General features: G+C 34.1%; 7 protein-coding genes and 1 long non-coding RNA gene across 8 annotated transcripts; 6 read left to right on the forward strand and 2 right to left on the reverse strand.

Annotated features, from left to right (window-relative positions):
• On the forward strand, nucleotides 5,860-6,505 carry LOC104758971. Its single transcript, XM_010481945.1, has 2 exons — nucleotides 5,860-6,073; nucleotides 6,195-6,505. Exons 1-2 carry the CDS (start codon nucleotides 5,899-5,901, stop codon nucleotides 6,440-6,442), a joined length of 423 nt encoding a protein of 140 aa, XP_010480247.1. The 5' UTR covers nucleotides 5,860-5,898; the 3' UTR covers nucleotides 6,443-6,505.
• Nucleotides 18,617-19,992, forward strand: LOC104758970. The gene is made up of 5 exons (XR_762795.2): nucleotides 18,617-18,861; nucleotides 19,063-19,141; nucleotides 19,379-19,490; nucleotides 19,594-19,646; nucleotides 19,812-19,992. It is a non-coding gene; the product is annotated as an uncharacterized LOC104758970 (long non-coding RNA).
• LOC104758969 lies at nucleotides 24,842-25,373 on the forward strand. The gene is made up of 2 exons (XM_010481944.2): nucleotides 24,842-25,021; nucleotides 25,145-25,373. Exons 1-2 carry the CDS (start codon nucleotides 24,847-24,849, stop codon nucleotides 25,273-25,275), a joined length of 306 nt encoding a protein of 101 aa, XP_010480246.1. The 5' UTR covers nucleotides 24,842-24,846; the 3' UTR covers nucleotides 25,276-25,373.
• Nucleotides 27,928-28,871, forward strand: LOC104758972 (histone H3.3-like). Its single transcript, XM_010481946.2, has 4 exons — nucleotides 27,928-28,010; nucleotides 28,107-28,183; nucleotides 28,283-28,373; nucleotides 28,480-28,871. Exons 1-4 carry the CDS (start codon nucleotides 27,939-27,941, stop codon nucleotides 28,648-28,650), a joined length of 411 nt encoding a protein of 136 aa, XP_010480248.1. The 5' UTR covers nucleotides 27,928-27,938; the 3' UTR covers nucleotides 28,651-28,871.
• LOC104758973 lies at nucleotides 33,570-34,051 on the forward strand. The gene is made up of 2 exons (XM_019239379.1): nucleotides 33,570-33,728; nucleotides 33,853-34,051. The coding sequence occupies exons 1-2, from the start codon at nucleotides 33,599-33,601 to the stop codon at nucleotides 33,990-33,992; spliced, it is 270 nt and encodes an 89-aa protein (XP_019094924.1). The 5' UTR covers nucleotides 33,570-33,598; the 3' UTR covers nucleotides 33,993-34,051.
• On the reverse strand, nucleotides 34,212-35,881 carry LOC104758974. Its single transcript, XM_010481947.2, has 3 exons — nucleotides 35,554-35,881; nucleotides 35,315-35,430; nucleotides 34,212-34,680 (listed from the first exon to the last, which is right to left on the reverse strand). Exons 1-3 carry the CDS (start codon nucleotides 35,659-35,661, stop codon nucleotides 34,344-34,346), a joined length of 561 nt encoding a protein of 186 aa, XP_010480249.1. The 5' UTR covers nucleotides 35,662-35,881; the 3' UTR covers nucleotides 34,212-34,343.
• Nucleotides 36,412-38,474, reverse strand: LOC104760080. Its single transcript, XM_010482930.1, has 3 exons — nucleotides 37,601-38,474; nucleotides 37,125-37,435; nucleotides 36,412-36,792 (listed from the first exon to the last, which is right to left on the reverse strand). The coding sequence occupies exons 1-3, from the start codon at nucleotides 38,472-38,474 to the stop codon at nucleotides 36,412-36,414; spliced, it is 1,566 nt and encodes a 521-aa protein (XP_010481232.1).
• Nucleotides 44,428-46,355, forward strand: LOC104758975. Its single transcript, XM_010481948.2, has 2 exons — nucleotides 44,428-44,632; nucleotides 45,369-46,355. Exons 1-2 carry the CDS (start codon nucleotides 44,563-44,565, stop codon nucleotides 46,139-46,141), a joined length of 843 nt encoding a protein of 280 aa, XP_010480250.1. The 5' UTR covers nucleotides 44,428-44,562; the 3' UTR covers nucleotides 46,142-46,355.

A 55,802-nucleotide genomic window follows, 5' to 3' on the forward strand; every position in this document is an offset into this window, starting at 1 on the left:
TCAATCAGAAACCTGCTGAACTTATCAAACCAGGCATGTGGGGCTTGTTTTAAGCCGTATAAGGCTTTCTTCAAGGAACAAACATGATTTGGCTTTGCAACATCCTCAAAACCTGGTGGTTGAATCATGAAAACTTGTTCTTGCAGATCCCCATGGAGAAAAGCATTCTTAACATCAAGTTGAGTAACACTCCAGCTCTTTGAAGTAGCTACTACAAGAACAATCCTTATAGTTGATGTTCGGACAACAGGACTGTAGCTCTCGTTGAAGTCTACACCTTCCTCTTGATTGAAGCCCTTGGCGACAAGCCTTGCTTTTAATTTATTCAGAGATCCATCGGCGTTTAATTTTACAGTAAATACCCAACGATAGCCAAGAATGTTCATATCTGCAGTTGCTGGAGTCAGAGTCCATGTATGGTTCTGAGAGATAGACTCTAGTTCTTCTATCGTTGCTTGACGCCATCCTGGATGAGCTAGAGCTTCAGCCACTGTTGTAGGCAATGAAGGAAGTTTTTTACTCGCAACAAGAGCATATCTAGGATTCGGTTTTCGAATCCCATGCTGAGACCGTGTAGTCATAGGATGAGAAGCAGTTGCATCACTAGGTTGATCAGCTGGTGGTCCACTGATGTCATCCTACTCTTCGTGTGGAACACTTATAACCTCCTCTGACTGTAGTTGCTGCGGTTCATCATCGACTGGCAAAACTTGTTGATCAGGAGTCAGATTACTCTCTTGAGAGAATTCAACAATCTGAGATGAAAGTGTTGGAAGAGAATAAACGATAGAAGGGTTTTTGTGATATTGAGCTTTTACTTTTCTTATTGATATCTTGTTCATTGCATCAAGGTTGTATTTATACAACAATAGGAACATTCTAGACTCTTACCAAAGCCTAAGGATATTCTGACACATGTTTGTCATCTACTCACTCTCTAATGATGAGAGAGCATAATAACGGCTAGATAGGACGATTGCACAGCTCTCTCCAGCTGGTGGTCCTTGTACCTTCGTCGTCACACTCCTCCTCTATTTTGTACTTTTGTCATTTTGTTGCAGTGGAGGGAAAGTAGCTTGTTGGGCTAAACTTGCAACTGTTGTTGGGCTTGGACTCTTGTTTATTGTACTTGGACTCTCAACAACAACTTAAAGAATAAAGGATTCGAGGATTGTTCTTCTAGTGCGATGTGGTAAAATGGTTTCACAGCACTATCTGATTTGATTCGACGGTCCATCAAAACATTGATGATGTATTGTATATTATATTTGCATCTATGCATGTTAATTTGTGTACACAAGTGTATTTTTTCATAGTACTGAAATTCCAAACCGAATCATAAATATGTACATCAGTATCTTTTGTAAGTTACAATCCTTAATCCAAAGTAAAATTGCATTGAAAATCAAATTTCAACATGATTAACCAAAGAAATAAGTGATACGAGAAATTCGTATGCTAGCGTGTAGGGGTTTCAAAATGGTTAACCCAACCTAACTCAACTCATTATCCAATGAGTTAAAATTTAAATGAGTTTATGAGTTGACTCAAATTATTTAATAATTGGGTTGGATCAACCCATGAATCCATTTATTTAAATGAGTTAGATGAATAACTGAGTTGATCAACCACAATATAAATTAATTAATATTTAATAGAAAATAATTATAATGTAGGTTTGGAATTTTGGCGGAAAATTACAATTAACCTTTTTAGCATGAAAACTGCGGGTTTACGTTTTTGGCGTGAAATTTATAGATTTGCGTTTTGGCTAGAAAACTGCAAGTTTTCTTTTTTGACAAAAAAAATACGGGTTTATGTTTTTCGAGTTTGCGTTTTTGGTAAGAAATTCACGGGTTTGAGTTTTTGACAAAAATTACTGATTTGTGTTTTGGCGGGAAATTGCAGGTTTGCGTTTTTGGCAGGAATTTTGCGGATTTATATTTTACCAAGAAAATTGCAGATTTGCGTTTTTTTGCGGGAAAATTGCGGGTTCGGGATTATGGCAGGAAAATTATAAGATGATGATGATGATATCATGATGTTGACTATGATATATATGTTGATACGATGATGGTGATGTTAATATGATTATGAAGGTATGATAATGATAATAACAGTATGACAATGTTAATGATGATGATAGTTATATGTCAATTTTTTGTGTGCTGATGTTACTCATAAGCTTTTTGCCAACTTTCATATAATAACCAACAAAAGTTTCATTTATTGTTTCGGATTAGACCCATACTTCAAACGGGAACAAAATAATTTAATAGATTAAGATATAAATAATCAAAAATGACATATCCACACATAATGACCAAATATTATGAATATTATTTTCATAGTGACAGTATATGTGGCGTTCTCTTGATCTTAAATATATGTTATGTTCCAATGAAAAAGTTCAAAAAAATCATAGAAATTCTAATATACATTTGGAGAACAAACTGTATATATAGAATGAAACATTTGTCTCAATCCTTCCTCCGATCCAAATTGATACATGGATCAATTAAGTTTATGAATTTGTCTCGGTCCTTCCTATAAAATTGCTATGTGTTCTCTTTTCATCTTTCTTGGGAGTCAACAAACTATTATGAAATCAGTTAGGATTATGAATTTTTATTATCTCCCCTGTTTTAGTCGTCATTCTTTATTTTTGTTACATGAACATCTCCTGTTATATACATGATATTGTTTTGTCTTAATGGTTGTTTATAGTAACATTACAAAAAAACAGATTTTTTGCGTGGAATTTTTGTGAGACGAGGCAGTCGTTACTAATTAGCGGCGAATATGCAGAAGCTCAGCATGGAAACAAATTGCTTGGTTTCAGTTCGGCGCAAAGTCGAGGTGCATCTGTCATGTTTTCGTGTTGTCGTTGCTTGGATACGGATGATACGTCGTAAAGCAGACGCAAGTCTTGTGACTAATAAACGAAGAATCTTTTGTCAAAAATTAGCGCCAAACTTGACACGAAATATAGGGGGTATGTGACTCACTTTTTAATTGTTCTACCGACTTTTTGCGAGGAAAATATTACACGTAAAGGCAACGCAATCCGATTAGTATGCCTATATAAACCGACATTTGGATGAGCAAGTGAATAAGCGAAAATACACATTCTCTCTTTGCAAATAAACAATATCTTAAAATATTCTCTTCAAATTTAGAATTTTTTAATATATATAATTTTAGAGATAATATGTGTCACGAGATTTATATCTGTCAAGAGTGGATGTATAAACATAGAGATTCCAATGGAATGGTGACGCTGGAGTTTGTAGACGGGCTAGAAGAACTCTTGGTGAACGCGAATAAGATGCCATTAACGCAAGACACTGGTTATACACATTATCCATGTCGAAAATGCAAAAATGGACAATATCTTTCTATCAAAACATGTTGGGAAGCATTTATATAATAGAGAGATAGTTGGGATTTAGACCAATCGTAATTCGGTTGAACTACGTCCAAAGATACGATTCGACTTCTTGGAACAGACCACTTGAATCAACTTCATCCAAAGCAAAGAATTGAAATTGAAAGTCAAATCCATTTCTGGATCTGAGCACAAAATCAGAGCTTTGTTGTGGACGAAACTAAAAGAACTTGGAAGAGAGAACTAAGCTGAAGACTAAACTTACACGGAGTAACATCCGCGAACCAGAATCCTGGTTTAGGATGTGCATCGATTGATGCAAGGGTGGTGTCGATCGATGCAAGGTTGGTTTTCGCGAACGATTTTAAGCTAAACGTTGTGTTTTGGTTAGGAAAACCCTGAAATCTTGTATAAAAGGAAGAACTCGAGGGTTTGGTCGAGTTTGGCCATTTATGGAGAAAAGAAAGAGAGAAAGAAAATTTTGAGTTTTATTGAGAGTTCTTGGTGATTTGAGGCTGTTCTTGTAGAGATCTGTAGCTGGAATCGTTGTAGGAGCTTCCTAGGAGTGTAGATCTTCTTGTTTGAGGTTCAGAATCTTCTTGGTAAAGGTGAGTGCATGACCATGGCTTATCTAAGCTTGATATTTCTCTGATTTGCTTGTTTATGTATTTATTTGGCTTGTTAGAACATTGTGGAGTCGCAAGAGGCTTTGGGAAGCTTCTTTGTGGCATTGGTTTGTGTGTTTTGATGGTTTAGGGATGGAGATCCGTTGAGAAGATTTAGGGAAAAACGATACTCGGCATGTGAATCGGTCGATGCACTTTGTGTGTCGGTCGATGCAATGCGAGGACAACGCGATTTGACCTAGGAGCATCGGTCGATGTCATGTGGAGGCATCGATCGATGCAATTAGGGATTTCGTGCAATGTCAAGCATGCGTCAGTCGATGCAGTGTTAGCGTTGGTCAATGCAGGTGAACCTTGTATTTGTCGATGCATGGGTCGGTGTCGGTCGATGCAGTTGTTTGGTTTGTTGTTTGGTTATTGATTGTTGTTTGATGGTTAGAGATATCCCAATCGCTTGTGTATATAACCTAGTAGATGGGAGAATTGACTCATTGAGTGTTTATAAAATACTCACACATCTCATATGTGTTATGGTGCAGGTAAAGGCATAGTGTGATCGTAGAATCAAGGCGATGAATAGTAGGATGTTCAATTGTCTCATTGATGTGTTGTTTGGTTTCTGATAGGTGGCTAGATTTGAGTCAGTAGAGCATTGCTAAGTTGATGATGTTATGCTTTAAGACATGGTTGAATTATCATTGTCATTGGTTTATAAGTATCTGTTGGTTATTTTCCGCTTTTTGGTTGGTTGTAGTTAGGTGGCTAGTGGATATGGGACCACTAGTTAATTAGTTAATTATTATTATTATTATTTAAAATAAGTGGTCGGATCGTTTCACACGGGTCACTATAAACGTGAGATTTAGAACTAGGTCTTGGCGGCGGTGATTAGGTTTTTGAGAGAGAGAAAAAAAATAGTGACGACCCAAAAACCAATTCTGCTAAGAGCATGATATGATATGGTGCTATAATCTACTCATCTGATACACTTTTATTTCTAACCTGGAAAATTAAATAGAAAAAAAAAACCATGTAAATGATTGTAATTTTTTCCTCTAATCAAACAGAAAATTTTTAACCAAAATTTCCCCTATTTTAGTTAGGGAATTTTTACAAAAAAAAAAAAAAAAATTATCTCCTTATTCTTCGTATTTTGGCAATAAATAATACAAAATCCATGTTTTGACTTTGGTTATAAATTTTGGATATTGCAATACTTTATTTTAAATATTTATATTTTAATTAGAATTATATAAATGAAAAATGTTACTATTAAGGTAACAAATCAACCATCTTTATTACTTTTAGATTATTGTATCAAAAATGAAGGTATATTGAAGATGTGAAATTTATTTTTAAATATATTTAATTTGACATTTGTCATAACCCAGTTAGTCAAAACTTTGTAAAAAATATTTTTTTTCCCAATGTAAGCTTTGGAAAATCGTCTGTATCTAGTTTGAATGGATGAATTTTATATGCTGTCAAAAAACGATATATATACAAAATCCATCTTTTCCTATTGTGATTAATTTGAAATATTGCTATACTTCTGCCCAAAAAAAAGATATATTGCTATACTTTACTACTAATGTTTTTATTTTATTTCTAATTATAAAAAATGGAAATACGTAATTCTAGATAGAAATCCAAGCATGATTAGTACATTTAGATTATAGTCTTAAAAAATCAAACTAGTGAAGATATGGAAATTTGTTTCTAAATATATTTTGACACGTGTGGCAAGTGAGTAAATTCTTTGGAGTGTTGAACTATCATCAAACATATTGAACTCTATATAATCTGATGTGTTGAAACAAAAGTTGATAAACCTGTACCAAGCAATAATAATAATAATAATAATAAACAAAAAAAAAAAGGAAAATGTCGAGTATGATCAAGATAATGATGATGATGGCCTTGGTAATAATGGGCGTGAGAGCAAAAACTCTGACTGAGTGTCGTGAAACAGACTGCATGTATCTTTGTGCGAACAAAGGGATGAGCACAAAGGCTTGTTCTAAATGTGTCCTTCGATGCAGTACTGCTTCTGACAAAAGTAAGCAAATAGATATATAGCCAGATCTCATAGTTTAGAAAGTTATGAGTAAATTTTTTGTTTTCAGTGTATGATTTTGATTGAATTCACAAATTATGGTTATGATTTATGATGTTTACAGGTACCAATGATGTAGACCAACGTGTCATATGTTACCGGAACTGCGATGTTGGTTGTGGCACTGACAATGCGTGCCATGAACGTTGTAAGAAGAGTTGCGGTTACCCACCCTTTACATGGGTCAACGATGTAGACCAACGTGTCATATGTTACCGAAACTGCGATGTTGGTTGTGGCACAGACAATGCGTGCCATGAACGTTGTAAGAAGAGTTGCGGTTACCCACCCTTGATGAATCTTCATCTATGATTTTGTTGAGGACTTGTTGAATTTTTACATGTTGGGGTTGTAATTGCCATGGAAAGATTCTTTATAAACATACTAAACTCTAATAAAATTATTATTTTTCTTGAAATAAATCTGATGGTATAATACTCACTTAAGTATGAACAATTATTCAAATACACACATATATATATATAGGAAAAATCACATTTTAAACTTTCAAATTGTCATTGAGTAACACTTTAAACCTTAAAATATTTTACTATTAAGATTATAAACCTTTAAAACGATTTCACTAACAATTTAAACTTTAAAATTAACTTTCTTGTTTGTACTGCCACGAAAAATGACATCAGCATGAAATTGTTAAACTATGCTATTTTGATTTAAATATTTGTTTAATTCATTTAATTTAATTTAATTATTTATGACGATTGATAAAAAAAATAAAAATACATCAGAGCAAAAAACAAATGAAGAATCAGAGGTAAGATTAAAACATTTGACAAATGTAAAATTGAAGATGACAATATATTTAGAAGATTTATTGGTTTCCAATTAGAATTCAATCGATTTGAATCAGAATCCAGTGGAGATGCCTTTATTAAAAGAATTAATAATGTGAAGAGTAATGTCGGAAAAGTTTTGTCTACAATGAAGATGAACACAAATTTTTTTCTTTTTGTCTTTTTTAATTATTTATAAAAACTAAAAATAATTTAAATTTAAATTAAACCAACATAGTTTAACTATTTTGCCTTGACGGATATTATTATTCCGTTATATTTTATGGTGGTACAAAAATGAAAGTTAGTTTTAAGGTATAAAGTGTTAGTAAAATCATTTTAAACGTTCAAAGTGTTAGTAAAATCATTTTAGAGGTTTATAGTGTTAGTGAAATTCTCTCGAGGTTTAAAGTGTTACCTAGTGACACTTTGAAGGTTTAAAACGTGATTTTCCCTATATATATATATACATAAATACATAAATACTATATCACCAAAGTGCACTTATTTTTTGGTTAAACATTTTAAAAGAATTTCACAGTTAAAAGTGCTTATGTGGGAGTAGTTTCAGAATGGGTGTTTGTCAGAACCGTGCAAGAGATGACAAACCACGAGAAAAGCTCATGTAGTGATTTATAGGATTGATAAACATGTCTTTATAACCATAACAAACCTGTCATCAGATAAGAATGACCCCATTGGACGATAGAGGATGTAGGTTCCATTAATGAAATATGGCAAACGGGGTGTTTACAAGTGGTCTCATAGCTGAACCTAGATAAGTGTAGAACCAAAAGGGCTCATACCAACGTGGGTTAAAGTCTTGGTGTAAAACAAGGATGTTCCAATTTGTTAGTGTGGGTGAACTGTAACACCTTGGTTTCAAGAAATATGGTGGAGCATACAGAGAGTTTAAAATAATTGATTTGGTTATCTATGTCACGAAGGTGCACTTATCTTTTCGGTCAAACCTAAGAATTATACAGTTAAGCATGCTTATGTTGAAATAGTTCCAGGATGAGTTTCATTCTGAAAAGTGATTGCCAAAACCGTTTGAGTTAGAAAAAATCACGGAAAAAAGATCATGTGGTGATTTGTAAGATTGGTAGACAAGTATTAAAAGCTTCCCGAATAAGATGGGTTCACAGGAGTAGAGAAGATGTGGGACCCATTCAGGAAATATGTCGATCGAAGCGTTACAAGTGATATCAGAACGGAACCTAGAAGATTGTGGAGTCTAGAAGGGTCACACCTTCTGAGGTGATAGCTAGTCTTGGTGCGCAACGAGAACCTTGCGATATGTTATTGGGGTGAATTTTAACATACCGATTTCAAGCATTATGGTGGTGCATGCAAAGAAGTTTAAAAGAATTGATTTTGTCACCTATGTTCCCAAAATACACTTAACTTTCCGATCAAACCTCCTGAGATACCATAGTTAATGGTGATTATGTTGGAGTAGTTCCAGGATAGAGACCTTCCGCGAATTAATTACCAGAATTGTGCTAGGGAAGACAAAACAAGAGGAAATATCAGGTGGTTATTTGTAGGATCGGTAAACGAGTATTTAAAAGCGTCCAGGTCGTAACGAACCAGCCGAGACATGATGTGGGGCTTACTAGGGAAAGGTGGCGGTCGGCAAGTTACAATTGGTGTTATATTCATACCCAAATGAGTGAAGAGTCAAGAGGGCTCACATCTTTATGGGTGACGGTCTTGGTGCACAACAAGGACGTTGTGATCTGTTAGTGGTTTTAGGAGATATGGTGGTGCATACGGAGAGGATGAGTGATATTTCGGGAAGTGATTGCTTAAATCGTGTGTGGAAAGAATACATAATAAGATCATGTGTTTATTTGTATGGTCAATAAATAAGTATTTAAAACTTCATAGACATAACGAACCAACGACAGATAATGATAGGTCATGGGCCCGTTAAGAAAAGGTGGTAATCGGGTGTTACATACTTGATTTTAATTTCTTAATCACCTGAATATGATGTTTAAACTTATGGGTTCTTTTTTGTTGGTCAAAATATATGTTGGTCAAAAAAGAACCCAGTGTTTGGATGATACAATGTTGGAAACAGCCATACAAGTATATCAACATAACAAGAATAGAATTCACAATGTATACAACCGTAATGTGCTAAAACATGAGCTGCTTCATTACAAACGCGTTGAACATATACAAAGTTAACATATTTAAACTTGGATGCCAACAAGATAATGTCCATGCCTATGTTTCGGATAGCCAGATTTGTTGATAATCCATTAATATTGTCAATTAAGATTGCACAATCTCCCTCGAAAATCACTAAAGTATAACCTCTAATCCAAACTTGTTGAATAGCGCTAAGTAATGTTTTTGCCTCAGTCTCCAATGGTGATCTTGTTGTTTCAAATTTTGTTGCTCCCACGCTATGTTTCTAAGTAAGTTTAACCTTAGGGGTTCTATTTACCGTGTCTTCAAATTAAATGGACTTTTTACTACAATATCAATCATCGTGGTCATTTGTAAACATTTTTCTTGGTAAAATTTCATTTTTTATGGATTTCATCTTGATTTCTCTTTGTTAAAAAAAAAATTTGGATCCACCAAAACAAAAAAAATCAAAACAAAATAGATATAAAATTAAATATATATTTACTGTAACACCCGCAAGCCAAAAATTGGATTTTTGGTAGGGGTGTTGATCGACACAGCTTGTGGTGTCGATCGACACAGTGTGTGTTCAGGTGTTCGGTTTGGGGATCATATCTAAGTTGTGAAACCGAAGATTTTAGGTTGCGAAAACCTATTTTTGTCACCTCCTTTGTGTGGAAAAGAGAAAAAGCGATTCTCAAAGTTCATGTGATTTTCCTAAAGGTTTCCCTAAGCTTTTGTCCTTGTTTTTATGAGTTTTTGTCTTGGAGGTTGGAATTCTAAGGCTGAGAACGTAGGAGAAGCTTGTGGTGGTGAATTTTTCGTCATTGTTGGTGAGATCTCTCTGCTTTGGCAAAGGTGAGTGCATGGTCATGGCATATCTAAGCTAAGATCTATTTTTCTGTGATTTTATGTGATATGTAATTGGTTGCTTGTGATTTCTATCCGTTTTTGTGACTCTTGAGGCTTGGATCTGTCCTTGAGGTCGTGTGGGACAAAAGGGAGAAGCTTGGAGGCGAGATTCGGTGTTTCTGATCAAAGAGAAGCGATGCTCGACATGAGTGTGTGTCGATCAACACTAATGCAAGGACAGCGTGTCAATACCTACGACCATCGATCGATGCCATGTGGAAATGTCGGTCGATGCAATTAGGTATTTCGTGAAATATCGAGCATGCGTCGATCGACACAAGGAGTGTGTCGGTCGACTCAAGGTGGTCTGTGTCGATCGACACAGGTTGTGTGTCGATCGACACACCCTTCGCCAGGTGTCACCAGGCGGATGTCAGTCAACACCAACCTACGGCAGCGACTGATGATGTGTTTTCTCTATGTTGACTGGTTTGTGTTATTGTATGATTGATTGTGGCATGATAGATCTTATTGCTTGTGTGTATAGCTCAGTAGATGGGAGGATTGTCTCACTAAGTATTTATGGTAATACTTACGCCTCTATTTTGTATTGTGGCGCAGGTAAGGACAAAGTGTGACCGTTGCTATGAAGAGGAGGATGTTTTAGAGGCTCACGTGTTTGCTCTGTGTCTTTGATAGGATGTTAGACTGGAACTTGGTCATCTAGAACGGATGTTAGGATTGCTGGTAATACGACTTTATTTTATGTTTTGGATTGTTGCTAGAATTGGCATTATGTTATTCATTTATTCGTTATTGGTTTATTGGAATTGTTTGTGTTATGTGCTGTTATTGATTGGGATTAGGTTGATAGTGAATAAGAGATCATAAATTATTAGGATGTTAAAAAAAAAATGGGTAGGCTTGTTTTACTTACTAAAATTTAAGGTCAAACCAAAATTAAATCTATATCAAATCATTGATGTTAGACTATATTTTACCTCGTTGACTAATTTTGATAAGTATAATAAACATATAATACCTTGTATAGATACAATAATCAAGAACAGTTATAATTACTAGAGGAAATCAATGTAAAATATATATGAGCGCAGAGAAAAAAACCAATCAAATCAATATGTAGACATATGCAGTATATATGAAACGATCTGACCCATTTTTTAAATAATAATAATAATAATAATAATAATAATAATAATAATAATAATAATAATAATAATTTAAACTAGTGGTCACATACCTACTAGCCACCTAACTACAATTACACAACAGTGAATAAAATAAAAATATAACATTAAACCAATTAATAACCAATACCAATACCAATATCCAATATTAATTCCTAACAATTAAACCAATAATCCAACAACATAAATCAAAGAACTAGCAATCCTAAACAACATTATAGGACTCCACTCTAGCAACCTACAGAAGCTAGACAACAACCAATCAAGTCACTGGAATATTCTCCTCTTCATTGACTTGAATCCACGATCACACTTTGCCTTTACCTGCACCACAAACACAAATTGAGATGCATGATTATTTAATAAACACTCAGTAAGGCAATCCTCCTATCTACTGGGTTATACACACAAGCAACTGAGATACCAATGTAAAACTCAATCAACAAACAAGACATACAAATCAAGGAACAAGTATCGTCTTCACTGAAAGGGAGGTGTCGACCGACACTTGCATTAGTGTCGACCGACACTTGCATTAGTGTCGACCGACACTTGCATTAGTGTCGACCGACACTAGCACATAGTGTCGATCAATCCTAATCCTTGATGTCGATCAACACTAACTCAGCAACCGCAATCCGCTCAAAGCCAAGAGTTGAATCTCACTTCCTATCACCTCCAATCCGCCCAATACTCAAACCCAAAGCCATATGAATCCTTGGGAACCCTATAGCAACCATAACAAGCAAGAAAACACCATAAACAACAACTAACAAGCAAGACAAAGGAAATCTCACGCTTAGATCAGCCATGGTCGATCAACCATGGTCGATCAGCCATGGTCATGCACTTACCTCTTTGCAGGAAGATTCTGACCAACAGCAGCGAATCCAACCTTCCTAGGAAGCTTCTTACACCCTCCTAGCTTCAAATCTCCCAAGAACAGCCAGGAAATCTCACAATCTCTCCCAGAAACGTTTTCTTCTTTTTTTCTCTCTGTATTCTCTCTAACAGCGGCCAAAAAAAAATGAAGGCACGACCTAGGTTGTCCTCACACTTAAATATCACGGTTCAATGGTTTTCGTTAAACCAAACCAACCCAAATTGACAATTAAATCAAACTGGTTGAACCAGAATTTATTGGTGTTCTAACATCCGTGAACCGGAATTCCGGTTTGGAATGTGCATCGATCGATGCTGGAGGAGCATCGGTCGATGCTGACTCAATTTCCTGTGTTTTGACTTAAGTTAAACCCTTAAGTCGTTCCTTTTGTCTCATTTGAGAAAAAAAGGGAGAAAAAGTGTTCTTGAGTGTTCTTGGTGATTTCTGGAGATTTGAGGCTGATCCTGTAGAGATCTGTAACTGGGATCGTTATAGGAGCGTTTTTGTGCTTGTTTGAGGTTCAGATTCATCTTGGCAAAGGTAAGTGCATGACCATGGCTTATCTAAGCTGGATATTACTCTGATCTGCTTGTTTCAGTGTTGTTAGGCTTGTTAGTATGTCGTTTGAGGCGTTGGGAAGCTTTCTTGTGGCTTGGGATCAATTCTTGTGGTTGCAGGAACAGAGATCCGGTGAGAAGCTTCGGGGAAAACGATGCTCGACATGAGCATCGATCGACGCACTATGTGCGTCGATCGATGCTAGTGCGAGGACGACACGGTTTGACCTAGGAGCATTGGTCGATGCCATGTGGAGGCGTCGGTCGATGCGATTAGGGTTTCCGTGTGATGTCGAGTATGTGTCGATCGATGCATACCCTATGTCGGTCGATGCTGGTCCCTGAGGGTGTCGATCGATGCATACCCTGTGTCGGTCAATGCTGGTCCCTGAGGGTGTCGATCGATGCATACCCTGTGTCGGTCAATGCTGGTCCCTTATGGTGTCGGTCGATGCAAGTTTTGTGTCAGTCGATGCAGAGCCTGATTTGTTTGTTGATTGTTGTTTGATGGTTAGAGTATCTCTATTGCTTGTGTGTATAGCCCAGTAGATGGGAGGATTGCCTTACTAAGTGTTTATAAAACACTCATGCATTGCAATTTGTCTTTGTGGTGCAGGTAAAGGCAAAGTGTGATCGTGGAATCAAGACAATGAAGAGGAGGATGTTCTAGGGACTCGATTGGATGTTGTCTGGGATTGTTAGGTTGCTAGAGTTGGGTCATTAGAAACATTTCTTGGATTGCCGGTTTGGTGTTTCTTGTTGTATGGTATTTGGATATTGTTATGATTATGATATTGGTTTATTATTGGTTATTTATTGGTATTGGTTATTCCGCTGTTGGTTGTGATTGTGGTTAGGTGGCTAGTGGATATGGGACCACTAGTTGTAGTTTATTGTTATTTATTATTATGGTTATTATTATTTATTATCTAAAAAAAAAGGGTTAGAACGTTTCAGTTTGGTATCAGAGCCCTTACGGTTCTAGGTTTGGGTTCACTAGGTTTCTGTTGTGATGTTTTGGATTGCATGACTTGATTGATTATGTGAGTTAGTCAATTGTGTGTGGCATGGAGTACTAGAACATCCTCTTCGAGTCTACAGTGTGATTCCACGGTGAGTTTATGTTTTTGTGTTTTTTTTTGTGTTATGTTAAGATTGCTTGTTAGCCTCTGTTCTTGGAAGTGCAGTGGTTAAAGGCGTTAGAGTTGTTGGTCGTGGACGTGGGCGTGGTCGGACGGGTTTCCGAGGCCAGCGAGTGTGTGGTCCAGAGTTCCACGAGGAGGTACGTCGTAGGATCGCAAGCGTATCATGAGTGACCAGAGAGGTTAGCCGGTGAGCGTGTCGGGGATGCTGGGAACCCAAGTGTGGGGTTGCAGCAGGTGTAGCCCAGGGTCGAGATGATCACTTGGCGGATCTGTTGGCGTGCTGTGGGAACGGTTACCGAGAGGGGTACTAGTGCAGGCTTCATTCGTATCGAATGTGGCGGGGTGCAGCCGAGGGCTGCGGATGTTGAGGACTATCCATCTTTTGTTAGGAGGATGGAGCAGTTGTAGATGACCGGTACGAGTTTCTTCTTGAGAGGTATCGAGCCTAGATGGGCAGTTAGGTGGTCATATGCAGTTGGATCAGATACCTTCTCCGTTTGGTGGGTGATACAGGTTGATATGAGAAGTTGCGTGGACAGGTGTAATATTGCAATGTTATACTCGGACCACGGGAGGTACTTTTGGTCTGGAGATGTTTATAGTCGTTAAGAATTGTTGCTCCTGCGGGGATGGTAATTCTCCTGAATACCGATAGCTCGAGGGGCTGGGGGTTCCGAGTGTGGCAGAGGGGAAGATGTTCTCCTGAGGGGATGATTAGTTCCTCTAATACTGAGATCTTGAGGATTATGGTCCAAGAGTGAGACGGTATAACTCGAAGACGGTGGTCTGAGAGTGAGAACGGTATGGCTCGAAGGTTGCTACCTAAGGGTGAAAAGTTGGGAGCAATTAATGCCTAAGACGTGAGTATAAACATAACGACTGAGTGTAGACCCCGAGAGAGTGATGGTGGTTTAATCTTGGGTTTTGGATGTGTTGACCTATGGGTCAGGGTTTTACGACCAGAGCGATTATGAATATGTGGCTGTTGCTCCAGGATTGGGAGGCCGGTTGTGTTGGAGTCCTAGGAAGGGGAGTTTTAGCAGGTTTGAACCGGGAAAGGCATGTTTGCCAGATACGTAAGTTCACGAGAAGGCTTTATGGCAGGATAATCTAATCGTTGCGACGATTTTGGTTTACGTTCTTGGGAGATGGACAGGGTTGCTAGATTCAAGGTTTTAGTAAGCTTGTTGAGGGAAAACAAGGCAAGTGGTTTGAGTTGGCATCTTGCAAAGCATTCGATGCGGTGAATCAGAATATGCGAACGTATGGTACTTGTTTATTTTATTACACTCGTATTGATGATTTGTTGTGGAGAATTTCTAAGCGGGAAGCTAATTTTGTAATAAGCTATCTTGTGGAAGTTTCCTTAAGAGACAAGTTACTAGAGCTTCTTGGATGGACAAGAGGTGTTGATATCTGGGTGGTGGTGAATTGATGTCAGCATACTTGATTATTAGTCTAGAAGAGCTGAGGAAGGAAAAAGGGGATTCTTACGTCTTATCACTTCACCGTGGGGAGCATCGGTGTGGTGCGTCAAGTAGAAAGGACGAGGTATGGGTTTAGGAGTTCGTGGTGATGCCGTTTGGGTTGACTAACGCACAAGCTGCGTTTATGAGATTGATGAACAACGTATTTCAGGAGTTTCTGGACGTGTCTGTCATCATTTTCATCGACGACATCTTGGTTTATTCTAAGAGTCCTGAAGAGCATGCAATACATTTGACGGCATATCTGGAGAAGTTGCGGAAGCAGAAGTTGTTTGCTAAGCTGAGCAAGTGTAGTTTCTGGCAGCGGTAGATGGGTTTTCTGGGTCATATTGTGTCTGCAGATTGGGTTTCTGTAGATCCGGAGAAGATTCAGGCTATCAGGGATTGGCCTAGACCGTAGAATGCTACGGAGATCAGGAGTTTTCTTGGGTTAGCAGGTTACTACAGGAGGTTTGTGCAGGGGTTTGCGAGCAGAGCACGCCCTATGATTAAGTTGACGGGGAAGGATGTTCCTTTTGTCTGGTCACAGGAGTGTGAGGAGGGCTTTGCAAGCCTGAAGGAGATGTTGACTACTGCTCTGGTGTTGGCTTTGCATGAGCAGGGAGAACCCTATGTGATTTATACGGAGGCATCCAGAGTGGGTTTGGGATGTGTGTTAATGTAGCATGGGAAGGTGATTGCCTATGCTTCGCGGCAGTTGCGGAAGCATGAGGACAACTCTCCTACTCATGATTTGGAGATGGGTGCTGTAGTTAGAGTATCTCTATTGCTTGTGTGTATAGCCCAGTAGATGGGAGGATTGCCTTACTGAGTGTTTATAAAATACTCATGTATTGCAATTTGTGTTTGTGGTGCAGGTAAAGACAAAGTGTGATCGTGGAATCAAGGCAATGAAGAGGAGGATGTTCTAGGGACTCGATTGGATGTTGTTTGGCATTGTTAGGTTGCTAGAGTTGGGTCATTAGAGACATTGCTAGGATTGTCGGGTTGGTGTTTCTTGTTGTATGGTATTTGGATATTGTTATGATTATGATATTGGTTTATTATTGGTTATTTATTGGTATTGGTTATTCCGTTGTTGGTTGTGATTGTGGTTAGGTGGCTAGTGAGTATGGGATCATTAGTTGTAGTTTATTATTTTTTATTATTATGGTTATTATTATTTATTATTTAAAAAAAAAAAAATGGGTCAGGTCGTTTCAGGTGTCGACCGACACCCATCCTCAAAACACAGAGTTTTGGTTCGCGGATGTTATAATATACATCCAATTATGATTAAAAAAAATATAATTACATAAAGTATCAATTTTTCATTTCATTTTGCATTTTATTTACTACTCAAAAAGATTATATTCCTTTTTGAGATTTAGTTGTTTATTTTTTCTTAATTTTTACATGTTGGAATGTAAGTCGACATTAAAATATTTCTATATTAACATATTATAATACGAGATCATTTTCGTATAAAAATCAAGAATCCTAACCGAAATCCATATGGAATCTTAATTAAGTAATAGCAATCTGCAAGCATATAATGACATTTTATATATATATATATATATATATATATATAATACTTCAAAAACATATTTGAATGTATAAAAATTGTCAAGAACTGAGTAAAATACTTTCTACTAAATTGGAAAATTCAAATTTAGTTACCAGTTTTCCTACTAGTTACATATATTTTCCACTAAATTAGTTTCTAAACGATTATTCTAAAATCAAGAATCAAAATGAAATCTTAATTAAATAAAATTAGCAATTTGCAACCATACAATGAGATTTACAAATATTTGTTACCTAAAACATATATTTGATAATTAGTATAAAAATCATCAAGAACTGATTATAATATTTTCTACTCACTTTCTCTATTCAAATTTAGTTTACCAATTTTCCTACTAACATATTTTTTAACGATTATTTCTAAATCAAGAACTCAAACTGAAATAGAAATAAGATCTTATTAAGTAATATTAAAAATCTACAATCATACAATGACATTTTATAATTTTCAGTTACTTCAGAATTATCAAAAACTGATTATAATAGTTTCTGTATTTTTTTTTTTCAAATTTAGTTTACCAGTTTTGCTACTAGTGATTTTTCCAAAATGGAGAACCCAAACCGAAATCGAAAAGAAACCTTAATTAAGTAATTTTAACAATCTACAACCATACAATGACATTTTCTAATTTTTAGTTATTTTAAAAGTAGATTTGATACCTGGCATACATATCATCAAGACCTGATTATAATATCTTCTACTAATTTTGTATATCTAAGTTTAGATTACTAATTTTCCGACTACGGTTACAAATATTTTCTACAAAAAATATACTATAAGTGATTATTCTTAAATTAAAAAACCAAACACAAATCGAAATAAAATCTCAGTTAAGTAAAATTAGCAATATACAACCATACAATGACATTTTATAATTTTAGTTACTTAATTTTCTATTTTCAAATTTAATTTACCCATTTATAAAGATTATTGTAATACCTCCATTTCAGAAACATACGGAGAGATTTAACAGAATTGATTTGGTCATCAAAGTCACCAAAGTGCATTTATTTTGTCGATCATAAATCCATAAAGAACTCCAAAATTAAGTGTGATTATGCTATACTAGTTTCAGGATGGCTAAAATTTCCAGAAGTGATTGTCAAGAACTGTGCGAGTAAGGACAAAACAAATGAAAATGTCATGTGCTGATTTGTAAAGTCAGCAAACAATTCTTTTGAAACGACCCGACCCATTTTTTTTAATATAATAATTAAAAACCAAACAGCGAAATAACAAAAGATATCATTATCCAACAACCAATAACCAATAAATAATAAACCAATAGTGATAATAATTCGACCAAGTCATAAATCATAAAACCAGCATCCTAGCAATATTCTACTAACTCAACTCTAGCAACCTAACAGAAGCCAGAAAACACATCAACGAGCCACTAGAACATCCTCATTTTCATCGTCTTGATTCCACTATCACACTTTGTTGTTATCTGTACCACAACACATATGAGATGCGTGAATATTTTATAAAGACTCAGTGAGACAATCATTCCATCTACTGGACTATACACAGAAACAATTGAAATAACTCGAACAATCAAACAACAACCAACAAACAAACCACGAACTGCATCGACCGACACCAACTGGCCCACTACAGGAAGGAAGTTAGGGTATTAATAGCAGTATATAATAGAGTTTTTGATGGTTATGCTATAGTTGAGTTTCGAAAAAAAATTCATAGCATTTCTAAAAATATTTTGACAGCAAAAATATATTGTAATGGCGTCTAATTTTTGGTTTTATGATCGCATAGATAAAAATAGAAACCTTATCATAGGAGTAACCGGGAATGTGAAAAATTCATTGCCTCTAAATGTTTTCCAACTAATAACAAAAAATGAGAAATAAGAAGATCGATTAGGTTAGTTTACTTAAGACATATCTTTCTCTCTTCTTTTTCTTTCTTTCTTTCTTCTTCTTCTCCGACTTGAGTATATCGGGGACGGAGACGAGAAGCCGGCAACTGTAGTGGCCAATCGTGAATGAGATCGAGAGCTTTTGACTCCCGTCGCTGATTCCGGCGACAAGGACGATGGTTCTTCTTCTTCGCATCAATCCAGCCACGAGGTGTAGTTTTTATCTAGAGTCTTGTTATATTTTTTCTCATTTCAAGATTCATGTGAAATTAAAAGTAGAACTGGATTGATATTAAGCTCTTAGTTCCTTTCAAGATTTATTCTTGGAACTTGTTTGATTCAATCTATTCATAAGAACATTTCCTTGGATAGAATTCTCAAGTCAATTACCATCTTCCTCTTTCTCTCTCAGATCACTGGCAGCTCCAACTCGATTTCTAAATCATCCTCCATGACCTCACAAGCTTGTCTACTTCATAAACAGCTCAAAGGTATACACAAAACCACACTAATCTTTAACAAATCTGTTTGGTGTTGCTTTTTGTAATTGAATTCGATTTGTTTTTGGATTTGTTCATATCTTTGTAAGCATCGTGAAGATTTTGATGTGAAGGGCTAGATTTGGATTTACTTCATGTGTGTCATTTATACTCTGTAACTATTCTTGTGAATATGGTTATTGTCTTATTATGTTCTAACGCTGGTACTTTTGGTCTCGAGATAAGCAGATGAAAGATGCGTTGAAGATTTGGTGCAAGCTGCTACTCCACACCAAGTATCCTCTTACATCGCACTCATCTTTCCTGCAAATCAATCAGACATTTAAAACTTCGTTTTCAGGTTAGAAGTTTGTTTGACTAGTAAATCTGGTTTTTCTGATCCATAATTGTGAGAATCACATTTTAAGATTTGAGAGACTTGCCGTTTTCTGTGATGAATGCAGGTGGGTTTCCATAGATGTCTTTAAGATACAGTGCCAATTTCCTGAGTTTTCAGGTTAGTATTTTGTTATGTCTGCAATTCGTCCTTCTTTCAGTGGTTATTGATCCTTCTTTCAGTGGCTGCCCTTAAACCATTGATTAATGTGTTATATTATATGGTGTGGTTATTGATCCTCTTTAGTTTATTGATTAATGTATTGAATCGAAATTTTCACTGCAGGAGCTATGATTTCAAGCATATTCAAGAAAGAAGAATATATGTACAGTGTAGAAAACACGTTTCATCAAGCTTCTTAATTCTCTTAGTGTGATGTTCTTTAATGGAATGTAAAATACTAATTAGTCAATTTCTTCTTGTTCGTGCAATTTCTTATGTGAAACCCCCATCAGTTTGCAAGCAAGTTTTAGTAATATGATAATTAAATGAAACCGAATAATACATAATTAAAGTAACAAATATATGAACTTAAGAAAACAACAAATATATAGTATATATATATATATATATATATAATAAAAATACTTAATACATAATTATAACTATAAATGAAACTTTTATTTTGTTCATAATTCTTCTCATACATCCATTTGTTAATTATAAATTATCAACTAATATTCTCAAATGTTCAAAAGTTTAAATAATATTACAAAATACAAATAATAAAAAATTAAGTGAATCTTTAAATTAGAATTCTGGCTATAGAAATAAAAACTAGTTAATTTATATACTTTTATTTATTACTTATAAATATATGAAATATTGTTTATTTTATAAAAATAAAATTTTAAGCTTAGGGTGTAGGATTTTTGAGATTCAAAGTATAGATATATAGGATCTAGAGTTTGAAGAATAGTTTTTAGTGCTATTAATAATATAAAAAACTAGAAGAGGACCCGCCCGATGTGCGGATTTAAAGTTTTATAAATTAAATTAAAATTAAAAAATATATTAAAATTTGTTGTATGTTATTTATAAAATTTATAATATACTAATTTATATCCACTTACAAATCTTATATGTATGTTATTATTAAAAGTGTATATTTTTTACACCTAAATATACTCTATGTTACAAATAATTCTTTATCACCACCTAGAAAATGTCTATATAGACAAATTAAACCAACTATTTTACTTTCACTTCTGCATAGTTTTTTAATTACTAAACTTGTTGGCTCAAAAAATATTTTGAATAAAAACTATATTACAGAATATACTAATCAATGATATATCATCACAATAATATATGATCGCCATGAAAAAAACCTCGGCTCCATCCTCATCCCTTATAGAGAGAACCTTGCGTTCAAACTCCTCCACCATGTAGAGAACCTTGGCTCCGCCTTCCTCCCTTGGGAGATAACCTTGCGTCCAACCTCGTCCACCTTCCTCTCTTAGGTAAATAACCTTGTGTCCAACCTTCTCCACCACAGATAGAATCTCGGCTCTGCCCTCTTCCTTTGTGGAGATAATATGTTCACGTCTTTCTACTATCTCAAAATGGCTTGCCACGACAACCAGTGAAAGTAAAAACCTTTTTCTAACGTCACAAAATCTTTTGATATTAACTAATATTAAATTTCTCAATGTATTCGTGGAAGTGTCTTTGACACACCATGATGTAGCATCTGTCTCTGTAACGTCTCAACCGCCACCTTGCTTAGTGAGCCCATGTCCAATCTTAGTATGTGGGCCCATCTTCCTAAGTGAGCCCTACATCTATTCCCCGCTCGTAGACCCACCCATATTCGATGGTCAGTTTGTTACGTCTAGGAGCCTTTAAAAACTTGTTTACTGACCTTACAAATTAACAAATGATCTTTTCCTGTGTTTTGTCTTCACTTGCACAGTTCCAACAATCACTTCGAGGAAGATCACCCATCATGAAGTTCTCCCAAGACCCTTGACCGAAAAAATAACAATGATGTATGTGTATTTTGGTGACGTATGTGGCCAAATAAATTCTTTTAAACTTTTTCGCAAACCAGGGTGTCAGAGTCTTTGAGCTCATATGGATCTATCAACAATGATTTATGTTTTTTTCCATATATCTATCTATGCTTGTTGTACACTTGTGTTTGATTAGCCTAATTTATTTATTCATTAGGTTGATGAGCTTGTACTCGTTATTTCTCTTTGAGATTGAATGAATAATGTTAACAATTATGTTTGCAAAAAAAGAAGGGTTTATGACCAACCAATCAAGGTTAATAAATTAGAAGAAAATTAATTTGGCATAATTGAAGAAACAATAGAAAATTATAAGCATGGTAATATATGAATCCCAAATAAAAAATGAAAATATAAATTAAATAAAAGAATCTAAAATTACTACAATAAATTTTAAAATACAGTATTAGGAAAAGAAAATGCATATATTAATATGTTTTTGGGTCAACATATTAATCTTACCTATTCCCAACTGAAAAAAGAGAAAGTATGAGAAAATTTTGGTTTTAAAAAATAAAAATTAATTTCCCATTAAAAAAATAATCCCAATTATACAAAGCTGTAAAAAAATTGTATTATTTTTGATAAATTCTGTAATTTTTGATAATTATTTTTTTACATTATTAATTTGTTTTAAAATAAAATATTTTATTTTTGTGCTAATCAAATTCTTCCTATTAAATATTAACTTTTACACATGTCAAAATCTCATATTGATAACTTGATACATGTCAAAATCTTGTTAATGTCTAACTTTCAAAACCCCGACTTTATATAATAAGATTTTAGATTTAGTCATTAGATTTACAAAATAGAAAGAATACACCACCAATAACTAAAACTAAAATTTAGAAATTAAAAAATCAGGATTTGATTGAAAACTTAGGGTATAAGGTTCGAGGTTTAAGGTATAGAGTTTATAGTTATATATATTATATATATATAATATGATAAAGAACACAAAATTAAAATATATATACATGTAACAGTGGAATATACAATTAACTAATGTATCATATATTAAAAATATATACTAATTAGTCTAAAATTATAATTGAAAAGTTTGAAATGTTTTTTTTTCATTTATTTTGTTAGTTGAAAAAGTTATGAAATGTGTTTCAAGATTGAACCTTAAACCTAAACCCTAAATGGTTTAGGGTTTAGGGTTTAGAGTTTAGAGTTCAATCTTGATACATATTTCATAATTTATAAATTAACAAAATAAATTGCAATCAGAAGTTATTTTGTTATATCAATAACATAAAATATGAAGAACTATAATATTACAAGTATACAAATTAATTGTAAGAATCGATTAGTTGTATGTATTCTTTTATCAATAGTTTACATTGTGTTTTATGGTTCTAATTTCAAAAATCTTTAACTTAAAAATTAAGTATTTGTTTAAAAAAAAATTATGATCATAATTTCAATACTATAACATTTTTTCATTTCATAATAGTATCTTATAACATTTTAAGTTAAGAAAAAGTGAATAAAATGGCCTAAGAATTATACATTAAACAAGAGCCAATAAGAAGATACCACTCGGATTGTCGACGTGGCGTATTTCCATACCTTAGGATTGGAACAAATCCGAGGGATACAAATTTAAATTATTTAATATACAAATTTAGTCTGATTGGTTGAGCCACTAAAGTAAGGATCACACCGGTTCTAATATGAACCCTTGATTAAATGAATCTAACGGATACAAATTTAACCCCCTTTTTTTTCTTAGTCGTCTCCATCATCTTCTTCTTCAATCGATTATCCAATTATTCTATATCGTGAAACAGAACTTTGAGTAATCTCTTGAAACGACCCGACCGTTTTTTTAATAAAAAATAAATAATAAATAATGATAAATACTCTATAGCTAGTGTTCTCATACCCACTAGCCACCTAACCACAAACACACAATAGCGGATAACATAACCATAACATTAATCCAATAAATATCCAATAATTAAATAACCAATATTCAAAGCATAACAATTCCAATATTAAACATCAGGAAACATAGTATCAGCAACCTAATAATGTTCTAATGACCCAACTCTAGCAACCTAGCAATGCCAGACAACAACCAATCGAGTCCCTAGAACATCCTCCTCTTCATCGCATTGATTCCACGATCACACTTTGTCTTTACCTGCACCACAAACAAAAATTGAGATGCATGAGTATTTGATAAACACTCAGTGAGGCAATCCTCACATCTACTGGGCTATACACACAAGCAACTGTGATACCAATGTCCAAAAACAATCAACAAACAAACATACAAACCAGGAACATAAACATCATCTCGCTTGAAGGGAGGTGTCGACCGACACCAGCCAAGTGTCGACCGACATTGGCTCTCGGTGTTGACCGACACTACCCCACAATGTCGATCGATGCTGCTTCAATGTTTTTCGATCGACACTACCTCTGCAACTACGATCCGCTCGAAGCCGAGAGTCGCAACTCGCTTACAATCATCATCAAATCGTCTAATACTCAAACCCAAAGCCTTATACATCCGTAGGAATCTGTAGCAACCAATCCCAGCAAGAAAAACACACAAACACAGCAACAAACAAGTAAGAACAAGGAATCACAGGCTTAGATCAGCCATGGTAATGCACTCACCTCTTTGCAGGAAGTTTCTGACCAATAATGACGAATCTCACACTCCCAGCAAGCTTCTAACACTTCTCTAGCCCTGGATCTTCAATCCCACAGAAAGATCTCACCAAAAACGCCTTCAAATCTCACAAACTCTCACCAAAACCTTAAGAAACTGTTTATCTCATTTTCTCTTTGTTCAAGCGGCGACAAAACAAGAAAAATACGACCTAGGTCGTTCTCCCACTTAAATATCACGGTTCCTTTATTTGCTGTCAAAAAATTATATATATACGAAATTATGCTCAATATATATATATATATATATATATATATATATTACTATACTTTACTACTAATGTTTTTATTTTTATTTATAATTATAAAAAATGGAAATGCATACTATTTAGATAGAAATCATAATTATTACTTTTAGATTATATAGTCTTAAAAAATTTAATGTATAACAAACAAGTGAAGATATGGAAATTTGTTTTTAAATATATTTTGACATGTGTCACAACTGACTAAATAAAATCTTTGGAGTGTTGAACTATCATCAAACATATTGAACTCTAATATAATCTGATGTGTTGAAACAAAAGTTGATAAACCTGTATCACCAAAAATAATTATAATAATAATAATAATAATAATAATAATAATAAACAAAACAAAAAAAAAAAGGAAAAATGTCGAGTATGATCAAGATAATGATGATGATGGCCTTGGTAATAATGGGCGTGAAAGCAAAAACTGTGACTGAGTGTCGTGAAACAGACTGCAAGTATTTTTGTGCGAACAACGGGATGAGCACAAAGGCTTGTTCTGAATGTGTCTTTCGATGCAGTACTGCTTCTGACAAAAGTAAGCAAATAGATATATAGCCAAATCCCATAGTTTAGAAAGTTATGAGTAAAAAAATTTTGTTTTCAGTGTATGATTTTGATTCAGTTCAAAAATTATGGTTATGATTTATGATGTTTACAGGGACCAACGATGTAGACCAACGTGTCATATGTTACCCGAACTGCGATGTTGGTTGTGGCACTGACAATGCGTGTCATGAACGTTGTAAGAAGAGTTGCGGTTACCCACCCTTGATGAATCTCCATCTATGATTTTGTTGAGACCTAGGAATGATGGGCTAGTGGAATTTTAATTGTGATTTAGTTGTTTATTTGATGAGTTTTTTACATGTTGGCGTTGTAGTTGGCATGAAAAGATTCTATATAAACATGCTAAAATCTAATAAAGATATTATTTTCTTGAAATAAATGTGATGGTAAAATACTCACAAAGTATGAAAATCAAATACATATGCTTGCTGGATGTATGTTTGATCTAGAAAATATATATATTATATATATATGTATAAGATTAAAAATGAGTAGAAATTACATGTTTAAAGAGAAAAAATGACCATGTACAACAGTACAAGATTTTAATTTCTTAAACATGTATACATGAGGTCTGCCCAGCACAGCCATTGTTGTTTTAAACTCTCTCCACTTTCGGCTTCTTTAGAAGCAAGCTCCCCAGAGCGATGGTTAACTTAAGGGAGTGGATGTCACCAATGAAGCTTTTAATAAATTGATGGCCTGCACTACAGTAAAACTCGACATAATTAACTGAAAAAAAAATTTGTGGAAATGGATGGTTCAATATTCATAATTGATATATTAGAAAAAAAAAAAACAGACCTCTCCTTCACTGATGCTAATTACTTGTTCCTCAATTTCATACAAGTTTGTGTTCAACTTCTTCAGTAAGCTAATGGTTGAGGATGAGTTTGAAGCTGTGACCGTAAGATCATTTGAAATCAGAAACGTTGATCCTCTCTTCACAAACCCACTACAATGTGGTGCCTTGGGTTCAGGTTCAGCAATATAGTCAGATTTTGGATCCATTGCACTCAATACATAGCATTGAGAGCCTTTTCTCAAATTTAACCTTTTAAAACACTTCTGGTAACAGACATCGAGTAGCGGTCGCTGGCAACTGTAATACCAAGGAAGCATACATCTTGAAGTTAGAACATGAGTCCTTCTGGTAAAGCTCAAGTTCTTAAAGCTTTTGTACAAGTTCTCAATGCATCCTAGCATAATTCTGCTTCCAGATAATTCCCGAACATACTCCAATGGGACAACCAGGAAAGTGAAAAGGAGATCAACAAAGTCTTCATTACTTTCAGCATATAAAACCTTCTTGTCTTGCTTTCTGACGTATAAAGTTACAGACAAAACATCATTTGATTCAGAAGTACCTACGGGTTTCCCTTGTGCCACGAGACTTGGCATGTTAGGCGTCCTTGTCATGACAGATGAATTGAGCTTAAGCCGTCTGCATTTCTTCTCTGTTAAACTCCTTGGTTGCAAAAGCATTTGCTTAGAAGCTTCAGTCGTAAAATTATTGATATCCATTTCAAGGACACTTTTGTAAAGATTGTTGAAGCAGCCTATGACTAGACCTTGAGACCTCTGATTCTGCTTATGCTTCTCCAGCAATCGTACAATGGTCCCCATTGGGGGTGTTAGTAAGCTAAAGAGTACATCCACAAAATCTTTACCAGCTTCAGCCAAGACGACTTTGTCTCTCATCCTGTCGACAAGAAGTCTCAGAGTAAGCGTTGGTTTCAGCCTTGGTTTCTCTGAACTTTCAACACCACCCATTGAATATTACTACAGAGGAGAGAGCTAGTGACAAGATATCGAGGGATTTTGAGTTTACAATACTGAAGTCGTAACTCGTAAGGCCATATTGTTTTAAAAGACTTGAGTTAATAATAATTCAAGCACAAAGACCCAAGAGTTATTAAACCTTTGAGCTTCCCCATGACTTTATAATTCACCTCGAAAAGGTTAAAAAAATATGCCCAAGTTCAAACTTCAATTAACTGGTAAATTATTAATTTTTGTGTTGTCAAAACGACTTATTGGGACCAAGCGAATATGATTTTTCAAGCTAGTTTTCACACCGGACTCGAAGCGGACATGAACCTGTGTTATTCTATTTGCACTGTACCTTGTCGATCGTACGAACAACAAGTGTTATCAGCGTTGTAAGAAACGTTGTGGCTGGCCACCCCTCGATGCATCATCATCTCTGATTTGAGATTTTTGGATTTTAGACTTGTGGAACTATTCTTATAATTTTCTTCTTGAGATTTAGTGGTTTGTCTTTTTCAATCTTTACTGTTGGGATGTAATTCGACATTAACAGATTTCTATATAAAACATACACTAAAGTCTAATAAGAGATCATTTTATTATTAAAAAAAACAGTGATGTTGCAATACACAATAGTGCCAAAAAATTCAAATACATCTATCAGCTGAATGTTTTCAAAGATCACCAATATATATATACAGTATATTCAAGAGAATAAATATGAATTGAAAATACCTTTGCAGGTTTCTAATATCTTATCTCTCAAAAAAAAAAAAGTATAGATAGATTAACAAAAAGGGTTATTTTTAACAGTAGAATGTTATTTATAGTACTAGTTAATACACACAAAAAAAATGGACCAATAAGAATCGATGACAAGGATCGCCACGTAAGCTAAATCTGATCCTTAATAAAATCTGGACCGTCGAGCATTGCCATGAATCGTACGTCTATCATCAAACTAGTCAGTGCTTAATCCCCCAAAATTAACCGACCTCCCTCGCTATATAAATATGGGTTTCATCTCCACCCAAAAGTTCAAAACACAGAGACTTGCGATTCCTCTCTCTCTCTCTCTGAACGTTCTCAGATCTTTTTCTTGAAGAAGGAAGCTCATGGCTCGTACGAAGCAAACCGCGAGAAAATCACATGGAGGAAAAGCTCCGAAGAAGCAGCTCGCCACCAAGGTTCGTTTATTCTTTTAGTTTTGGTATTTGTAAAATTTGAATATCTAGGGCTTCGAATTTGGCTGTAACTGATTGTGTAACCTAACCTTAATTTAGGCGGCGAGGAAATCTGCGCCGACCACCGGTGGAGTCAAGAAGCCTCACCGTTACCGTCCTGGAACCGTCGCTCTTCGGTAACAAACTTTCACGATTTCTTCTTCTCTTATCTCAAATCACAACCTTTGTTTGAAATCGATGGTTTTGTGTGTTTGTGGAAATCAATCAAAAAACAGTGAGATTCGTAAGTACCAGAAGAGCACAGAGTTGTTGATCCGTAAACTTCCGTTTCAGCGTCTTGTTCGTGAAATCGCCCAAGATTTCAAGGTATTATAGATGGAAAACCCTAGAAATATGTATTCGTGATTCCTTAAATTGATGAATCTTGATCCTAATAGAAGTTGTTTAATTGGGTTGGTTTTGGTGTATGTAGACGGATCTGAGATTCCAGAGTCACGCTGTGTTAGCACTTCAAGAAGCTGCGGAGGCGTATTTGGTGGGTTTGTTTGAAGACACTAATCTTTGTGCCATTCACGCCAAGAGGGTTACGATTATGCCTAAGGACATTCAGCTCGCTAGAAGGATTCGTGGGGAGCGTGCTTAGAGATTTGTTCTATGTTCTTCTATATCTAGGGTTTTCGTTTGCGTTTAACCAAAGCTACAATGATCTTGAGAGCTTTTTTCGAGATATTATGAATTTGGTTATTGGATGATATGATATTTCCAACTGTTTGCTTCTCTAGATTGAACTGATGATGATCATTGTTCTTGGACATGTGTTCCTCATATTGCAAAAGAAAAATTATTAATCCACTTTTGTTTCTTCTCTGTTTTCAACAACAATTTTTTTTTTTTGTGTTGCTCAGTTGGTTTAGCCGCCGTTTAGGAATTTAAGATATCGTATCTTGAAAATTCACAAATTATGATTTATTTTTAATTCGAAATGTAATTTGAGTTATATTTTGTTATTGAATTTTACGTTTGGGCTTTTGTTTTTTGATTGTTGGGTTCTGAACTTTTGTTTTTTTCCGAAATAATATCTTTTATTTTAAAATATAAATATTTTTTTTAATTAGTAATGACTTTTAAATCCGCCTGGTTTGCATTAGAAACCCATTGGACTTAAGAAATCCACTAGTGTCAATGTAATCCAATTCCTTTGAAATCCTTCATCCAATAGCACCTTTAAAAGTAAAAAAAATTCTTAATTTTGGTAGTTATTCAATATTTTTTAGATAAGTAGATAATCTAAGAGAAAACCCAAAATGCTAAAAGGCCCATAACCAACACTAAACCCCGCGGAAAAACAGATTATTCATGTCATTAAAGCGTATGTAATAACTAACTATATATGATTAAAATCAGAATGAAAATATCTAATACTTTTCGTCATCCAACTTCATCATGATGATTCTTTTGACATTTCGACCATGTAAATTTCTTCTCTTATTTTTGCATTTATCTTCTACCAATTCATTTTTTTTCTTCCAGCGTACGATTTATTTATTTTACATATATTACTAATAAAAATGGAACAAAATACTTTTGGATCTTAGGTCCATTACTTCTTCTTTTGTCTATTTGGGTGGTTGTTTTCCTCTCGTACACAACAATGAAAATTGGTATAAGAAACTTAGTGGATCCGATATGAATTTTACTAGAAATGTAAGTGGTGGCATGTTTTGTGAATGGGTGTAAATGGCGTAGATATAGTTTACACAATTGCGAGAGAGTGACACAAGTGGAAGACGTGCAACACAGTAAGAATTTTAGTTGGATCAATATGCGTTGCCGGGAAATTAAATATTTTTAATGAAAAACATTACTAATTTGCTATTTATTCTAATTTATTGCTATATATGAGAATATATATATATATATATATAATTAGTATTACAAATTTGGTCTCTATTTTTCCCCTACTAATTCAGTTTATATAAAGTTAATAGTTATATATCATATATCCTTATAATGTATCTTAAATTATTTATGCTTTTTTAAAAAAGTACAAACGTCATATATCATAAGATTTCTAGATAATTTATACTTGTTAAGGTTATATGTTATAAAGTTTTCAAATTAGAAACATGAATTCCATTGTGTGTTAAAGTAAAGATTAAATAATCGCGTTGCAGGATCGAAACATATAGTGACAGCGGGTTAATGTCTTTCAAAAAAAGAAAAGAAAAAAGTAAGAAATTATGTTTGTGTAATGTTCTCTCAAAAAAAAAAAAAAAAGATTTCGCAGAAAATTTCTATACAGTCTATATATCGTAGTACTACACAAAAATAAGTTTCTTTTAAGGTTTACATACTTCAAACTACCTTATATTCTTACACAAACACAATTTCCAATATGGTTTTAAAAAAAAATTCGACTGTGGCCCTGTTCTTTTTGTTGTAGCTAGCGATTACAACCAGCGACCGATAATTATTCTTTTTTTCCATTTTTTTTTGAATCGCTGAATTTTAGTTTGAGAAAATATATTCCCCAAATCTCTCCAAATTTTCAATTGCAGGTGTCGATAGATATTCTGGCGATCAATTAAACGGTCGCAGCGACTCCCAGATCCTTGTCTCTCACCTGATAATCATCGCTGATTTCTGATCTAAGTTGAAAACCAGTTATTTTTTCAGTCGATCAACACTGTCACAGCAACGGGGTAAAAGAACAGGCCTGTGTGAAGAAAAAATTTGTTTAGCATACAAACAAATTATTCGTTTACAGTAGAGTTATTTTTACCTTTGTTTGAGATATTGAGCCAGATTACGGAGTTATTTTTCTATAAGAATAATAAGTGGTGTGCAACCAACACAGTTGGATAAAATGTCTAACCTACAATATGAATCCATGGGACCAATGGTGAATAGCGAGGTGGTGGCTACACCCCAACTAAAGATATATAACGAAGAATGACTTATATATGACAAATCACAACCATTGAAGATGAAGAAGCCTTTGGTATGGTCAACGCAGACAGGGCCGTCTCTACCCCATGGCAGAGTAGGCAAATGTCATGGGTCCATCCCAAATATTAAAAAATTTCTTTAAGCAAAAGGGTCCAATTTTTTCAAAAAAAAAAATTTATTAAAGGTTTTTAAGTTTTTTTAAAATTTGACAGAAGTCCCATATTTGTTTAAGACGGGGCTGAACGCAGAATAGCTTCTTTTGAAAAGGAAAGAGACATTTTGTTTATTAGCCTAATAATGAAGTTTTTTTTTTCTATTTAAAACCTTAGAAGAAAGTTTAACCAAAAAAAAAACAAAGATCATGAAAATTTTAGCTTCTTTGATTAGAATAGCATGATTCCACACTCTCCCCATACACCATCTGGAGTGGACCAAAACTAAACTGTAATGGAAAAGAGGTTTAAAGAAAAGAAAAAACACTTGCTGCATATCTCAAAACATAAAAGGCATATAGCCAAAACATTTCTTGAGATGTTGTAACGAAAAACTTAGGTAACATTAACATATTCACACACTGTCTTGTATCGTCAATCTCATAAGCCTATCTATATAGAAGCCTCCCTCTGTTCATATAGAAGCCTCTTTCTGCGGCTCTCCCTCTGTTCTCCCCTCTTTCACCTCTTTGGTTCTTTCCCCATTTATTTTTCTTCTTTTTTAGTTACAAACCCTCCCTATCCCCTCAGATCCAGACGAGATTTTAATGGAAAGAGAAAAAAGACGAGGGCGGCTTCCGATGAACCCCCTCCGCCGCTCTATGATTACTTCAACCGGCGTAAAGTCTCCACAAACAACCGATTTGCTTAAGCCTGTTGTTATATGTTTCTTTGTTCTTGCTTGTGACTTTAGGGAAAGTGTATGTTTGTAACCTTTTAAACTTTGGGATTCTTTATCCTTTTCCTTGTAATGTTTCTGTTTGAATGAATAGAATCATCCGTTTGATCAAAAAAAAAAAAAAAACCACAGCCCTTAGATTAAGAAAAAGACTTACCTCAACCGTTGGATTAGAAAGATGACATCAGCAGTTCCTAGAAAATGGGTTTGTATATATAGATTATGTAAATATGTGATGGGATAACTTGAATTGGAAAAAAGTTATTAGTCTCTCACAATTTTTAAAATAAAATATAGTAATATGTATCTTGAAACGAAGAAAACTGTAATTATAATCCATTTTACAAAAAGAAAATGGTTATTCATTTTAAGAGCCTCTAATATCTATTTCATCAACAAAACCTTGATTTTATTATTTTTATCATTATGTTATTTTGCGCCTACTCCTGGCCATCAAATTTCTTCTCATCCAACGGCCAACATATTGAAATATATGGGACATCAAATCTCAATTATTTCTTTACAATCCAAGGGCCTATGTATTACATTAATTAGTATCAAATCTCAATACAAATGTTTCATTGTATAATTTAGATTATATGTATTCACAATTTGTGGTAGTGGTCTATGATGTTTACATGCGCCATCGAAATAGACCAAAAAATTATATGTTACCGGAATTTTGATCTTGGTTGTAGCACTGACGATGCTTACCATGAACGTTGTAAGAAACGTTGTGGGTAATTTGTATCTAACATAAAAAATAAATCATATGCCAAATTTGTTTAAAGTAAAAATATATCTTTAATTGAGATTTTGAACCATTTAAATAGGAAAAAAATGTCATAAAATTTTCCAATTTTCAAATTTGGGATGTTTTAATCACCAACTTTCAAGATGTCATTTTAATCACAAATTTTCTGTTGACTTTGCCATAAAATAGCAAAGTTTTGTTGACCTGACCGTTTTAGGCACGACGTTTATTATCTGTTAAAGATCTCAAAAACAGAGTAAATTATATGTTATATGCTACCGTTTTGCATAAACGACCACGTTTTTAACGCCAAAAACAGCATCATTTAACAAATTGAAGAAACTAAATCCCCAAATTTGATTCCAATTTCACAAATCCATAACCCTATAAAGAAAACCCCAAATTCTCTCTACACAATCAATGGGCACACCACACTCATCGACACAACCAGATGTGTGAGTGTGGTGTGCCATTGACGACTCATTGAAACAGAGAGATTGCATAAGAGATTTTGGTATTGTATAGAGAATTTGAAGTTTTCTTTCTAGGGTTAGGGATTTAATAAATGTTGTGCCTAATATGGCGTGGTCAACAAAACTTTGTTATTTTAATTTCAAAGTCAACAGAAAGTTTGTGATAAAAATGATATCTTGAAAATTAGTGATTAAAACTTCCAAAATATGAAAGTTGTGGATTTTTATGACATTTTCCCCATTTAAATAATATTTTTACTATGTAAATAGATTATCCTTAATTAAATAATATTAACAATCAACATTTTTAGTTATTTGATACCTAGTATAAAAATCATCGAGAACTAATATGATTAAAATATTTTCTACTAAGTTTGTATATTAAAATTTAGTTTACCAATTTTGCCATTGTCCAAACAATCATGATATGCATTTTGACACACCTTTAAATATTGTGATACAATAGTTGATAAACCCTTACAAAGAGAAAAACAAACAAACAAACAAAGAGAAAAACAAAGAAGATGTCGAGTATGATCAGGATAACAATGGTGATGATGGCTTTGGTACTAATGGGCGTGAGAGCAAAAGCTGTGACTCCATGTCAAGAAACAGAATGCAAGTTCGACTGCGGAAACATTCATCAGATAGCTTGTACTGGCTGTGTCTTCGGATGCACTTCTCCTTTAACTTTGTTTTCATTATATAATATTTTTTTGTAAATGTATTCACTAACGATGGTTATAACATCTAGTTAATCTAATGATGATGCTTACAGGGGTAAATGGAATGTACTGGAACCCAAAGATGTGTTATTTTGGTTGCTCTGGACGTTGTGGTAAAGACATGAACTGTCGCCAACGTTGTAAGACATGTTGTCATTGGCGGTCCCCTGGTGCCTCTTCAACGTTGATTTAAGATTCATATGTTTACACCTGTGGTACTTTTGTCATATCTCCAATCTTGTTATTTGACATACGAAATCTAATAAAAGGATAACTCTTTTTTCATTTCCCAAACCAATTTATTTGAAGTTCGAAGAGAGTAAGCCATTCTATTCAAGTTGTCTAATAAAAAAAAAATTAGGGTACATATGAGTGAGTTGTATCATATTATCTTTTTACCACTAAACGCAACTTGTAGTAACTTTTTTTCATTCATATATTAGAGGTAGATGAAAATAGCAATGTCATCAATAAAACACCGAGACTATATCAGAAGACTCAGAACAACAGAACATGATCAATGTCTCTCTCTCATAACTTAGGCTCACGGTGTTTTCCCAGATTCTAAAGTTACAGTTGAGGAATATCCTTGCTTCTTCTTCGTCGTTGCAACTTCATCAATACCTTCAGAGGAATTCACCTCACTATGACTTCTTTTCTTTGGTTTTGTCTTTGACGCGCTATTATCCTCTTTCATCTCTGTCTCTTTATCCATCTCCATCGGGGTCTTTTCCACGTTTAATGGAGGATAAAAAGGGGGTTCTCGCCCACTTAGATGACAAAAGACACGCTCGACTGTTTCGTTTATTTCTTTCCCCAACCCATCCTTCTCAAGAATCAGATCCCAAACTGATTTTGATGCCTTCTCTAGAACAGGCCCTCTGCCCACAACCATGGTAAAATTTCATCAACACATTTTTTTCCAACAGCAAACTTAAACCAAGAAAATTGATAGTACAGAACATAAGACAATCCTCTGTATGTTAGTATGCATACAGGTAGCTCCAAGGGATAGAAATCATTACCTATCGTGAATGGCCTATATTATTCAATCAGCTCTACAAATGTGACATAGAAGTATGGAAAACAAACAATATCCATAAGTGCTCTAAGAATGTAACGCAGAACAAGATCAATACTGCAGCTCCATGGAATCATTACCAGTTTCTATTATCCAATCAACTCAAATAGTAGGTGGGAGATATAGCTGAGTATGAAGCAGAATTATACAAAACCGATATCCTTATTTACTCATATCACCTATCATGAATTTCCTACATTAATCAATCAGCTCTAAGAATGTAACATACAACTACGGAAACTAAGAATGTAACGCAGAACAAGATGGATACTAGCCCTCCAAGGAATTAAGATCATTACCGATTCTGAATGATTTATAGTATTCATCCAGCTCTAAAATTAGGTGGGGACTAAACTACTTAATCATTATACTCAAAACTAGCAATCCAGAGCCGAAGTATAAGAGTTGAGATATGTAAAGGAGAAAACTTTTACTCGAGTTCTTGACGAAGAGCATCAAAGAGTTCTCTTTTAGTCTGTTTCTCAGCACCAGGTGTGTTAAGAACTTTACTCTCCTCCGCCATTTTAATCGTTGTACTCTTCAACTCTTCCTATTCACACAAACCACAACAACAACAGAAAAAAACATTAACTTTATGATTTTGCTTTGAATCGTAAAAAACACAAAAAGTCACAAACTTTAAAACTCAAAAATCAAAATCTAAGAACTTTACATTGGCTTTGAGCTGATTGATGATCCTTAATCGAAGAGCATCGATGGTACCATCGTTCATAAGATGTTCAAGAACGTCTTCTGGTTTAATCACCGAAGAAGACGACATTGTTCTTCAAAAACCCTAAAACTGTTTTGTCACCCAATTCCAACGATTCCTTAAGCAACCGTAGACAGATACAAAGAATCGTAGCTGAAAAAGATTTGATTTTTGAGAAACCCAGAAGCTGAGAATCCAAATTCGATTCGATAGAGAGAGTGAGTAGTAATCAGAAGAGATTGAAAACGAGTCGGGAGAAAACTTTTCTATCTTCTTATTGGGATTTTGGTTTTCAATCTCATCCTTAAATGAAAACATTCGGTTCCCTAAACCGAATTAAACCAAAAATATACTCACACAAAACCGAATTAAAAAGTTTTTAAGGTGTGTGTATATTGGATAGGTTTTGTGCAAAAAAGTAAAAGCCTTCTAAAATCGTTAAGTTTTTGCAATTTTTACCTTCCATCTCCCATAAATATATATATTAATCATTTAAAATCAAAAATATTACGAAATATAACTTTATCGGTATCTATCTTTTAACCGTTTTTTTCTTTTTTATCAACAAAAGAATCAGCTCGAAAACCAATTTAAGAAAAAGTTGTTTACAAACAAAACATGATGTGGAGATAAGCGCGCTTGGCGTGCCAAAGAATCCGTTTTAACATTTGCATTACGGGAAATATAAGATAAAGAGAAAGAAGAGAACTCCTCTCGATCCATCTTGATACCATCCAAATATGTTGCAAAAGCCGATCAGTCGTGTGGGGAAGACACCATCTTCACCAAAACCGCACTGTCAGTAAAAAAACCGCACTGTCAGTAAAAGTCGTGGCCAATCATACACTGCATCGCCCAGATGAAAGCTTCCACCTCGGCGTGTAACGGAGAAAGACTGCGTCGGTAATTAGTAGCGCCAAGAAGTGGTGACGATCCTTGTAAAGAAGTACACATCCATTCTGCACCTACAAAATCATTAGTCTCTTTCCAAGAGCCATCCACAAAGCACCGATAACCAGAATAAACCAGAAGAAGAGAAGGGATATGCCCGCTCGACCAGAGAGAAGGAACCACGGGGGAGGAGGAAACATCCTCAACCACCTCTTCCACTTGTGCTTGCAACCAGGACGAAGCTTCCCCTTGCGCCACTCGCACAATATCATCGGGGCGTTCCGTTTGACTCTCAAACACCCGAGCATTCTGAGCTTTTTAGTATACCACATAAGCGAGGAGAAAACCTCTACTTGGGAACCCGGATTCGTAGGGCCGAGAAAATGATCAACATTAGCATAAATGGATTCTGTCGGAAAAAGAAGAGGACCAACAGGTACATGGGCCAAAACCCAGGCTTGTCGGGCTGGCGGACACACCAAAATAGCATGATTAATGGTTTCCACATCCGCCCCACACCTCGTGCAGCCAACATCACACCTTATACCCCGCCTACTCAGATTAGTAGAAACCGAGACACAGCCCGTTAAAACTTGCCACATGGGATGTTTTATTTTTGGGGGGCAGTGAACGTGCCAAACCCTGGCAAGAAGAGGAGTAATCTCTGGACCACAGCTAATGACCTGAAAAGTATTAGGAATATCTTGACGTGCCATTTCATACCCTGATTTAACCGTGTATTTCCCAGATTTTGTAAAATGCCACCCTAAAGAGTCCGCCATCGGAAGACTACTGAATGGAATAGCCTCTATCAAGGCGACATCCACATGATCAAAATGCTCAACGAGCCGATCTCTACACCAAGAACTGGATTGAGAATCCATAAACTGAGACAAACGAAGAGTTGGGTCCTTTGAAGGATCGTTACTTAAAGCTGGTCTTGGGAATTGAGCTGGCACCCAGGGATCAGTTCATATAGAAATGGTGTCACCAGAGCCAACCCGTCTAATGAGCCATTTGTTTACCAAAGATCTAGCTGATACGATACTTCTCCACCCACAGGAAGGAGAGTAGGACCGCAGCGGTTCCAATGGATTGGAATTCCGGTAATATCTACTTTTGAAAACCCTCGCACACAGTGAGTTCGGTGCCTCAATAAGTCGCCATAATTGTTTAGCCAATAGAGCCGTGTTAAAATCATCTACATTCTTGAAACCCAAGCCACCCATCTGCTTGCTACAGCAAAGCTTCTCCCAAGCTATCCAATGCATACCCCCGAAATGACCATTAGAACTCCACCAAAAATTTGCCACTACACTAGTAAGCTTGGATGTAATCGTTTTTGGCAAACGATAACAAGAGATCACAAATGTTGGGACAACCGTCGCAACAGACTTGATCATCACCTCCTTTTCCCCTTTGGACAACAATTTGGCCGGCCAACCCGTTGTCCGGCTCTGGAGCCAGTCTCTAACATATGAAAAAACCTTCGTTTTGGACCCTCCCAAACTCTCAGTAATCCCTAAATATGATCTCATACCACCCAAATTTGTTATCCCAAGAACCCGCTGCATCTCCAATCGGACCTGGGCCTCAACAGTGTGACCAAACTGAATTGATGATTTCGCAAAATTGATTTGCTGCCCCGAGACCGCCTCATATTGCTGTAATATATCTAAAACCACACCACATTGCTCCTTATCTGCCTTGCAAAAAAACAGACTATCATCCGCAAACAACAAATGTGTTATTGGCGGGCATATATTTGCCACCTTAATCCCAGTTATCCGCTTATCGGCCTCTGCCTTCTGAATATTGACAATGAGAACCTCTGTGCATAAAATGAACAAGTAAGGGGAGAGCGGATCACCCTGCCGTAAGCCCCTTGCAGGAACAATCTGACCATTAGGTTGCCCATTAATAAGAACCTTGTACTCCACCGATGAGATACAAAACATAATCCATGAGATCCATGTCTCCGCAAACCCCATTTTTCGTAGTAACGCTGCCACAAAATCCCATTCCACCCTATCGTATGCCTTATTGATATTCGTCTTAATTGCCATAAACTTTCCTTTGCAGGAGTTATTTGTTCGCAGACCATGAAACATTTATTGAGCAATAAGAATGTTGTCCAAGATCAAACGTCCCGGCACAAATGCGGATTGAGTTTCTGAGATTAAACTCGGTAAAATCAACTTAAGCCGGTTACACAGAACTTTAGACAAGACCTTATACCCCACATTGCACAAACTGATAGGACGCAACTCCGTCATCCGCGTCGGTTTAGCCACCTTCGGGATAAGACATATATGCGTCTTATTTAAACTTTTATCAAAGGCTCCTTCAACAAAAAATTGATTAACCAAGAACACCAGATCATCCTTAATAACTCTTCAAGCCTTCTGAAAAAACAAGGCTGTCATCCCATCCGGTCCAGGAGCTTTGTCCGGATGCATCATAAACAGAGTCCGTTTTACCTCTGCCTCTTTGGCAGGGGTCGTCAAACGGGCATTGTCCTCCTCTGTAATAACCGTGTTGACTTCCCTTAGAGTTTCCTCAAAATTTGCCAGATGTATCGAGGAAAACAGTTCCTCGAAATATGTTACCGCCGTATCACATATTGCAACCTCCTCCGTAGACCAGACATCATGTTTGTCAAAAAGACCGACAATCCTATTGCGAGCCCGCCTCTGCTTGGTTTGGGCTTGAAAATACTTTGTATTCTTATCCCCCAACCGCATCCACCGATTCCGACTCTTTAAGTACCAATGAACCTCTTCATCCCGGTAAGCCTCCCGCAAACGGACATTAAGATCCGAGATAACCTCCGGAGTTGAAGAATCATCTGCCTGAGCCATCTCCAATTGTCGTTTAAGATCCTCTATCAAATCCCGGCCAAACGGTGCCTGCGTTTTACACCAACAAGAAATCTCCCGTCGGCAACTAATAATTTCCCCAGCAAAGTGCTGGTCCGGTTCACCACACCAACCCGATGAGATCGCATCCATTAAACCTTCCTTGCCAACCCAGCGACGGTCAAACATAAAACTCCGACAATTTTAAATGTAGTTTTGAATTACACCAACGCTTCAATTTAATATATTAGTTATCAATATTTTAAAATTTGAGGTTGATGTATTTTTTTTGATTTTGCAGTATTATCTGGCATTTTTGGGCGTTAGAGGATAAAATTGTAAAAAAAATGATAATTTAGAGGATTTTTTTGCACAAAACCTTTATTGGATCATCATATCATGTATTTGGGAAGACATTTCTCATTGCACTAAATTATATTTTTAGTGGATGTAAATTCTTTAAATATTGTTTTCCAAAAATCTTATGTTACTAAATATATATGTGACTCAAATCCATCATTGTTCAATTTATAGTTTATCAAAGTCATTTAAAACTTTCCATTATATCTAAATCCAAAAACTAAAATCATTATTCAATAAATACCCATAAAATGATTGTGAATCTTTATCAATTGATAAATAATGTTGAAGGAATGCAGAACTGAATGAATAGAGATAACAAAACATACAACAAATTATAATACTTATCCAAAATCTTACAAATTGTAAATTTTATTATTTTTAGCTAAACATAACTAATAACATGTGATTTTGAAAACAAAAGTGTCAACTATTATCCATATTCCAAACCATATAAACATTTTTGTCAAATCACATTTATAATTATGTTCTTACTTTTCAGATTTATCACCATAATTACTTATTTATAAAACTAAATATATTAGTTTTATAAATAAACCATTAAACCATTGAACCAAATTAATCTCATGCTGAACCAAATTAAACCATTAAACCAAATTAATCTCATACTGAACCAAAATCAAATTAATGATTCATCAAATTAAACCATTAAACCAAATTAATCTCATATTGAACCAAAATAGAACCATCATATGATCAACATGAGTTTTTGAATATTCTTTCCCTCTCACATGGCTAAACGATTTAAATTTGTTAACATGACTATGCGAAGAATTTAACAACATGGTTAACCATGTTGATTTTTGATTTTTAACAACATGGCTAAAAATGGTTAACCATCGTTAGACTTAATCATCTTTAAAGATTTTTGATTTGTCTTGAAAATTTATTTGATTCAGTTCTTGTTTAAAAACTGAACTTTTTTTAAATATAGACTTAATAGACCAAGAATACTTCTCCCATAGACATAAGAATCCGACAATGATTCGAGAGGTTTTGAAACAAAAATAGGATGCTTAGTAGGGAATAACACACACAAAACATCTATAAACCCTTTATAGATCTCATTTCTAATACAAAGTAAAAAAAATCAACTTAAAGAGATTGAGGACTTGAAAAAAAAATTGAGGACTTTGGAACAGTCTTAAAACGTAAGAATCCATTGAAATTTCACTATCGATTTAAAAAAAAAACGGTAAAAAATCATAAGAGCAAATACAAGGCACGAGAAGAGAGGTTTGAACAAAACCTTCAAGATCTTCTAGAAGCTTCCCTAATAGCAGTCCGTTTAATTATCACCAATGATTATGATCATTTTGTGAAATTCCTATAAATCGGTGACATATGAAACTGACTATCATTTATTACTTATTACCGGCTATACAGTGAATTGCAATGATGTGAGATTTAATAACTCATGATTCTTATAGAATCATAAGATTATGGTTGTATTAAGAGGGGGTATTCAAATGAGGATTTTGGAAGATTTTGGCTTTTTATTAAAATCATCTGTTATTCAACTTATGATTTTTAAATCACTTTCCAAATCCAATGTTATTCAATGTAAAATTTCTATAAAATCATTCAAATTCACTCACAATATCTTGGTATTCAATCAATAATTTTTCAAAATCATATAGAATCAACTGTTATTCAAAATCTAACTTTTTTAAAATAGAAAACTAAACACACAGATTTTAAAAGACCTTCGATACATTTTTACATGGGGAATCCAATAGAAAAAATCACACCTTAGGAGGTGTTATTTTGAAAGATTTGTTTTTCAAAAATAAAATAATCAAAACATGTCCCATTAAGACAAAACATAGTGAAACAAATAAATGTTTCTCATACTGTCATTGCCAAGATCTGTTTCGTGGCCATTCCCTTGATGATCATCAAGCTCTATTATCATAACCATGTACAAGTTTTATAAGGTCAAGAACTAAGGACATAAGAAGGTTGTTGGGGGGATAAACTTTACCTTGATATTCTTAGACGAAGAAATGCAAAGTGAACACAGAGAGAAATATCAGCGAAGGCACAAAAGCTGCCTCCTCTCTCGGCAGTACAATGATGAAAACCTCCTCCAATGTTAATCGCCCATCCACGTTCTGTTGCGAGTTTGGCTGCCAGAATCGTCCCACCAACCTGTCACACACTGATTCTGTAATAACTCCGCATATATAAAGTTCTAGGAAACAATCAAAGACGTAGAGCAACATATGATTCTTCTACCTGCTTACGGAATGGGTAAAGAACTTTCTGTTGCACAAGAAAATTAGGAAAAAAGGCAACTGGTGGAACCTATATACATTGTAGAAAAGTCAGTCCAACAAGAAGAATGAAGTAGAAGATTGAATTGCTAAAACAAATCACATCACCTCTGCTATCCTAGCGACAGTAGCACTGCTTTTCAAACTGTTTAAGTAATTCTCCGAATGAACCTGATACAAAACAACCACAAACAAAAAAAAGGGTTACACAACCATCAAGATGTCAATATAGATATAAAGGGAACCGTATTGAAAACGAAGTAGTACCACTAAAAGATCAGTCTTTGAAGCTTCAAGAGGCTCAACGATTGATTTCTCCTCCAAAAACCCATCTGAAACAAGGAACTTGCAAACTCTACCCCTTCTCTAAACAACACGTGTCACGGTATTGATGAGATGAGTTTCACATGCTTCAATCTCCTCCATTGATGTCTTCACATGACGAGAATGGAGACGATGAAAACAAGAGGGTGAGAATTGTAGCTTTGTAATTATTCATGACGAGAATGAAGACGATAGCCGTGCAAAATTATTCTCTTCATGACGAGAATGTTTTGTTTGGAATCCAATTTTTGTATTTTGGTTCTAAAAATCTCTTAAAATCACCCAATATATTCTTTTAAAATCTCACCAAATCACAAACTATTTTTTCTTTTTTAAAATTGAAAAACTAACAAATCCACCAATACATCCTAAGAACGCTCATAATCCAAAATATCCTAAATCCATCAAATTCTCCAAAATACTCATTTGAATACCCCCCCCCCCCCTTTAAGATTACAAGAGGTGATAATATGATTTCTGACTAATGATCAAAATTTAAGGTAATTATTGAGAGAATTGCATTTGTATGTTATCCGAAATACATAGTTTAATTTCTTTGCATAATCTAGTTAACAAAATCTCTTGTTACATAATATAAAAATCCTTTTAAAAAAAAACAATTCACATTCCGTCCATCCAATAATAATTTTTTTTTTACAATCCATCATAAATCAATTCATAATTTATTAAAATCATATGACAAAAAAATCAAACTATATCCAAACTCCCTCAAAATAAACCCGAATCTATGATATAATAAACTCCCTAAAATGATATTATAAATCTTCGTAATTGGATAAATAATCTTGAACAAATGCAGATAAAATCATAATTTTTATCTTACCAAACTTAATTTTTTTGGTAAGTTAATAATATTATTTTACTAAACTAAATGAATAGTGAAAAAAGTCATATGACAATTTCTTTTAGGCATTTTCAAAAATACCCACATTTCCATGTCCTTTTTTTAAAATACCCCTTAATGTTGACCATTTTTAAAACTACCCCTCTTTATATACAAAATGACCAAATTACTCTTTCTTTGAATGACAACAAGAATGTACAGTCACTAAAATAAAATAAAAAATCCACTAAAAATGAAAAATTTTCCCGCCAAAAACGAAAAAATTTTCTGCCAAAATCAAAAAAATTTCCCGTCAAAAATTATTTTTTCCCGCCAAATTTTTGAAACTTATATATTTTAAAAACCTTGTAAACGCTTTTAAAAACCTTGTAAATTCGTTTACAAGGTGTTTAAAAACTTTTTAAAAACCTTTTTCAAAACATTTTGAAAATCTTTTAAAAACCTTAAAAAAATCTTGTAAAAGCGTTTAAAAAGTGTTTTAAAAACTTTTTAAAAACCTTTTAAAACCCTTTAAAACTCTTTTAAAAATCTTTTAAAAGCGTTTACGAGGTGTTTATAAGGTTTTTATGAGGTTTCTACCTTATAAAACCTTTTAAACAATAAATTTTTTTTGGCGGAAAATATTTTTTGTCAAAAATTTTTATCAAAATTTTTTGGCGGGAAATTTTTTCGAATTTTTTTTGGCGGGAAAATATGTCGGAAATTCTTTTAGCGGGAAATTTTTTTGTTTTACCGAATAAAATATTTTTCGATAAAATGGTTATTAAAAATTAAAGAAGAGCAAAAATAAAAACAGCTAAAAAAGGGATATTTTTGAAAAAGGGTATTTTTAACAAATTCTTAATTTTTTTTTGGTAAAAGAATGACAAATTATAAAATTCATCTAATAATTTAAAAATAGTAAATATTATTTTTTTTAGGTGCAATACATTAATAACAAGTGACTTTGAAAAGAAAATGTAATTTTGAAAAAATATTGCCAAAAAACACTATCTCAAATTTTAGCAAAAAAAAACAAATACTATCTAAATTCCAAATCATATGAACTTATTTGTAAAATCACAATTCAAATTATGTCCATTTATTTACAGATTTATCATCACAATTACTTATTTATACAACTAAAATATATTTGTTTAGTAAATCTCATTCATGATTCATCAAATTAAACCACTAAACCAAATTAATTTCACACTAAACCGGAATTGAACCGTCATATGATTTACATGACCTTGTGAGTCTTTCCCTCTGACTTGTGGTTTCCTGAAACCTTCGTCACACTCAAATCAAATGTTTCGTGTTTCTTAAAGCATAAATTCTTGTAAAATTGGGTTAAGAATTTGGGGATTTTTTAATCTATTGGGTTCTCAAAGCCATGGACTTCCGAAGAAGAAGGATTCAGTTTCTTCTCTTTGCTCTCGGATTAATCGCTCTCAGTATGACAGGTACTTTAGATTTGTTTCCGCAAAAGTTTCGATCTTTGACCATCAATTTCGCGTTTTGTTGTGTTTTTGGATAATTTCGTATAAATATCAATCATGGGTTTTGGATTTCTATTTTTAGGGTAGTTGTAAAGGTATCGCCTTTTCAGGAACTTGTTCTGAGATCTCGATTTGGTTCTACTAATACTCTTTCTTTGATCTGTTTGGTTGAAACATGAATTTGATGAATAAGGTTATGGAAGACTTGGACCTACGATGGGATTAATGACTAGAATTATTAAGAATTACAATTTGACATTTCAACACTTCGTATCTTATAATGTTTTTGTGTTCGGAACTATTGTGTTTTTTTTGTTGTTGTTCAGAATTCATTTTCCCTTTTACTTACTCTTTGGAACCTCTGTGTTGCTCACTCATGCTGGTGATATGATCACAAAAGTTTCGATTCGTAGCATATGATGGTCACTTGTTTCAGCTATATATATGACTTATAACAAGCATCAAGAAGATTTCTCAGATTAGTTAAGATGTTTTGTAAACAGCCATTTCAGCTTTCTTTTCTTGTTTATTTATTTTGTTGTGGTTTGTGAGATTCCATGTTTCTCACATTATGTTTTTCTTACAAAAGTTTGGTTTTGAGTTAAGACTAAACTGTGTTGGTTGTGGGTTCGTTGTTTAAATTGGCTTATAGGATAAGCATTGGATGTCTGATTATCTTTATGTCTTTGTTGCATAACAGCTGAAAAATGTCGGGAACTTGTTGGACAAGAAGCTGCATCAAAGAGTGGAGAGTTTACATTCTTGAACTGCTTCGATATGAGTTCAGGAACTTTATCCTGTGCAGTTAAAGAAGGTGTGAAGCTTTATTTCTACAATATAAGATCTATTCACGTCGAGAAAGCCCGGAACATCGCTATTGAGAAAGCCTTACATGAGGCATTGGTAAGTGGCATGCCTCCAAATGAAGCAGCCAAAGAGGTGCAGAGAGCGGGTGAAAAAGCGGCTAAAGTGGCTACCAGGCAAGCGAAACGAATCATTGGACCAATAGTAGCAGCCGGGTGGGATTTCTTTGAAGCCCTTTACTTTGGAGGGACTTTAACTGAAGGGTTCTTGCGTGGTTGTGGAACTATGGTTGGTGCTTACTCAGGAGGGTATGTGGGTGAGCAGAGATTTGGTAGATTTGGTTATCTTGTGGGAAGTACCTTGGGAAATTGGGTTGGCGGACGAGTTGGACTGATGGTTTATGATGTTGTGAATGGGGTAAACTTCTTCTTTGAGATTTATCAATCTGGAGAAAGTTATAAGGACCAGCCCACATATGAAACATCTAAGGACCAGTCTACATACGAAACTTTTACGGACCAGTCTACATATGAAAATTCCGAGGACCAGTCAACATCTGAACATTCTGAGGATCAGTCTACTACATATGAAAATACTGAGGACCAGTCTACATATGAAACTTCTGAGGACCAGTCTACTACATATGAAACTTCAAGTTATGAGCTCTAAAGGAATTGGAAAGCAAGATTCTGGAATATTTCTTTCCAATACATTTGACATAGTTGTATAGACTTAAAAAGTTCCCACAGGATCAATTTGTTATGGATGTCCAAATTATTTAAGTTTCATTTGGTTTACTGTACAAATTGGTTGTTTTAAATTAGTTTTTATTTTTACGTTGGGTTACTTTGTATGTTCAAATGAAGGCCCTATTTGTTTGCTACAGCTACCAAAAGTTGTTCGTGATCCAACGACAGTCAAACAAATAAGGTAACCATCAAAAATAAATAATTTTTTTTTCAAAAAAAATATATTTAAGTCAGATAAAATAAAATAAAGAAATTTTGATCAAAATTAAATAAAGTTATTAAAAATAAACTAAATCTAAATAAATTAAATTAAACTAAGAAATTTGAATATAACTAAATAACAATCTAAATTAATTAATTTTAATCAAATTTAATGTAATAAATTAAAGTGAATAAAATAAAAATAAACATAAGAGTAATTATTTGAAATATTATTTTATTTGAAAATATTTTTGTAAAAATAAAGAGATTGTCTATAGCGACAGATGAACAATACATCGATATGCAATGTTTTGAAACCCGACCCGGATTGTGAATTGGACTAGCTCCCGGGTCACCGGGTCATTGGGTCAACCAGGTTCGACCACGGATCAACTGAGTAAAATATGTTTAATGCATTTATATAAAATAAACATTTTTAAAAATATTGGAAAAAGAATATCAGGTTTAACAAAGTATGAAATTTAATAATAATAATAAATGATTAAAACTTTTAAATTCAAATAAAAAATAAAATAAAAATACTAATAAAACATCTCCAAAGGCAAAAACAATCTACTGTTCTTACGCAAAGCATGAGAGATGACAAAGAAGTTGAAAAAAGATGTGTGTCGTGAGTCATGTGTGTTGCCGTCTAAGTTATAAAAGAATAAAAAGTTTTTAAAATAATTAAAATTGTGAATTCTTATATTTTTTTTCAAAAATCAAATAAATTTTTTTGAACCGCTAACCAGCCGGATCAACCGATTCACCAGGTCGCGGGTTAATAGCGGTTTTTTGGGTTTTACCGATTTTATTACTATCGGTTATTAGCACTATACCCGAACCCGTAAAGTCTCCGAGATATTAAATACACAAATGCAATAAGTATCTATTAGTCATTGTACATACACTATTTTTCACAACTACGCCTGTTCTTTTGTTTCTCGCTATCCCAGCGACTGCGACTGAAAACTAAAGGGAAAGCTGAACTGACAACATAATTTTATAACAAATGAGTCGCTGATAGTTTTAGAGATGATGACGTGTATTGATTTTGTAATCGCTGGTTATTGTGGCGACTCCTTCGTCGCTGCATCACGCCTGTACTTTTCCCAGCGTGAACACCATATTTTCCAGCGACACCTTCATTAATGTCCTTTGTTGTCATATTATTTTGATAACTCCTACGTCTATTGTCGTTTAGCACAATCGTTGTCGCTAACCAAACAATCAGCAAAAGAACAGGTCCAATATAACTAGTTTTCGCTATTGCTTATTGTAAATGACGCTTGTCCACCGCAGCAGTAATTTGTCCACGTATTATTAATACAATAAAAAAATGAGGTGTTGCTTTTCTTGTGTAACACATCAACTTCAACATTGAAGTTAGGTGTTGACACCTCAATTAAAATCAATAGCCAATAAAAATATTTGAATTAATACAGCTCAGATTTCTAAACCAATAAAAAAAACTATGTATCACTAGACAAATCAATTAGGCCCAAAACCCGCAGACTGGTCCGGTCCGGCCTGGTCTTGAAAAACACTGAGCTTGGACTTAAATATATATCCAGAAAAATTGGGCCTTTTGGACTCAGTCCGTTCGGACTTTAGAGTTTTTAGGGCATAGCCTGATCGGGTAAGGACCGGCCCGAAAAGCTCTTATACAAATATAATTGTACCTTTTAAAAACATTTCTGTTTGATTATAAATAAAGTTTAAAACTATAATCTTAGTTTTCATATTTATTTAATAACCTTAGTTAATATTTTAAAATTTTTTATCTATGATATTTTATATGAATTATATATATTTTTATTTGGTTTTAATTTTTTTTATTTTAGATTAAGTTAGTTTTAGTGAATATAGATGCGTTATATAAATTTTGATTGATTTTTTTTTATATTGCACCTTTAAACATTGCTTTTTATGACATGTTATAAACTAACTTATAAGTTTAAATTTTTGATCCGTAACATAAGTCCGGAGAAACCCGAAAAGTCTTGTAGCCCTGTTAGAGCCGGGTCGGGCTATGAAATATAGGCTCGAAAATATTTTGGACCGGACCGAAAAGGGCTCAAATATATGCGGATTTTGGGCCGGACTGGGTCGAGCCAGCCCGATTAACACTCATATGTGCCACATCACGTTGTCTTTCACTTCATAAACCTGTGCCGACATAATAATAATAAAAAACATGAAGACTATAATTGTTTGTTCGTCTCCTTCACGCTATAAGACTGCTCTTGAATTTAGTTAGAGAGAAGAAACAAAAGAATCGTCACAAAGTTTTGCCTTCGATGAAACAAACATAAAGAGAAGAAAACGCACAACTCTGGCGGCATGAGACATGGAAGAAGCATAAGTCATTGTTAAAGAGGCAAAGCAATCTCACCAAATTCACCTTTAATTAATTCGAACAAGAATTTCATCAAAATCTATAGATTCTGAAATCAAATTCTCCGGTTATCGAGAACTCTTTATAAGAAGAAGCGAGGTTAAAAATTAGGATAGGGAAGAAATTTGAAAAGATAGAATAGAATAGAGAGAGAGAGAGAGAGAGTGTAACAACCCGTCCCGTGGATCTCACTAGCCTCACTGCTAGCTTGCCCCCATAGGCCCAAAGCTGGCCCTGCAGGGCATCGATCCTAACCCCTCACCGTGGCAAATTCAATTGGTGACAACTTATCCTGTGGGAAGGTTGTTAAAGGGTGGGGACCAGGGTTCGAGGAACGCCTAGCGCACTAATAACCTACTGTGGATTTGGATGAGTAGTTCCATTTGCCACAGTGATAGGTTAGGATCGATGCCCTGCAGGGCCAGCTTTGGGCCTATGGGGGCAATCTAGCAGTGAGGCTAGTGGGGTCCACGGGATGGGTTGTTACAGAGAGAGAGAGAAAGAGAGAGAGAGAGAGAGAGAGAGAGAGAGATAGTGATGTGAAGATGAAGGAAGAAGAGAAGAGAGATATAGAGATATCAATTCCTCAGGTAAGCCCCTCCCTAACCACACAATTGTCATCTGATAGGCAAAAGATTAAAAATTTCACAAAAGAGCAACTTGGGCATGACAAAGTTCATTAATTTCTTTTAGAATCGCATGTCTAATTAAGGTGAAGATGTCGTATTTATTTAAGCTTTTAGAGTTGCTTCAAGAAGAAATATTAGTGTTTGTGTAAATTGACTCACCTCTTCTTTGTTAACTTAGATCTTGAATGAAGATGATATTGAGCAAACTGCTGCTTTGGACCAGAACGTTTTTTTTTTTCAAGGTTTAGTACAATACAAGTTACTTACTACTACTTCCAGAACTCTCTATGTGAAAATTAGCATTTTTTATTTCCCCTTCGATCTTCGTAAATTTCAAAAGCGTCATCTTTAATTTGTAGCAGACAACAGATGATAGATTAGAATCATGATCAGTTATGTAGTTGCAATATCTAGAATAGTTGGAGGCACACTTCGAGGTGCAGGCAGGCTTTAATATATGAGTTATGGATAGAACGAAACAACAACTTCATTGCAATATTCATCGCTCACCTACTACAGTCACATGCAATATAGAGAACACCATTAAAACAGAATCACCACCTTCATATCAGAAAGTGATTCAAGATGTCTGGTTTAAGCCGTTGGTTCTCCAAGACAAGACTTCAAAGCTTTATAAAGGATATCTTGTGGAGAAGGAGACAATGATTTAAACTAAACACTTTATTCCAAGGTCGTCAAGCTACCTAATCAACGTCCACATATAATTTTTACAAAGGCAGATCTTATCCCGGTTTATTATGTTGTATTGGAAAATTGAACTAAATTAGATGACTTCAATTATTGAGATTGATTGGAAAAAATATTGTACTTGGTAGTGATATACAATGAGTAGGTTAGAGTTATAATAAAAAAAAATCACATTTACTATCATCCAATTTATATATTATTAAAGTAAATTTTAATTTTTATTTATCTAAGTATTTTTTCTTTTTTTTTGAAAATTGCGGACTCACGTACCAATGTGTAACAAAAATTACAGTAATCACAATTTGTTTAAGTCTAGTTTTTTTTTCATTTTTTACTTTACAAACTACAACAAATTATAAAAATATGTAAAACAAAAAAATACCATCGATCACTACAGAAAAAAAACTTTATTAATTATAATATTTGATTCCAAACAACATAAAAACAAATAGTATTTTAAAAATACAAAATACATTTAATAAATAAAAAATAAACTAAAAATAACCCGCAGCTTAGCGGGGTACCAACCTACTTAGTAACACTGTAACTTCCGAATTTCTTTCTCTCAGGCTTCGACTTCAATAGTCGTTCTTCTTTTCCTCCATTGTAAATGACGAATGAGCCAGACATGAGATTACAACTACCTAGCTCACCACTTCTTATCAACATCTACTAATACCTTTCCTATAATAACCAATCTTTTGTCAACAATGAATGCAATCGTACTACCCATCAATTACACCTTCATTCTAGCCGCAAACACCACAAAAGATCATTTATGTCTTTTAACCCTGCAACAAAAAGACAGTATGACTTTTTCCTGATATGAGGTTCTCGAAATGGCATTTCCCAAAAAAAAAAAGTTTATTTGATAACATAATTGACAAAATTACCTTTTTTATCATAGATATTAAAAATCTTATTAAAACCTAAAACGTGAAAATGATATACCATTCATTATTAAAACATAAAAATATTACTAAACATGACGTGAAAACTATCATGGTATAAGTTGATTGGATCAATTTTAAATGTATCTATCGTAATATTGCAAAAAAAACAAAAAAAAAAGTGTTCAAAAACATATGGAGGTTCGAAGTTGGATAGTCATCACTACTATACCACGATATGTTCGTCCAAAGAAAACCACTACTTTTTAACTACCAATTAGAGTGGTTGAGGGCATACCTGAGGTTCATCTCTTTAGAAAAAGACTTAAGAAACTGCGAAAAGGCGAAAGACAAAACACTATTTGGATTTGTATATGTTTTCATCGTGACTTTGGGGCATTAGACATTTTGTTTCAGTTGATCTTGAGGGGTCAATAATATTTGATTATATCAGAAAAATACATAAAAAAAAAAAGTGAAATAGATTTTTCAATGTCGAGTAGTCGCGTCAATCCCGGTTGATGCTAAAAGTTAGCCACTTTGTCATTTTTCTTTCGTCATTTTCCATTAAAACATACTGTATATTAAAGAAAGACCCATGAAGCTGCTAATTGACTTTTTTAATTAGGTCACACCCTGATTCAGAGGCCCAATGAAGATAATACACGTGCCATTGATGAACATGCTTCATCCTTCAATGAACCCGTGTGAGGCCATCGCTAACGCGTGGCTTGGTCGTGCCAAGCAAAGGTTACTGCACTTGAGTGGAATTAAGTTAACAATGCAAATTTAATGTTTGTGCATGTGTTATCTTTACTACATAATTGATGATTATTCCCATATCTGTTGGTTTGATTTCATCTTAAACTAAAAAATAATGTAAAACACCAGTAAACTAAGTTTTCATTTCAGAAGTACCATCATAAGATAATATTACAAAGTGTTTAATCCAAAAATACTACAAAAACTAAAAATAATTTTTAAGAGTTTATATATTATTTCAGAAGTACCATCATTCTCCAGGTAAGTTCATCTCTATATTATATAGTCTAACACTTATTGTTGTACAATCTTGGTCGACCTTATTATTTTAATTGATTTCTAAATTGTAAGATTTATCTGGGTATGAAGATTCACTGACCCTATTGCGTCTCTATGTTGATGTCATTCTTACGAGATTCCAAGTTCTACAATACTAAGCCACAGAAAATCTCTTCTTTTCCGTATTATAGTTTGTGTTACTCATTGTGCTTTTATTCTTATGGTTTTTAGAAGTCCATAACGGAGAGAAACATGTCGTAGCAGAGAAGAAAATTGTAATAAAGGAGGTAGAATAGAAGAAGAAGACAATGCCCGCGGGCATGCCCGTTAGACCGCCAATTTTTGCGGGGCGGATATGGGCCATGGTACGTTGCCCGTCGCTCGTCGTGGACCGATACACCACGGATCATTGGAAAAACAGATCATCACGGTTGGTCCGTTTGGTCGTCGGCATGCCCGTTTGACATCTCTAGTTTTAGTTTTGTGGTATATTTGTAAAAAAAAAATTGAGTGGTATTTTAAAGAAATAAAAATAATAATACTATTTTTGAAATTTAAAAATTATTTTAGTTATATTGATGAGAATTGTCCTAAATCCAATAAAACGTATGTACCAAGATCATCAGACAGTATTTAATAGAGGTTGGATATTTAACTCTTTTCTTTTGGCTTAATAACTTGTATTGAACTATTGATCAATATTAGTATAACTCTTTCCTTTTGAAGAGACACTATTAGTATATAGGTTAAATTGGAGTATTTAGCACACAAACTTTCGAGTTATGTTATGTACATGGTGATTTTGGAATTTGGAAAATCATACAAGGAAAACGAAGTGATAATGTGATATGTCTCACTCGAATAAGATAGATACGAGGCGCCTTTACATCCGAAGTGATAGAACCACCCGTGTAACGACACGACACGACATAATTGTCTAATATTACTTTTTTTTTGTTCTCCCTGTAAGTTTTTTTTTTTTTTTTTTAACTCATAGTGTGTCATCGACCATTTTACAGGACACGAAAAAATATTGAACCATTTTTTCTAAAGTGTATTCATACATTGATACATATAGTTGGCAGAACTTTACAGGACTATAACACATTTTTTAATTATTATTTAGTAGTTGACATAATTAAAAAATGATTATTTGGCTAATGGGCCGGCCTGTTGTGACCCAATGGTTGACAAAAAAAAAAAAAAAANTATTTGGTAAAATATACGAAAGTTATGAGAAATCTTTAAATTGGATCCGTCGAATGTGCACAACAGTGAGGATGGCAACATCCTGTCGCATAGTCTCAACTTGGTCACCTCTCATTATGAGCAACTACCCAAAGTAAAACTTATATGGGTTAAATAGAGTAAAATTTTACCAAACAAATTAAAAAAACCCAAAAAAAAAAACAAAAGCTTACAATATTGTTATCAAAAATATACAGGAGGATAAGAATATAAAATTTTATAATAGTTGTTCATATATTAGATTAGTAAACGGATCAGTCGATAATGGTTATAAAAAAAAAATTAGAATTCTTATAAGTAGTAAAATATCATTTACTTCCATCCCTAATTTTGCTTAACCAAAATGTTCGTAAGCTATGCCCATAATCTCTTTGGATTGGATACTAAAACAGCTGAATATAGTCCGCTAATTAACTTATTACATATGTGATTTTGATTCTCGCCTATTTTCGTCCATTACTAGAAATTCATTTTTTCAGTACTTTTCCTTCTATGGTTGACTCTGAACTCGATATACATGGAACCATGGAAGCAATTTCGATAAATGCAGTTAATGGACGAAATCAATTTCGATAAATGCAGTTAGATGTAATTATGCATGTTTGTCTATAAGTAATCATAATGAGTTTCTGGCTAATAGTTCGTGATAAGAAATGAATATGCAAATAGATACGAAAATAGTGATAATGTATGGTCAATTATGTAGCCACTAAAATCTTCTATAATGCATATAAAGCTACAACTCTCCAATCGTTCCTACCTACAATTCTTGGGAACCGCAGAATATCATTGGAGAAATCCTGGTGTACAGAGAATTGATTTATACGATTTTATAATTATATCATACCATATAAATAATAAATTAAAGGCATCAAAAATTATATATGTGCTTATGATATTTGAAAATTCCACTCATTTACAAGTTGGCTATATAAGCCTATATATAACGAAGTAATTCTGCAAATAAGCCCTTCGTTAAAATAACTTTTGCAGAAAATAGTTTGTAGGTTTTTGTATGAGGAAAAACACTAAACTATTTTAAAATATCCAAAATAGGAAGATAAAGTAAAATATTTAAAAAATTACAAAGAGTTAGATCATCTCCAACCCATTTCTATATTCAGTTCAAAACTAGGGTTTTGGAGTAAGATTTGATCCAATCCATTTTTTTTTTTTAGAAAAGAGTTCTCCATACTTAATTTGGAGTAGAATTGGAGAAAACCCCAACATCAAAATGGAGTGATTCCATTTTGAAGAAAAAAAAATGGAAAAATGAATTGGAGATACTTTTAGGGTTTGACTATTAAATTGATGGCAAAAAAAAAAAAGAAGAAAAAAAGAAGTTATTTTGTTTTAAAGAAAAAAATAGAAATGGGTTGAAGATGCTTTTAAGGTTTAACCCGTACAAAATCCAAAATAAATAAAATTCTTTTGTTTTTAAGAATCAAATGAAGAATTGGATTAAAAATTGTTTTATGGTATGACTAGTAGAAAATAAGAGTAGTAGAAAAATAAAATGTGAATGGTCACCAGTATTATTGTTTGTTCAAACCATTATATAGCTATATATGTACGTACTAATGTATACTTGACTCGATCACTTAAGAAACTCGTTTATCGTAACAAGGTGTTTTACAATCTGCAATTGTCTTTCTCCTTTTTTAATTAACGTGTATCTGGGAAGGACAACTAAAACGTCATCGCCTCATCTTGTTCTCGCATCTTCATTGCTTGGTTGAGCAGATGGACCAAAAACTTGGTTTCCCGTTTAATTACTGTTTTATACTTTCATGTTCTTTTGTTCTTGTTGTTGTTGTTGTGATCCATGTGTAAAGTTTTCTCAGCTAAACGTTTATACTATCAATGAAATATTTACAATTTAGAAGAAAAGAAAAAGATTTCAAATTGTATCAAATAATAAATAAATTAGTTACGTAATAATTATGTAATAATGTCCAAAGACATGTCATTCATGCATATTAAATTTAAATTAAATAACAGATCATGAATTGCGATACGAAATTTTAAAAATAATTCAAGTTTTAATTAATGATAGTTTGAAGGTTTTTCATACATATGAAGAAATTAAGTTAAATTTAATTATAATTGCATTACTTTTTACAATAAACAGTTTGTATACAATATTAATTTTTTTTCTTTTTAAAACTGAAGACATTTCTTATTTAACTAAAAAAATGTATAACAACTTTAATTAACTTTTTTTTTTGAAACAACCTTTTTAAAAACTTGGATTAATTAGTAATTGAGAGATCTAGTACTTTATTTTTATTTTATCATGGGGAGGGTTATTAAAAGAAGCTGAAAGTATATTTATTATTATGATATGGAGCCCATAAATCTGCTAATAAATAACCAGCTCTCCAAAAACTTCATACCACCTGAGAACCACAACTCTTAAGACTAACAGAGAAAAAAAAAAAAAAAAAACTTTTTCATTTTTTTTTT

Source organism: Camelina sativa, chromosome 17 (genome assembly GCF_000633955.1).
Source record: "Camelina sativa cultivar DH55 chromosome 17, Cs, whole genome shotgun sequence".
Classification (NCBI taxonomy): domain Eukaryota; kingdom Viridiplantae; phylum Streptophyta; class Magnoliopsida; order Brassicales; family Brassicaceae; genus Camelina; species Camelina sativa.

Bases quoted from the DNA above. Each gene is read 5' to 3' on its own strand.
- LOC104760080 (XM_010482930.1), bottom strand. From the start codon at position 38,474: ATGGGGTTTGCGGAGACATGGATCTCATGGATTATGTTTTGTATCTCA. The intron at 37,436-37,600 runs GTAGATATTACC...CCTGGGTGCCAG, and splicing joins GTGTGCGAGGGTTTTCAAAA to CTCAATTCCCAAGACCAGCT. The intron at 36,793-37,124 runs GTTTGGCACGTT...TAAAAAGCTCAG, and splicing joins TTACTCCTCTTCTTGCCAGG to AATGCTCGGGTGTTTGAGAG.
- LOC104758973 (XM_019239379.1), top strand. From the start codon at position 33,599: ATGTCGAGTATGATCAGGATAACAATGGTGATGATGGCTTTGGTACTA. The intron at 33,729-33,852 runs GTACTGGCTGTG...TGATGCTTACAG, and splicing joins AAACATTCATCAGATAGCTT to GGGTAAATGGAATGTACTGG.
- LOC104758974 (XM_010481947.2), bottom strand. From the start codon at position 35,661: ATGTCGTCTTCTTCGGTGATTAAACCAGAAGACGTTCTTGAACATCTT. The intron at 35,431-35,553 runs GTAAAGTTCTTA...TTGTGTGAATAG, and splicing joins TCAATCAGCTCAAAGCCAAT to GAAGAGTTGAAGAGTACAAC. The intron at 34,681-35,314 runs GTAAAAGTTTTC...GGTTGTGGGCAG, and splicing joins GCTCTTCGTCAAGAACTCGA to AGGGCCTGTTCTAGAGAAGG.
- LOC104758972 (XM_010481946.2), top strand. From the start codon at position 27,939: ATGGCTCGTACGAAGCAAACCGCGAGAAAATCACATGGAGGAAAAGCT. The intron at 28,184-28,282 runs GTAACAAACTTT...ATCAAAAAACAG, and splicing joins CCTGGAACCGTCGCTCTTCG to TGAGATTCGTAAGTACCAGA. The intron at 28,374-28,479 runs GTATTATAGATG...TGGTGTATGTAG, and splicing joins AAATCGCCCAAGATTTCAAG to ACGGATCTGAGATTCCAGAG.
- LOC104758969 (XM_010481944.2), top strand. From the start codon at position 24,847: ATGTCGAGTATGATCAAGATAATGATGATGATGGCCTTGGTAATAATG. The intron at 25,022-25,144 runs GTAAGCAAATAG...TGATGTTTACAG, and splicing joins CAGTACTGCTTCTGACAAAA to GGACCAACGATGTAGACCAA.
- LOC104758971 (XM_010481945.1), top strand. From the start codon at position 5,899: ATGTCGAGTATGATCAAGATAATGATGATGATGGCCTTGGTAATAATG. The intron at 6,074-6,194 runs GTAAGCAAATAG...TGATGTTTACAG, and splicing joins CAGTACTGCTTCTGACAAAA to GTACCAATGATGTAGACCAA.
- LOC104758975 (XM_010481948.2), top strand. From the start codon at position 44,563: ATGGACTTCCGAAGAAGAAGGATTCAGTTTCTTCTCTTTGCTCTCGGA. The intron at 44,633-45,368 runs GTACTTTAGATT...GTTGCATAACAG, and splicing joins AATCGCTCTCAGTATGACAG to CTGAAAAATGTCGGGAACTT.